General features: G+C 38.6%; 1 protein-coding gene across 2 annotated transcripts; it reads right to left on the bottom strand.

The window, feature by feature from the left end:
• Positions 1–10,362: 10,362 nt before the first annotated feature.
• On the bottom strand, positions 10,363–56,941 carry slc1a3.L (solute carrier family 1 member 3 L homeolog). 2 transcript variants are annotated; one of them, XM_018241949.2, is made up of 10 exons: positions 56,834–56,941; positions 53,632–53,881; positions 47,522–47,659; positions 19,105–19,309; positions 17,730–17,772; positions 16,707–16,999; positions 16,188–16,421; positions 15,248–15,442; positions 12,299–12,433; positions 10,363–10,927 (listed from the first exon to the last, which is right to left on the bottom strand). In XM_018241949.2, exons 1-10 carry the CDS (start codon positions 56,912–56,914, stop codon positions 10,723–10,725), a joined length of 1,779 nt encoding a protein of 592 aa, XP_018097438.1. In that variant the 5' UTR covers positions 56,915–56,941; the 3' UTR covers positions 10,363–10,722.
• Between the last annotated feature and the right edge of the window lie 6,547 nt (positions 56,942–63,488).

The raw sequence follows: 63,488 nt of genomic DNA, 5'->3' as shown, positions 1-63,488 counted from the left end.
CGTGGCAAAAAAAATTAGCTCATCACTAATTTAGATTCCTGTTGAAACTCTTTTTGTGGAAAATGCTAAGGGTAATATTGAATAAAAATGAAGGGGCAAATTCACTAACCGGCGAAAATTTGCCAGCGCTGGCTTCGTGCACATCGCAACACTTCGCCAGGCGTAAATTCGCCTGGACAACGCTAATTCACGAAGATCCAAAGTTGCGCGCAGGGGACCGAACGCTGGCGAAATTACGCCAGTGAAATTACCCTCGGCAGTTCGAAGATACGATAGCGTTGGCTAATTAGCATACGGCGTGTAGTTAAAGTACAATGGACGTATATGTTGCAGCAAATACATTACATTACACAAGCCCAGGGAACCTTAATAAAGTTGTTATATTGCCCTACACATGATCCCAGTGTATAGTTTAGGTGCCATATGTTAGGAAATGTAGGGGGAAAGGAGGGTACCACAAAAAAAAAATACGATCTTTTTCAGTCTATCACCCTTTAAATAGGAAAAAACGCCAGCGTTTTTTAGGACTTAGAAAAATTTTCAAATTTTTTTTGAGGAACTCCTATCTCTGGTGATAGAGGTAATGGTCAGTGAAATCAAAAATGTAGTAAATTTGCGTAGTAACGCTCTTTTGCCAGACCGAAAATTCGCCTGGCGTTAGAATGTGAAGTTGCGCCAGAGTCTAGTTCCTTGGCGAAATTACACCAGCTACCGTTAGTAAATCGGCGAAGTACCAATATGACGTCACGCTGGTGAATTTTTGCCAGCACTAGCCACTTCGCCCTTTAGTACATTTCCCCCGAAGAGTGGTGGACTGGTTAGGAGTATTCACTGACAATATTTAGACAAATGTGAATAACTAAGTAAGCACTAAGCCCCAACTAACCATCATGCCTTTTACTTGTTTTACAATTGCTTGTTTTACAATTACATCTTAGAAACCTTTATATCAAGCAGAAGTTAGCTAAGTTTGGAAGCTAAGTCGTGACCTGTTTTAATAAGAGCAGCCACCGTATGAGTCTAGTACTGTAACAGCCACTGATTGCTATTAATGATTGAGTCAGTTATTGGTTTAAGTAAGTGCAGGTGCCTCAAACTCAACTCAAAATATTATTTTACATGCCCTTAAATTATGTGCAATTTAGGAGTGCAAAATGTTGCATGCTCAAGCACAGTGAGCAAAGAGAGATGGGTAAATACTGCTTGGTCAAGGCAGATACAGAGTCATTTTATGCCTAAGCAGGTTGTAGTTTTTGTTCCTTATACATAATACCGGGTGCGAGTGGCTACTTTAGGTAGATACCCCTCTTGTAAATTATAAGGATATTATAAGTTAACGTGGAGTTTCATGACCATATAAAAAATATGAGGCCGAAGGCCGAGTATTTTTATACAGGTCATGGAACTCCGAGGTAACTTCTAATATCCTCAAATTTTGCAACAGGGGGTACTTTATTTATTATAATACACAGGTTTCAGTGAGTCATGTGACAGAAATGACATCACTACTCAGCATTTATAGTAACATATTAAGTAAGGTTGAAAAAAGACACACGTCCATCAAGTTCAACCTTTTAGGTTTTTTTTATCTGCCAAACTGGAAGGAAAAAAAAAACCCATCTGAAGCCTCTCCAATTTGCCTCAGAGGGGGGAAAAATTCCTTCCTGACTCCAAAATGGCAATCGGACCAGTCCCTGGATCAACTTGTACTATGAGCTATCTCCCCTTAAGCGTCTCTTCTCCAGCGTGAAAATCTCCAATTTGGCCAGTCTTTCCTCATAGCTAAGATTTTCAATACCTTTTACCAGCTTAGTTGCCCTTCTCTGTACCCTCTCTAATACAATAATGTCCTGTTTGAGTGATGGAGACCAAAACTGTACGGCATATTCTAGATGGGGCCTTACAAGTGCTCTATACAGTGGAAGAATGACCCCCTCCTCCCGTGAATCTCTGCCCCTTTTAATACAGCTCAAGACCTTATTTGCCCTTGATGCTGCTGACTGGCATTGCTTGCTACAGCCAAGTTTATCATCTACAAGAACTCCAAGGTCCTTTTCCATAATGGATTTGCCTAGTGCAGTCCCATTAAGGGTATAAGTGGATATTTTTACATCCCAGGTGCAGGACTTTACATTTATTAACATTGAATCTCATTTGCCACTTAGCTGCCCAGATTGCCAGTTTGTCAAGATCATTGATGACATCATTACTCGCCGTTAGTGATGGGCGAATTTGTTCGCCAGGCGCGAATTTGCGGCGAATTTGCGTGATTCAACGCCAGCGAATAAATTCGCGAAACACCCGCAAAAATTTGCGGTGTCAAAAAAATTTTTTTTTAGAAAAACGGGCGCTGGCGTCAAAAACTAGACGCCGGCGCCGTTTCACGAATTTTTCACCGTTTCGTGAATTTCGCCGAAGCGAAACGGCGCAAATTCGCCCATCACTACTCACCGTTTAAAAGGATATAATTTGTAAGATATTCATGGCTTTTGCGTATTATATGCATTTTATTTTATATACACATATACACAAATTCACCAAAAGAATAGCCAACACCCTACCTGAGAATTGTCTCTTCAGCCTTTCTTAAATATTACCCTTTCTCTACTATCTCTTAGAATGGAGATAGCAGGAATGTCACCTGACTCCATTAGAACCAGATACATGTTTAATCTATGTGCTACTTACAATTTATTTAGATGCATCCTAACAAAAGTCTTTCTGTAGTATGTACAGTAAGGTGAGGAGACATCCCTGTAGAAATCCAGCACCCAATGGCTGCAAGAATACAGAGAGCCCAGTGAGACTCCCAATGTACAATTTCCGATTGTGTACAAAAGACAACATTATCCACAAGGATTGGGGGGGTATTTAGTTGAAACAAGAATTCATACCTTCTAGTCTTTGGGGCCTCTCAGGTGAGACATTAAATTGACATGATTGGGGACCATAGCAATAGCTAGCCATGTCACCGCCACCCTGTAACACAATTCTACTCTTCCTTGTCTCATGAGAAACTGGGGGATGGGGATGCCTATTACTTATTGCTGTATTATGTGATGTAATAAAACAAAACAAAGTTTGCTACAGGTCTAATCATTTATAGCAACCAATCAGCAGGAAGCATTTATTAGTCATGTCTGTGCAACATAAGCCATACCCAAGAATATCTGCATCTTTGACAGGGTCAACAGATGAGTGGACCTTTCTCCATTAAGCCACCAGACCAATGACTGGATAACATAGGATCCCAGCTCAGACCATTCTGAAGATGATAACATTCATGATCCAATGTGGACGTGACAGTTCACAAATCAGATATTGATTGGAGAGGTTATTATTTTAAGGTGGCCATACAAGATAAGATTCACTCGTTTGGCAAGGTCGCCAAATAAGCAGATCTTAACCCGATATGCCCACCAAAGGTAGGGCAATATTGGGTTAATTCAATCATTTGGCCCTAGGATTACAACAAAGGAAATCACCACAGACGGGACGAGGGCTGCATCAACATGATTCTGTACTCGATCACCAAAAAAAAATCAAATCCTGCTCGATCGATATGATTTTGGCCTGATATTGATCGGGGAGACCAAGCGGAACACCCTCTACAAGGGCAGATAAGCTGCTGAATCTGTCTAAGGGACCGACATCGGCAGCTTTAATCTGCCTGTGTATGGCCACCCTTGGTTCCATAGCCTGTTGATTTGGTCAGGAATGTCCAAGTTGGCAGCCAATGTCTATCTGCAAACGACTAGCTTCAGATTGCAAGCTCTGTATTGTAGGCACTCACTGCCTGAACAATTATGTGTACAGCATAGTTTACAATTAGTAGTACTATAAAAAATAATCATCAAGACTAGATGAACAGGTTTGTAATTAGGTGGAGGATGGGGAGAGACAACAGAGAGTTATCATGAGTGTATTAGAATTCCAGTTCTTCCAGAGGTGCCAAAGGGTTCAATGGCCTAGCCCTTTTCAGTCTCTTTATCAATGTCATTTTAGGGCTTATTTACTAAAGCACCTCGAAGTACAAGATAACATTTTTTGTACTCAAAATAAAACATTTCCCTGAGAATTCTAAAGTAAGTGCATGTGCCAATAACATGCCCTTCAATAATGTAAGTTAAAGTAAGTAAGTTTAGGAGTGCAAAATATTGCCTGCTCAAGCGCAGTGAGGAAGATACAGAGCTCTTTTAGATACAATCACTTCACTTTTGGTTTTAATGTCCATAGTTTTGTGCCCAATATAGTACCAAGTGTTGCTTCAATAAATATTACAATAAACCTTATAGATGTTAAATATATACATATATATTTTTATATAGACATATATCAAAGGGTAAATGGACAAATTCACCAAAATAATGGCCAACACCCTACCAGAGAATTACCTCTTCTTCTTCTCTCTCTAAGCAGATCACTTCCTTTGGTAGGGATGCCACCTCACTCCATTACAACCAGATACACAGTTAATCTATGCTCTAGTCTATTTAGATGCAGGCTAGACAGAAACCAGTAAAGTATCTGTCTGTAGTAAGTATGTACAGAAAGGTGTGGAGATATCCCTGTAGCAATCCAGCACAGGGGCGAGAAACCCAGCGGCTGTCGAGGGCACAATAGTACAGAGAGCCCAGTGAGATTCCTGGCTAAGAATTGAGGGGTATATAGTTGAAACAGACATTAGTAATTTCTTGTCTTGGGGCCTCTCAGGTGAGACATTCAGCTACAAGTCAATATTTATCAGTTATGGAATGCTCAGACCCTTAATTATGCACCCAAGGGGGTGTCAGGTGCTCAAACTGGATGACCTTTGCCTGCCTATCAGGTCTTGCATTCCATGTAAAATAAAACCAGTAGCACTCTGATAAAAGTGAAAGAATGAATCCGTGATTTTTTTAGCCCAGATGCATACAAATTAAGGGCAACGTTTCGGCCTCTACTGAGCCCTTTATCAAGACTTGATAAAGGGCTTATGGGTCAATGCAGGCAGAAAAGGTTCAAATACGAATAAACAGGCCGAGGTCAAACACAGGAATCAGTAATAATAATAAAGAGTAAAGCGCACCCAGGAAAACATGAGGTAGAACCTATATTAGGGCATTGTCTGAAATGTTCTGGCTTCTTAAATAGGCCTCTTTTGGTGCCAAACGGACATGATGAACCTACCGCGTAGGATCCCTGGGCGCCTCAATCTTGGCGAAGCAGGATGGAGCAGCGGTAATTACGGTAGGTCTTCCTTACAATTGTTCATTTAATGAGTTTCATGTAAGGGAAGATCAGTCAGTTTCCCATTTCAATGTTGGATTATCCAGTGTCAAATACAACAGTATGGGTCCATAGGGTCCTATGTCTTGGAAATCCTCTACAAGTTGGAAATCCCCTGGCTTTGGCCAGCTGGAACTAATTTAGAGTTGGGGGTGTTTCCTTTTCCAGGTTAAAGGATAAGTAAACCTTAAAAATAAATGAATGTAAAAGTAATGTTAACATTAATTGCACCACCTGCTGGTGATTTTCCCACCAGTCTGACCACCAAGTAGTCAAGGAAGTTGTCAGGAGAAAGAAAGAGGCTCCTCTAATTTTATTTTGATTTCTGGTAAAAGGAAAAAAATTAGAAACCTTCCTCAAATCTTTCCTAAGCAGAAGAACATCAGAGCAGCCTCTTTCTTTCTCCTGACAACTTCCTTGACTACTTGGTGGTCAGACTGGTGGGAACATCACCAGCTGTTAATGTTAACAGTACGTGTATTCTTTAATAATTTGGAATTAAAAATAAATAATGAATGTACATTGCAAAAGTGCTTAGAATAGCCTCCTCATTAATTTTACATTTGTTTGCAACCTTTCATTGAGCATGAGATTTAATTTATGTGGGAAAGTGTTGTATGGTGTAAGTCGATGTTTCTTAACAAATTATGAGCGCTCCATGGCCTTTTTCTTTGCCTGACTGTTGATGGGTAACCCAGTGGTTTTTGGACTCAAGCATGGATAAAAGTAGGTGCATTCCCCCCTCCACATGGAATGGCTCAGCAAGGGCTTGGAGAAGGGCATTACAGCTCTGAACCCTGTCCACATGTTTTATTCCAGATATTAGTGAAGAGAGGCCTGCTATGTATCTGATTTAGGGGAAGAAATGTTTTGGCCTGTTTTATGAACTATTACAGGCCTGTATCATGATAAAAACTATCTGAAATATTTAAGAGTGTGTGAGTTCAATGTGCACTGTGCGAATACTGTGATACAGTAAATCATTTCACTGTTTGAAGAAGCACCTTAATTGCAGCCTGGTTGATCTGTACAAGCAGGGATCCACTGGAATAAAAAGCACCATGGGTGGGCTACACTAGGCATCTGTCTCTCCTGCCTAAACCTAAAGGGTTATTTACTAAAACTCAAATTTATCTCATCTTTTTATCAAACCAAGCTGAACCAAACTCCCATCCACGATTTTATCTTATTTATCAATAAAATAACTTGAGAAATTTGGGTCAGGAAAAGACTCAATAAATTCAATCGAATCGTACATATTTTTTGGATTTGATGTCTAAATCGCTCAATTTTTTTCAGGTTATCCCCAGAAACCCCTCAAAAAAGGGACATCTGCCATTGACTTCTACATGACCTCTGTATCAGAGAATGTGGGAAAACATACAGCAGGCAGAATAACTGCTAATAAGTTTATATTTTATGTGGACATAAAATAAAAACTTAGCAGTTATTCTGCCTGCTGTATGTTTTCCCACCTTCTCTGATACAGTTACATGATTTATGGATATCAGGACGGAGTATACAGGGGAATTACATACTAACAGCCTTCTAATCAAAGATTAACAACTGACGGTGTGCACCTTCCACTGGTTCTACATGACCTCAACAGGTTTGATCTGGTGCATTTTCGGATTCAGACTTTTAATCTCTAAAAAATTGAGGGTTTTTTCCTTAAAATTTTGGCCAAGAAACCTTGATCAGAAAAAAATCGAGGTTTAGTAAATAACCCCATTAATGAATGCAAAAATACTGTGCTGTGTACATAAGGGGCATGAGAGAATAGGCACATAGGCATCACCCAGAACACTTTTAGATTGTGGGTTATTCAGAATAAGCACTTGATGTATGAGCCCCTTACAGATCCAGCATTTGCACCTTTAAATGAACCCTACTCTGTTTCCAGAAACAGATGGAGAAGTCTTAATTTAATGAGAATATTGTCATGTATATGTGATTGCCCTTTATTACCATTCCTAATTCAATGTTCCTTTATATAAGGAATAGTGAGCCTCCTAAGGTACACAATGGTGGTTGTAAACAGGATTCAATTGTAGGTGGGTCTCACATATAGTTTGCCACCTTTGTTTTAGAAAAACTCCATCCACAGGTAAGAGTGGTGGGAGAGGACCCAAGGGGGGTGATGTGTGATGTAAAGGGGGCAGGGCAATGATATAGGGGAAAGAGTGTTGATGCAAAAATGGTTAAACCAGTGACGTAGGTAGACAGGCTAAAGGCTCAACTACAGAAATTTGGTGAGTATGGGTGAAGCAGGAATTTGGGGTGAGTTGAGAGCAGGCTGGGGGTTTAATGACAGTTTCATATTTGTAATATCAGCCCCATCCTTAGCTGGTATGTTAAAGTAAACTTCAAAAATAATGTAAAATTGATGCGGGTGCTATTGTAAGCAATTTTCCAATGCTCATTCATTATTTTTATTTATTTTTCTTAATTCCAAGATATTAAAGGATGCATGTACTGTTAACATAAATGAATTTTGTTACAACAGCGCCACCTGCTGGTCATTTTCCCACCAGTCTAACCACCAAGTAGTCAAGGAAGTTGTCAGGAGAAAGAAAGAGGCTGCTCTGATGTTCTTCTGATTAGGAAAAAAATTAAAAACCTTTCTCGAATCTTTTTTAAGCAGAAGAACATCAGAGCAGCCTCTTTCTTTCTCCCGACAACTTCCTTGACTACTTGGTGATCAGACTAGTGGGGTAAATGAAACAAAATTCATTCATGTTAACATTGCAAAAGTGCTTAGAATAGCACCCGCGTCAATTTTACATTCACTTATTGTTAATGTTTACTTATCCTTTAAGAGCTATGTTAGTAAAATATCACCCGATGACAACCCTAGCTGCACATCCCTTCTACATTTATTGCTGACTGTGCAGCAAAGGGGAGTTTCACCCCCCACCTTAAAGTGCACCGTGCTAGAGCCCGCCTTATGGTTGGGGAATTTAATAGTCTATTTTTAATACTGTAGCCCTGTGAGCTCTAGGTCGTTTGCCCCAGTAAAGAGTTCCCGGCGGAGGCTGCCATCTTGCATAGCACGCATATAGCTTGCATAAGGTTCTTACCTGTGAGATGCAATAGTGGAATATAATGGACAAATAATACAATACACACATTACAATAATAAAATCTATTTTTTTTTTTATTGAAAATACACCTACAAAGTATATATATCTTTTTGTTCCTATCAACACAAAAACAAGTGAAAGTAGAACCAGTAATTGCGAAGAGAAAGTTTGTATAGTACCTGATAATCCTTGACAAACAGTTAGTTAAGAATCACAGACATACACAGCGGGTGATTTCTTCGTCTTCTTTTTTTTCCATAACATTTCAGACAAACATTAACATTAAGACGTTGTCATAAAAATTCACAAATGTCAAGGAAAACACAAAGTTACTTCTTTTTTTTTTTTGCACTGGCTACAGTTAAACTTTATTCACACACGTAAACAGTATCTATTATAAAAAATATCTCTAATTACAATTCATAAGATTTCTTTCTCTATTCATATTAGCAAAATAAAAACTGTAAATCTTATCATGTAATGCCTTTATATCCATCAACCTCCCTTGCCTGACGGGCTCATCTCCAGCCCAAAGCTGGGGGGGGCAGTTTTTTTTTCAACCGGCCAGGAGACAAGAGGTTAAGCGTACATTCTAGAACACAGAAACATTTCTGGGATATTACTTTGCACTTATAGAGGAAAAGCGCTGTTTACTCACACACTTACTGTATATAGATATATATATATACAGACCAGTTATTAAAGGATAAGTAAACCTTAAAAATAAGTGAATGTAAAATTGATGAGGGTGCTATTCTAAGCACTTTTGCATTGTTCATTCATTATTTATTTAATTTAATTCCAAGATATTAAAGGATACGTGTACTGTTAACATGAATAAATTTTGTTACAACAGCGCCACCTGCTGGTCATTTTCCCACCAGTCTGACCACCAAGTAGTCAAGGAAGTTGTCAGGAGAAAGAAAGAGGCTGCTCTGATGTTCTTCTGCTCAGGAATAAAACTAGAAACCTTTCTCAAATCTTTCCTAAGCAGAAGAACATCAGAGCAGCCTCTTTCTTTCTCCTGACAACTTCCTTGACTACTTGGTGGTCAGACTGGTGGGAAAATGACCAGCAGGTGGCGCTTTTGTAACAAAATTCATTCATGTTAACAGTACATGTATCCTTTAATATCTTGGAATTCAAAAAAAATAAATAATGAATGTACATTGCAAAAATGCTTGGAATAGCACTCTCATTAATTTTACATTCACTTATTTTTAAGGATTACTTATCCTTCAAAGGTCCCACTAGAACCATCAGTTCAATATCTTACTAATTACTTCACATTGTGACTGTGTTATCAGTGAATCTACTCTGTTTTATGTACAGGTTTTTAAAAAAAACAAGGGTAGGTTGGTGGGGCATTGTTGTGCTTTCAGTTGATCTTTAGGCCAAGTAGAATTCATTGCTTTTAGTATGACATAGAGAGTGATATTCTAAGACAATTTGCAATTGGTTTTCATTTTTTATCATTTGTGGTTTTTGAGTTATTTAGCTTCTTATTCAGCAGCTCTCCAGTTTGCAGTTTCAGCCATCTGGTTGCTAGGGTCCAAATTATCCTAGCAACCATGCATTGATTTGAATAGGAGACTGGCATATGAATAGGAGAGGCCTGAATAGAAAGATGAGTAATACAAATTAACAATATATTTGTAGCTTTACAGAGCATTTGTTTTTAGATTAGGGGTTCAGTGACCCCCATTTGAAAACTGGAAAGAGTCAAAAGAAGAAGGCAACCAATTAATAATACCTATAAAAAATAAATAATGAAGAGCAATTGAAAAGTTGCTTAGAATTGGCCATTCTATAGCATCAAACAATGAACTACAAGTTTTAAAAAATGTTCAATGTTTGCATTAAAATGCTTTGTGAGCTAACTCAAGAAACCCAAGGGTCAGGCCTCAGAAATTTCTTTCCAGTGTCATGTCCACAGTTAGAGTTTGTAGCGTGGACCAACTGAGACTTATCTTTTTCCTTATAAAGTGGTTACTTAGCAGCCTTCATGGAGCCCTGTATAAATACACGTTCCTTGTCTTAAAGAGGGAAAAAAAAACATTTGTTGATTTGATATTTTAGGCAAAAGCAGAGGACTCTCTTGTGACAATAATAAAAGATGAGCAGAATAAACTTTAAATGGGACAAATCCCTAAAATTTCATGATAATACAGATTTGCTATACAGAATTTTTTTTTTATCTAAGCAGGGCCGAGATTTCAGAATAAAGATATAAATTGTATTTATAAGGGGATTTTGGCACCTGCTAATTCTCAATGGTTTATGTATGTGTTGGTATCAGACCAGAGCGCAAGAGGGAAGTGACATGACTGTGTTTCTACAGACGAAGAAATGTAAGAGGTGATCGGGTCTTTTACATTTTCGTTTCGCTGTCTAAGGGTTTCTCGCTTTCATTTTCCTGGGAGATCAGCTGGTACGGTTTCTTCATTTCATTCTCCTCAATGACTGAGTTGCCCATCTCAGCGTCGCCTCCCTTGAGCTCATGCCTAGACAAATGTTCTACGATGCCTGCACCCAGAGAGTCTCCAAGTACATTGGTTGTGGTACGAAGACGGTCCCTGGAAGAAAAAAAAGATGGTGGTCAATGACTGCTGCAAGGTGCCATATTTTAAATATAATATTTAAGCTGTTTTGCCTAATTTAGAGAATATGGCTTCATCCATGGTACCTTCAAAGAGTAGGTAATGAAAATATTTCAGGGCTGCAGTATGAGAATGTCAAACATTTTTGACTCAAGTATCTAGAAGAATTAAGTCAAAGGCAACTGGACATTTCAAAATAAAAAAGTCCGACCAAACTGGAATGCACAATGTGACCTTATTTATTATTTAAAAAAGCTAGATTCAAACGGATCAGGGACAAACTCGATAAAATTGAGCGAAAAGCCAAATCGTATATTTTTTTCAGAGTTTTTTACCAAATTGTACGGGTTTTTTTGGCCTTTTTCCATGGAAAAGTCAGAAAATAGTTGAATTTTCTGGCTAATTCCAGAGTAGTTCCAAATAGTATAGGGACCTCTCCCATTGACTTATATACAACCTCGGCAGGTCTGAGATGTTGGATTTTCGTATAGGGACTTTTTGCAGCATCTGGCTTTAATAAATCCTAAAAATTCCTTTAGAGTTTTTCTTGAAAACGTTTCACCGCTCATCCGAGTGGCTTTTTCAGTTCAAATGAAGGGGTAGGGAATTCGCCGGCATTTAAACCCTTGATGGTAGTAAAGTCACACATATCCAATCACAATGGTTCTATTGAACTTAAGTAGGTGTTGACTGAAACTCACAGATGTGTGAAAGTGTGATCCAGTCACAATGGTACCATGCAGGTGTTAATATTTCAATGTACATGACTGAATTTTGTGAATTTCGACTTTACTACCTTCACAGGTTTAAATACCAAGGGATTCCCTACCATTTCAGTTGAACTGAAGAAGCCACTCTGATGAGTAGTGAAACATTTTCAAGAACTGTAATTATCCAGTTGCCTTTGACTTAATTCTACTAGGTGCTGTATATCATGGCCTGGATAACTGAGAATCTTCATAGACATTACTGACTCAACACAATTTTATCCAATTACTGCTGTTTTCAGCTATTATGCACCCATTTCAAGACCTTGACCTTTAAGAGTTTGGGACCTACATATCATTCTAGATGATACTGCTATAGCTTGTCTTGGGTCTTGGGTCCATGAACCAGTTCTTGCAAACACTTGATCAGACAGAATCTGAAATTCTCTGAAGGAGAGCTAAAACGTAACTACTACACCATCAATGTTAAATAGGTAATGAGACTTAAAGGTATAACATTTAGGAACATTGATTGAGATTGATAATATTCCAAGTAGACCATACAATTTAAGGTGACACTTGTTCAATGCTTGAGCAGTGCAACATATCTTACAAGTCTATGCTTGTGAAAAATACTTACAAAAACCAGTCTACGGCAATAATCAACGTAATGTCTTCTGTTGGAAGCCCCACTGATGTCAAAACAATAACCATGGTGACCAAACCAGCTTGAGGGATTCCCGCTGCTCCAATGCTGGCGGCTGTAGCTGTGATACTGGGATGTACAAAAAATAAAAAAACAGCATGAATATCCAAAAGCTGAAGGAAAGCGCCACTTTGAATATTTAGAGCTCCTATTCCCTTTGTAACCCTTCCATGTAAAGTTGCTAGGATGATTCCTCTTTTATAATATGTTGTTATTAGTATATATAATTATATATTATGTGCATGGTCTTTAGCTTCCAAAAGTGCTAGTAACGCAAAACAGCCGCACCTAGGAGGTTATTTACTAAAACTGGAATTAATCTCAGTTTTTTATTAAAACAAAGTTGGCCAAACTCCACAAACTTATTTATCAATCATTTTTCTCGGAGCAAAAAAAAAAACACTGACAAAAATCAAGAGTCAATTCGAATCGTCCAATTGACACTCTTAAAAACTTGACTTTTTCGGATTATCAGACTAAAATCCAGATTTAATTGGATTACGGTGTCAAGAAACAACTTCAGAGACATCTGCCATTGACTTCTACATGACCTCGACAGGTTTGAGATAGAGTATTCTCGGATTTGGATTTTTAGCAGATTTGGGTTATAACAAATCTCTAAAAATTCAAGGTTTTTTTCCTCTAAAAATTCAAGTTTTCCCCTTTAAAAACTCAACCAGATAAATTCAAGGTTTAAAGGGGAAGTAAAGTCTAAAATAGAATAAGGCTAGAAATGCTGTATTTTGTATAATAAACATGAACTTACTGCACTACGAGCCTAAAAAAATTATTTATGCTTTCAAAGTTGGCTACAGGGGGTCATCATCTTTGTTAAACATTTTTGCAAGTACAAGGTACTGTTTTATTATAATAGAGAAAATGGAAATCATTTTTAAATATGGGAGACAGCCTTTCTGTTATTCAGAGCATTCTGGATAACTGGTTTCTGGATAAAGGATCCTTTACATGTACTAAAAGAATTGAACAACTGTTAAACAACTTAATCAATTATTTGTGAGTTGATTACCGTATATACTCGAGTATAAGCCGACCCGAGTATAAGCCGAGGTACCTAATTTTACCTACAAAAACTGGGAAAACTTATTGACTCTAGTATAAGCCTAGACACAACTGCAGCCCTGTCTCCCAGCAGTGCACATTCTGCCAAAGCGACCCCCCCAGCGATCAACCGGACTTCTTTGCAAAGTTGATGGTGACAGAGAATTGCCAAACGGATTACTGTGTGCATTGTCCCACTGTCCCACTACCATGTGCAGAGGGTGCTGTGTGATATTGCCATCACTGTTAATCTTTCGTATAACCAACAGAGGGCACTGTGTGATATTGCAGTCACTGTTATTCTTTCATATAACCAACAGAGGGCGCACTATATTCTTTCATATAACTAACAGAGGGTGCTGTGTGATATTGCAGTCACTGTTATTCTTTAATATAACCAACAGAGGGCGCACTGTTATTCTTTCATACAACCAACAGATGGCGCTGTGTGATATTGCAGTCACTGTTAATCTTTCATATAACCAACAGAGGGCGCACTGTTATTCTTTCATACAACCAACAGATGGCGCTGTGTGATATTGCAGTCACTGTTATTCTTTCATATAACCAACAGATGGCGCTGTGTGATATTGCAGTCACTGTTATTCTTTCATATAACCAACAGAGGGCATTGTGGGATATGGCAGTCTCTCCCCAAGTGTACTGTTGGTATAGGAATGATTAAAAGGGACTGCAATCTTAGCTACTTGGGTCCGGTACCGCTGACCCGAGTATAAGCCGAGGTAGACTTTTTCAGCACATTTTGGATGCTGAAAAACTCGGCTTATACTCGGGTATATACGGTATATCCTCTCCCAATGGGTCTCTATAGACTCCTATTATCATCTGATCATTGACACAAGGCCAAAATATAAAATGCCCAACACATGGATAGCCAAATCAGGCAAAGATCTGTTTGTATATGGATATAAAAATCTAGACATGGGGATTGTTTTTAAAAAGGGCACAAAAAAGAACATTTGTTCTGGGTTCCCAGCATTAGAGGGGCCCCTTGGTGGGGAGGAAAAAGGACAAAGGGCCTGTTATACTGTTTAGTACAGGTATGGGATCCCTAATCCAGAAACCCATTATCCTAATTCCAGGAAGGTCATCTCTCTAGTGTCCATTTTAATCAAATAATTCACATTTTTAAAGATTATTTCCTTTTTCCCTGTAATTATAAAACTGTACTTTGTACTTGGTGACTAAGCTGTCTGAATCCAAATTGGGCTGCTCTGATGTTCTTCTGCTTAGGGAAAAACATAGAAACCTTTCTCAAACCTTTCCTAAGCAGAAGAACATCAGAGCAGCCTCTTTCTTTCTCCTGACAACTTCCTTGACTACTTGGTGGTCAGACTGGTGGGAAAATGACCAGCAGGTGGCGCTGTTGTAACAAAATTCATTCATGTTAATAGTACATGTATCCTTTAATATCTTGGAATTAATAAAAATGAATGTACATTGCAAAAGTGCTTAGAATAGCTTCCTCATCAATTTCATTTTCACTTATTTTTAAGGTTTACATATCCTTTAAATGGTTTTTAGTAGATTTATGGTATAGTGATCCATGATTATGGAAAGATCCATTATTTGGAACACCCTCAAACTATCAAGCATTCCAGATAGTGGATTCTGTATCTTGTATTTTTAATATATACATTATAACAATTTGGGGATGTGGAGCCCTAACTTGTCAGACAACCCTTGTTATGTATTATGATATATTTTCAGTAGCATATGGTAAATTGGCTCCTTCGGTTTGAGGCTTGATAGTCCTCTGCAAAAGTCACATTCTCATGAAAACATTTGTAATTAGTCATTTACCTGATTGTAATAATCTGCCCAAAATTCAGGTCGTAATTGTTGACTTGAGCGATAAAAATGGCAGCCAGGGCTTCATAGAGGGCAGTGCCATCCATATTGATTGTGGCTCCTACTGGTAGCACAAATCTTGTAACTCTTTTGTCCACGTGATTGTTCTCTTCCAGGCATTTAAATGTAACTGGTAATGTAGCAGAACTAAAAAAAAAAAACCACCGTTATAAATATAATCAACACGAGGACTAAAGTCCATGTTGCTGTTGCTAACAAATGCATTGCTGGAGTTACATCACTCATACATCAGAGGTGATGACTTCAGTTTGGATCCTATAAAGTCAGGCCTGTTTTAAGATTTATTTCAACCCATTAAAGATCAATATAAGGGTGCAGCTTATTAGGACCACAGAACATCTGAACATCTGTGTTAGTGAAACACCAATTCTGCAGTCAGGTTTCATAGCAACAGGAGCAGACAACAGCACTGAACACAAACCAAGACCCATTTTTCCTGCGTACAGTAAAGGGCTCAGCTCTTTGTGGTGCAGAATATTGTGATGATAAATTGTTCTGCCATTTCTGGGAGATGTTTCATTCAAATTTAATACATCAAATAGTCTGAAGCTTCTTTATAGGTTCTAGGGCTGGTCTACAGCTGTTTCTAATGAAAATGAAACTGCAGTAGCACAAAAACTTTGTTTACTGTTTTGTATTATTTCATGTAACTGGTAGCTGCCATACTGTTAGTGATAGTGCATCTATAAACTCTAATGAAACATGGCCATCAAAGGACAAATTAACATGGAAGATGTATTGGTTCTTGCTGGGTTGTACCAACCAATAATATTTGAACAAGCACCTAGAGTATAGTAGAATCCTTGCCAAGAAGGTGTTGAATAAAATAAAATTCAAGAACAATTGAATAAAGAAAACAAATTATTCTTACCTTGAGGAGGTTCCCAGAGCGGTGATTAAGGCTTGGATCAATCCACCAATGAAAACCCATGGGTTTTTCCGAGTTACCAAAAAGTAGAGGAGCGGTAAAACGAACACAGCATGAATAAGCAGTCCTATAATAACCGTAATGGTGTACATTCCAAGCTGCCCACCAACTACCCCCATATCTTCCATCTCGGCAATCTTTCCAGCAATCAGAAAGAGGATACCAATTGGTGCGTACCTAAAGAAGGTGAAGAAGATGGAACTCAGTACAATAATACCCGAAACAGCAGAAGTGGAGCAATAGCAGAAGTGAATCAGTCTCTTGGAATAGAGCTAAAAATTAAAATACATTTATGGACATCTGATTATGACATTCAGCTTAAACTGTTCAACAACAAAAAAATGAAATCCAATGTGACGTTATGAAAAGCACTCTAAAAATAGATGGATGGGACTACTTCATCTATATAGGGTGATATGGCAGAAAAGGTATGTATAAACTGATAAAACAGCTGACACCCACCACATGATTACAGCAACCAATCTCATAATTGCTTCATTGAGGGAGTCAAAAAAGTCCTTCAAAGCTTTCCCCTGTTCTTTCATGTTTCCAATGACCAGCCCAAAGGACATTGAGAAAACCACAAGTCCAAGGGCATTGACTCCATTCACTGCTCCTGGAACGGGTATCATCTCTTCCCTCATCTTAACCAATGTTTCCATGGCCTCGGATACATTATTGGCTACTGAAGACAGAAGGGATTCATTGGCTGGAATGGGGACTCGAAACAGTTTCTTCTCATAGTTTGTCTTGAACTAAAGAAACAAAAAAGATGACAAATAAAAAAAATTGGAAGGATAATATAGATGGGGTTGAACTAGCTTTGTTTTAGATAATGTGTTGTTTCCTTGTTTTGGGAATCAGGGGTCTAGGTCCACTGGCGCTGCCACATCTGGGGCCTGCACACATCCCCAGGCCCCTGATCCATCCGCCACACCCAAGTGCCCCCTTCCCAATCCCACCAGCAAGTACCTTCTTTAAGCTTGTTATTTCTTCAAGGGGAGGTCAGGAAGGAGCTAAAAGTGGCCATAGACGTAGAGATTCGCTTTTGGCCAGATATAGATCGGGGAAGCCCATCGGATGGCCCCACACACGGGTCAATAAGCTGCCGACTCGGTCTGTCGGCAGCTTTATCAGCCCATGTATGGGGTCCTTAAGGAAGCCCCAAGGGCTGGGGGCTCATCTGGTTTTTTTTCCAGTTTCCCACCAGTCCAACCCTGTATTCTTTGCCATGACTAATCTACGTATACCATGTGACACATTCCAACAAAATTATAAATTTAAGCCTACGGCAGTTAAATGAGGTGTCACCACATGGTACGGCAAGATCAGTGGGGATACCTTACATGGATAACATAAGGCAATTCATATTTATCAAAATAAATCCTTGATCTAAATAAATAAATAAATGTAAAATGTAAATAAATATGTAATGTAGAACCTTAATAAACCATATACGTAAAACAAATAGAAAAAGTTAGGTACCTGTTTAAAGCAGGCTTCTACCATGTTAGGCGGGAACATATTTCTGTTAAAAAGAAAAAAATACTATGGTAAACAAATTCTTTATATTACATATATTACATTTCTGATCCATTTGCTGATTATCAATTTGCCAGAGTAGGCCTAGTCCTGTCACTGGTTGTGCCAATGTACTTCAACATGTGCCAGTGCTGAGCATCTCCTAAGAGTATTATCATTCTCAACCTGAGTCTTGCTCATAGGTTACTTTAAATGCTCAGTTGCATACCATGCACACATAGCAAATGGTAACCACTATGGACAAAGGCAATTTCATCTTTCCGATGGGGGTACATTTATATTGATACAGGTTATGGCAGCCTTCCACTGAAGCAGTACAATGATTATGCTCAAATGAGTAGCTAGAAATCCATGGGCCAGACTCTGAAACTGAGTTCCCCTCACTGTCACCCAAATACCTATGCTTCCAATCTACATTTAATTTACTCCATCTTTCACCCATATTCCTTGAAGGAGAACTACATTTTAACTAAGTAGCTAGAAATGTTGTGCATTATGTTTTGTGCTTCTGTACCAGCCCAAGGCAACCACAGCCCTTTAGCAGTAAAGATCTGTGTCTCCAAAGATGCCCCAGTAGCTCCCCATCTTCTTTTCTGCTGATTCACTGCACATGCTCTATGCTGCTGTTACTTACTGAGCTTAGGGACCCACTCACAATATACAGTACACATAGAACAGAAATGTCACAATATAAGGCTGATTAGTAATTAATACAGATAATTACTACATGGTAGCACAGAAACCAGTGCAATTAGCATCAGAATTTAATAATCAGCCCTGTAGCATCAGCTTATATTACAGGGGAAGCTCATTTTCTGCTGGATAATTAGTGACAACCCCTAAGCTTTGCTTCTCAACAGCTGCTCAGAGCCCACTGAGCATGTGAGTGTCACAGACACTTTCCAAGATGGTGACCCCCTGTGACAAGTTTGAAGTCCTGGATCATTGCTGCTATTGACAAGCTGAAACTTTAGACTGGTGCAATAAGTTCAGTATATAAAATATGTCATGTTTAACCATATTCATTTTTAGGGTTTACTTCTCCTTTAAGCTTTCCATTTGGTGCCACAGTTTCGTAGTGAAAGACCTGAAATCACATTGACCCTTGAGCCAGTTCATTGTATCCCGTGAAGAGAAATCTGTAAGACTCCAAGTCCAAGTCCCTTCTTTCTAAGGGGATTCCTAGGAGACCAATACACACTTCAAATGGCCACCTCAATATGGAGGCAGATCTTTAAATTAGGCATAATTTACAGACATACCTGTGATATCTACAATACCAACATCTCTTATCTTCCACACTGATCCTAGGGCTTACCTTATTAAATCCAGAAAAGCATCAGCTGCAGTTACTTGCTCAATTTTTCCTTCTCTGTGCATTTTCTCCTTGCTGCCCTTTCCTGGGTGGATTATTATGACAATAATAATACCGATGAAAACAGCAAGCACCGTTGTTGTCATGTAATATACCACGGCTCGTATTCCCATCTTTCCCGATGCCTTACTGTCGAGAGCAGACATTCCTAGGAAAGAAAACAATTATGGTTCAGTTTACCCTATGATGGGTTTGTGAGCTCACAGATACAAAAGAACATCCCATACAAATGGGCCTTATTCACTATTAAGGATTGAAACTCTAGGTACTAAAGCTTGTGTGCATTGCAATACTGTACACACATTAGTTGTGCCTAGGTTTTCTAGTTCCTTGTGCCAACATAGTTCTTGCGCCTGTTAATGTGAATGAAGTCCAGTACTTTATACCTGCCATTAACTAAGTAACGTGCATGGCTTCTTTTGCCATCACACATAAACCAATAAGTACAGGTATGGGACCTGTTATACAGAATGCTCTGGACCTGGGGCTTTCCGAATAATGGATCTTTCCATTATTTGGATCTAGATACCTTAAGTAGACTAGAAAATCATGTAAAAATTAAATAAACCAAATAAGTTTGTTTTGCTTACAAAAAGGATTAATTATATCTTGCTAGGATCAAGTATAAGGTACTGTTTTATTATTACAAAGAAAAGTTTTTAAAAATTTTGGATTATATGGATAAAATAGAGTGCGTGGGAGAGAGCCTTTCCGTAATTCGGAGCTTTCTGGATAACGGTTTTCCGGATAATGGATCCCATACCTATAAATGAAATGAATAAATATAAGGTATGATGTGTTTATTGGATTACTGGTGGAAGGTTTGACCCTCTTATGAAAAACCAGTCCAGAACCAGAACATGATCCGATCATAAATATTCTGCTATAAGTGCTATCAATGATTCTGAATAAACTATATACAGGAACTGCATTGTGATTTAACCAACTATCATTTAATGTTCTGAAGACGTGTGTTTGTTGATTAACTTTAATATACATTTGATTTACCCCAAAACTTCAGCTTGCTGAAACTTAAAGGCAGTATGCAGAAAATAAAAACATAGAACATGCAATGGAAGGCTTAGTCAGGGATGAGGCTGGCTTTGAAGGACAATTTGGTAAAACATATCGGGTACCAAATAATGTGGGGATTGTACAGGCTTTAATAATGATGGGAAAACAACATTTCACCCAATGGCCATCAACACTGAACCTGCACTGAAGCAGAAACCTGGCAGAGCATGCATTCCTCCAACCATTCAGATTGCCATTATAGTCATACGGCGCCCCAGTAGGCTGCTAAAGAATATTAGATGCTCCCCTTTTATACTAAGCAGCCTATCAGCGCACTGTTAAGTTAAGCATCATAACAGTAAACAAGCATATTCCAACAGCTGGGAAGGTCCAAGGGGTTCAGGGGAAGGTGGCCACGTGCAACTACCTAATGGTGGCCGCATTCAAATATGTTGTGACTTTACTGACCAAAAATATCAAAAAGATTTTTATGTTGCACCTTCAGTGATGACATTTTGGGGCTCTTTGGAAATATTTTCTGTGCCCTAAACTAAACTAGCCAGGGGAAAAAAATCTTAACGGGTTAGTGGTGTCATATCAGTCCTCACACCTTACACACTACGATGTGCATTTACTACCAGGAACATTGCACTTTCTAATTGGCTAAAGCTATTGAACCACCTCTTAAAACTATTATATCTGACCACAAACTGTTCAGGGAAAAATATCTCCAGATTTGCTTCTGTTGCTGAAGGAAACTTAAATTAAACAAAGAAGCCTTTGTTGTAGACCAGTGATCCCCAACCAGTAGCTTATAAGTAACATGTTGTTCGCCAACCCCTTGAATGTTGCTCCCAGTGGCCCCAAAGCAGGTGTTTTTTTTTTTATTTCCTGGTTTAGAGGCAAATTTTGGCTGCATAAATACCAGCTGTACTACCAAACAGAGCCTCCTGTAGGCTGCCAGTCAATGTATGGGCTATCAAATAGCCAATCACAGTCGATATTTGGCACCCCAAGGAACTTTTTTATGTTTGTGTTGCTCCCCAACTCTTTTTACATTTCAATGTGGCTCACAGATAAAAAAAAGTTGGGGACCCCGTTTGTAGACTATGGAAATAATTCATAGTTAGGTTTTAAGTAATGCGGCAGCTCCCAATTCTAGGTTTTAGCACATATGAATAAAATAAATTTTCAAGAAATATAATAATCTAAACCACGTACAGTGTACATGTATTTTTATGCAATTATGAGAATTTATTATATGTTGGTTGATTATAAGGAATTAACAGCTCCTCTCTTTAGGCATTAGTAAAGAGCTGTTTCAGTGCTAACTGGGATGTTGTGGTATGAAGAACTTGTTAAGTCTTTCTGTGATCTCACTGTGACTATTTCACACTGGCTTAAGGAACACAAGAGAAAAAAAAGCCAAAAAACAGAGAGGATTGAAGGATATTTTTCTTGTTTGAAAGTTCTTTTTTCCTAACGTCATTCTATTCTATTCACCAACTGAGTGTGTGTAGAAAAATAAATTGCCAGGGTTAGATTTGGAGTTGCCCAGGCAACATGAGAGGCATCCTTGTTTGTGGAACCTGTAGGTTCTGCTCGTTTCCCAGGGCCTATTAGGGACAAGAAGAGATGGGAGGGGGGAAGACCAGGCATGGACATGAATACAATATTGGGGATGTGGGAGAGAGCACTGCTTTGAGATTAAAGAAGAACATACATCTACTTTTAACAATGGAGGCCTTTGCTAGCTGCTTGTGAAAAGAAAAACTCTTGACAAAAGCCTGTGACACGTGAAAGCCCCAGAACTCAGTTTACTGCTCCTCTATCAAGTGTTTATGCCAGATTTCCATTCAGTCCTGACCCCACTTACAGACCATTTATTTAGCTCACTGTATCCACATACTATCATCCAAGCTTCAGTGCAACCATTGCCACCATATGTGTAACTGGGACAAACTTCTGCTTCAATGTGAAGCTCGGTGGATAGTGAAATTAGACTGTATCAAACCGAGAGGTATGAATGATCATAACATGTCTCTGTTTAACATCTCAATTAATGTTATTCATTATTCTCTTCTTTTTCCTTAGATACTAAATACCAGTTAGCTGTTTTTTTGAATTTCACGGAACTCCTGCCGTCTAAGTAATATGATTAGATAATCGATATCTACTAATTAGTGCGAAGTACTGATACAGGAGTTATGCTTTAACTATGCTGGTACTGGTTTGTCTAACCAATTATAAATAATACATACATGCTTCTTGTGAATAGTGATGGGCATATTTGTTTGCCAGGTGCAAATTTGCAGCGAATTTGCTGGTAAAAATTTGCGTCAAAAACGGTCGTCAGCATCAAAAAAACGGCCGTCTGCGTCAAAAAAAACGGACGCCGGCGTCAAAAATGGACGCCGGCTTGAGAAACGCAAATTCGCCCATCACTACTTGTGACCCTTAAGTAGGCATTGTTTTGCAGTACTTGTGATTTCTTGTATTTATCACCAGGGATAGGCTGAGAATGCAATTTCCCGGTTATGAACTTTTTAAAAATATTACTGGACATTTGGATATCACTTGCACAATGGAATAAACACCAAGACACACTGGATTTGATCATATGGACTTTTATATTCTATATTCAATACATATTTATTGTTTTACACTGTATAGCTTGTTGAATCTTGGAATTTATGACATGATTAGGGGAGGATCCTGGATAGGAGGAAGGTATTTAATCCCATGTTACCTTGCACTTCCTTATACACTTGAAAAAGGGTTGTACCCGAAACATGTAGGGGCAAATTCACTAACAGGCGAAAATTCGCCAGCGATGGCTTTGCGCACATCGCAACACTTTGCCAGGCGTAAATTCGCCTGGACAACCCTAATTCACGTAGATCCAAAGTTGCGCACAGGATACCGAACGCTGGCCAGCCAGCGAAATTACGCTCAGCAGATTGAAGTTACGCTAGCGTTGGCTAATTTGCATACGGCGTGCAGTTAAAGTACAATGGCCGTATATGCTGCAGCAAATACATTACACTACACAAGGCCAGGAAACCTTAATAAAATTATATAAAAGTTGTTATATTGCCCTACACATAGGCCCACAGTATAGTTTAGGTGCCATATGTTAGCAAATGAGAAGGAGGATACCCGAAAAAAAAAGTACAATCTTTTTCAGTCTATCACCCTTTAAATAGGAAAAAACGCCAGCGTTTTTTGGGACTTAGAAAAATGTTCAACTTTTTTTTGAGGAACTCCTATCTACTCTATTGCACTTCCCCTGGTCTGAGGTGGCGAAGGCAAGTCTGGCGATAGAAGTAAGGGTCAGTAAAATCAAAAACTTAGTGAATTTGCGTAGTAACGCTCTTTCGCCAGACCGTAAATTCGCCTGGCGTTAGAGAGTGAAGTTGCGCCAGAATCTCTCTTTAGCGAAATCACGCCAGCTGCCGTTAGTAAATTGGCGAAGTGCGTTAGTCACTTCGCCCTTTAGTGAATCTGCCCCGTAGTGTTTTGCACTGCTAATAAAAGAAACTCATGCAGTTTATACTGCCTTGAAGCTGTTTTTTCCGACATTATACATTATCCTGCCACCATATGTGTCCACTATGTTTAATGAATCTAAACCCAAAGTCAGGTATGTATTATCCAGACACAAACTGTCCACTATTGTGCCTTCTCTATTCAAAATATATCAGATAAATGGGACAGAATTACTGTATTTAAATTAGACTGATTAAATAAGTATTATGAGTGTAAGTAGATGCTGCAGTAAGCAAGTTCATTTATTAAGGTTCGAGTTGTGTTTTCCTAGAAAAAATTGAGGACATTTTTGACTCAAAATTGGTAAAAAAAAAAAGTCTAGTCTTTTTTTTTTTAAAAAATTGAATTCATGAGAGATTTAATATACCCTGACCCTAGAAATAGCTAGAATCCAAAACGACACCATCTAAAACCTGTCGAGGTCATGAAGGAATCAATGGCAGAGGTCTCATGAACAATTTAAAGATGTTAATAGCCTTCATGATGGGTTTTTTTGTGGTTTTTGCTCTAAAGCTTGATCAATTCAAGCAACTTTCTGCTGAAAACTCGATCAATTTGAGTTTTTGGGTTGTTAACCCCGACTTCACTGATTCGAGTTTTTTACATTCGAGTTTTTACTTAAATTAGAAATTAGAAATCATTCGAGTTCAATTAAGGTCCCAAAATGCTCACATAACTCTAAGATGCAACCTTTGATAAATAAACCCTATATGTTTTAATTCAGATATAGCGGTGCTGTCCAACTTGGTCCATGCAGAGACCAGATTATCTCTTCTAAAACATGAACAGGTGTATAGATACAGGGGAGGCTGTGGTATAAAATGCATTGGATGCTTCAGGCCCCTTTAAAATTTCCTTTTTCTCTGTAATTCTCTGTAATTATACTGTTGTTTGTACTTGACCCCAACTAAGATTTAATTAATCCTTATTCGAAGCAAAACCAACCTATTGGGTTTATTTAATGTTTACAGGATTTTCTAGTAGACTTAAGGTATGAAGATCCAAATTATGGAACGATCCGTTATCCAAAAACCCCAGGTCCCGAGCATTCTGGATAACAGGTCCCATGCTTGTAGTAATGGTTAATCCAAACTGATTCATTGTATCCATACTTTGATGCTTGGGTATTGCCAAAGGCCTAAGGAGTACATGGAGAAACCCCAAGAGGAAAAGGGGAAAAATACAAACTTATTGCAGATCAGTGCCCAGATTAAAACTGAGTATGAACGGTTGTGTTTCTCACAATAAGAGAATTAGACAGTCACCTCTACCTGTTGTGTCAAACTGTTTCCTTTAGTCAAGTAAATGGGGAGTGGAACACTTTAATCTGGTCAAATGCTGTTACTAGTAGATCAGATTTCCTGCTTTGCTTATCCTATCTTCTTCTATCTTTTATGAAGGAGACAAAACATTACACTCATGAATCTAAGCTATGCACTTTATTAGTTAAACCTTTGTAATCCGGTCTCTTGGGGGAAACTGTGACTCACATCTTAAAGTGCAATTAGCCATTTATGTTTTATTAGCAAAACTGTAATGAAAGATAAAAAACACAGAAATGTGTTCAAACTTTCATAACCTGCCAAATTTTGTAAAATGAACATGGTTATTAGGTCACAAAAATGGGCATTGTCAAAACGTTTTGGCAAAATTGTGACAATCTTTTTGTCCCTCTTTCTATTTCCAAAATGTTGGGAGGTACCTTAGGGACCTGGGGTTTTATGGATATAGGTCTTTGAGTAATTTGGGTCTCCATATCTTGTCTACTAAAAATCATTTAAGCATTAATTAAACCCAATAGGCTGGTTCTGCTTCCAGTAAAGATTAATTATATCTTATTTGAGATTAAGTACAATGTACTGTTTTATTATTATAGAGAAAAAGGAAATCATTTTAAAACATTTGAATTATTTGATTAAAATGGAGTTTATGGGAGATGCCTTCCCTTAATTCTGAACTTTCTCGATAACGGGTTTCCGGATAACGAACCCAGTGTCTGAATCATGAAGTGCCTGCTAAATATCTGTACCGAAGCACTGGATTGACCAGTTGGTGGTTGGTGGGCCCTTGACAATGGGTTCTCTGGTGGGCCCATGATATAAAACACTCTTCTAAGCACATTCAAGCTTAAAATGTTCAAACTATACCAGTACTTCAACCATTTACATGTGTTAAATGACAGAATCTAGTACCTGAATAATTCCAGCCCTGCAGAGTCTAGATCATGTCAAAACAGGGCAAAGAGTTATTTATATGTAATTGATATCCTTATAATTGGTGCTTAGTGATGTAATGAGTCACACAATTCACTTAAAGGAGAAGGAAAGCAGTTTATTGTCAATAGATTAGCCACAATAGTGCAAGCTATAACACTAATTATTCTGCAGAATGCTTTACCATACCTGAGTAAACAGCTCTAGAAGCTCTCTCTGTTTGTTTAGGATAGCAGCTGTCATATTTTATTGGTGTGACATCACTACCTGCCTGAGTTTCCCTTCTCACTCATAGCTCTGGGCTCAGATTACAGCAGAGAGGGGAGGAGGGAGGGGGAGAGGAGCAAACTGAGCATGCTCAAGCCCTAGCCCTGGAGGTTTAAGCTGAAAACAGGAAGTCTGATACAGAAGCCCATGAGTACACAATAGAAGGAAAGAAATGTGGTGTTTCTTTTGACAGAGGACTCAGAGCAGCATTACTTTGAGGGTTTACCAGTGTATTTATATAGACTTTTACTGATAAAACTTACTTAATTTTAGCCTTTTCTTCTCCTTTAAACCTGTGCATTATAATAAAGGACCCCTCTGTTGTAAAATATAGGCATATTAGAAGTCACCTCAGAGTTCCATGACCTTTATAAAAGTAGAACTCCATTATATTTTACAATAGGGGGTACTTTATTCATTGTATATTGTATAAAGAAAAGAACTGTGAGTCCCTGAATGATTGCAAACTGTGGGGCAAGGGTCAGTGTGGAACACAGCAACAAAAACTTTGTAGTTGGATACAACAACAAAACAATTGTTATGAAGGGTTTTTTTATCATTTGGAAATTTACTAGCCAAGATACATAATTACAAGAGAAACAGATGCTGTGATCTCTGCTGTGCCCTGAGGAGACCCTAAATGAGTGCACACAATTGGATCTTCTTTTGTAGTGTCTCTTTTAAAGGAGACAGTCTGTAGAGAAGGCTGTCGTTCAGTGGGGTGGGTGGGGGCAGTAGTGACTGCCTTGGGCCCTGCAGGGCAGCGGTTGTAATTAAATCCACAAAAAGAAGGGAAAAAGACGAATTAATTGGGAATAAACAGGAACTCAAATAACTAATTGCTGGGAAGGAATTCATTGGTGCTCACTTCCCCTTCTGATTAAACCCTCCCTCCAAAACCAATAAAATGTCAGCATCAGTGGCATAACTAGATGTCACTGTGCCCCACAGCAAATTTTAGGGCCCCCAACATATCCAGAGGTTGAGCTGTTTTACCAATAGATATTGAAATAGCTCATTAATTAGGGCCCCTTAGGCCCTCCTGCAGCCATAGGGTCTGCTTCCTCTGTAGATTTGCACCTGGTCAATATCTAAATGTCAAAATACAGTAATAAAGGGCATATAAACTATATGTAAACCTTCATTTTATTGCACATAAAGCTGAAGGGAGTTATTATATATTATAATTATGATAGTTATTATTGCGACAGCAGTACAATAGGGTCGCAGAAGGACATGGAGGCAACAGTGACCCTTCAGTTGGTAATGTACAACTCCCAAAACACTTACTACAAGTCACAATCTTACTGACTGTATCTCCTTGTCCTGGCTCTTAGAATCGAGGGGAGTAGGCGTCCAGGGGGTCTTGTACATAATCCACTGGGTTTCAGTTCTCAAAATGTTTCTTTAAAAGATAAACTGTTGTCTAATACGGGGCTTTCAGCAGCAAACAGAAGAAACAGTTCCCTTCTGCATTCTGATTTCACCAACACTTGCCACAAGTAACACAAAGCACAGTGTTATCCTGCAGTAACATCAATATTCCCAAAAACATGACACACTGAAAAAGGAAGGGCAAATGGCAAAAACTGCCAGCCTAACATAACTGACACTTTTATGATCATCGTCTCAGCAAACAGCAGGCTGTAGCACATCTCATAGCCTAGAGGCAACCAAGGGTCACTTTCTTTGAACAAAATAATGAAATAACTAAAGAAAAGATCAGTTCTGTTTGATCTCACGGTCACGTTGAGTCACATTGAGTCTGTTTCCATTATACATCAAAACAAAATGTCCTGAGATAACAATTAGCCTCTACCCCTGATTCACTTGGGTCACAGGGATGTCAGACACAAGGAAACTGACTCTCATTTAAGGGTGCAGGTTGCACTATATAACAGCAAGAGGGTGGGAGAATATTACACTTCTTTCTAGCTGTGTGTATTTAAAGGAACTCGTCCTTCTCTTGGTGCTATGCACTGGTTTTTTTTTTTTTTGTTCAGCCAGTGGCACCTAGTTGTGCACTGGAACAGGCACTGAATATACATTCATTTTTTTTTTTTTTGAATTCCAAGATATTAAAGGATACATGTCCTGTTGATATAAATGAATTTTGTTACAACATCGCCACCTGCTGGTCATTTTCTCCATCAGTCTGACCACCAAGTAGTCAAGGAATTTGTCAGGTGAAAGGAAGAAAGAGGCTGCTCTGATGTTCTTCTGCTTAGGAAAGATTTGAGAAAGGTTTCTATTTTTTTTTCTAAGCAGAAGAACATCAGAGCAGCCTCTTTCTTTCTCCTGACAACTTCCTTGACTACTTGGTGGTCAGACTGGAGGGAAAAAGACGAACAGGTGATGCATGTACAGTACATGTATCCTTTAATATCTTGAAATTAAAAAATAAATAATGAATGACCAATTTCTTAAAAAAAACTTTACTTTATTCCCCACAGATACTGGACTTGCAAACCCAGCCTCTTGGCCTTTCTTGCACCACCTACCGGTCAGGCAGTCCGCCGTACGTCCTACGAGCCCTCCACCTCGCCCCGGTAGGAATTTCCATTGTGCCACCTTCCCTCCTTCGGCTAGCGGGCCACCACAGCAGCGCCCCCTAACCTTTCCGGGTAGGATTTTTCACCACAGGCCTGGGTTGTCCGCAATGCCCTGTCTCTCTCTCTCTTTTCCCTATCTGTGGCCGAGCCACGGCTACTAAGCCTCTTACTCCTTGGTGGGGTGCCAGCTACCCTTTCTAACGTGGCCCTCACTGGCTATGGCACCTAGTGCCCCATTAAAGTTCTATCTATCTAAACCTTCCAATCCGACTAACCACGCCCTGGGTGGAACCATCCCTTTTATAACTTTTCTAGCCTGTCTCACTATTTCCATCTAGTGGCCGGGACAGGAACTACATTTTACATAACATTATTATATAACCTTTATTTAACCAATGAGAACCCTGTGGACAAACCCTGTAAATACACTTTTTAACAATTCAACTTTTCAACATCAAAATTACACATACACATAATTATTTTCTCACATTTCCATCACCATTCACTACATTTTGATATAACACCATTTTCATCCACCTTACAAATGTGCATTGCAAAAGTGCTTAGAATAGCACACTCATCAATTTTACATTCACTTATTTTAAAGGTTTACGTTTCCTTTCAGTACACATAGACCCCAAAAGCCCCCACCCGCCCACTGGTGACTGTCTATGGCATCTTGCAGAAGCCCCTCTGACATTTACCAGAATTCACAGCTATCCAATAGGAGTTTAGAAGTATTGTGGTGCCTATATATATGAAAAATACACAGAAGTCATAAGAGGTAATTTACACACACAACCACAGTAGTAGGTGCTCTGAAATTTATGCAATGGAGAGCGAATATTGACAAAATTCATTAAAGGCACAATTTGCAGTGGACTGAGCTCAATTACTTTGGAATGATGTGAAAAAAAGCTGAATTTTGGGTAAAAAGCTTTCAGTCAATAAAGTTAGTTAAATATATATTCTGGGTTTCTTGATGCATTTCCTCTGCTGCAGGCTTAGAGCTGCCAGTGTATTCCTTTATACAGTCTGACAACTGTTACCTTCTTTTAATGCTAGTGGGATCACATGACAAGTTAAATGGCCGCCCTTCAAATGTAAACATGCAGAGTAGACCACAACTGTGTTTCCACTTTCCTGCCTCCGCTGCACTTCATTCCGACCCCAAGTATTTCATGAAAGGCATTCCTGGCGCTCTACATTAGCACCTACATGTGCAACAGAGTGTGCACTAATTTCCGCATACCCTTATAATAAAGCTTTGCTCTTCTATTACAAGAGGTTATAATAAAAACAGCCCAGTGGGATATAAGTTGAAACATATAAACATTGGCAATTAATCATTTCGCAAATGCATCTTTCCTATTTATGAAGCTATTGTTGTCTGGGAGATTTGTTCCAAAAGCCGATCTTTTGTTGCCAAAGCGTTTCCTGAAACCGGTGTTGACCGCGGTGAGATAACCTGCTGCTGCTCTGTTTGAATCCCCATTTAACTCCCATTATCACTTCCAGTATTAGAATGTGCCAACAAAATGCCCTGAGAAGGGGAAACTATGAAGTCATTTATCTCCATTATTTGTGCTAAGTGAAGCAGGAGGGAGCAGCAAGCAGGGGGCTCACAGCAAGTTATAGACTGGTGATTAGTAACAGCTGACAGTCGCAGACCGAGACTCTCTTTTCTTCGGTTACCTCATTGCAATGGGGAAACACAAAGGGCCGACTGTCCCAGAGCCAAGAATCAGGAGAGCAGAAGCAGAGAAAATAGCAGCACAGATTCCTGTAACTGAACACTGCTGCTACCTGAACAATGGAATCCCCAATAGATACCTTTTTATGTTCAAGCCATTCACAGAGCACGGCAAGACGTGGCACACGGATAGCTTTCCTGGGGCTGTAAAATCTCTAAGAAATAGATATCTCAGGCCTATTATTCAGGATACATACGTCTGAGGGAAAAAAAGCATTCTCAAGCAGGGAAAGTGCTTCCGACTGATATTTTATGCCCTGATTGTCAGCGTGTTCAATGTCACATTTTTGTTGAGATTACCAGACTTTTTCAATGTAATTACACGTCTTGCTTTAGCGTCAGAATCCATTGGAATGGCTTCCACTTCCAACGTCTGTCCTTATTTTAGCATCAAAAATTATTTCAATTCATCAGCTTTATGTTTGCTAAACCCTTATGCTTTAATTGATAGGATCAAAAGTAAACCAATTATATAACAGCAAGAAAAACTCCTCTGCCGCCAGTTAGTCCTGTAGTTTAAAATGAATGTCAACCCAAAAAAGTATTTTTGCCTAATAAAAGAAAATGGGATTCTAAGTAACTTTGCAATAATACATGCATTACAAGTGTTCTATGGTTTTTAAGTTAATTGTATATGCATTCGTATTGAAATCAGTGTCAGTGTTCCGTTCATTCTCTGCACTGGGGGTTCAGGCTGTTGATACAATGTAAGACAAGACAGCTGATTAACAGACCTGTCTTTCCTGGGGAACTAAGACTTTTGCAACATTAGGCTAGATTCAATTCAAAAAAGTTATCTCATGGTTTATCATGTGAAAATTTGTGATGGGCGAATTTATTCGCCAGGTCAGAATTCACGGGGAATTTGCGTGATTCAACGCCTGCGAATAAATTCGCCGAAAATAATTTGTCGCCGGCGTCCAAAAAAATGGATACCGGTGTCAAAAAACGGGCGTCGGCGTCAAAAAAACGGACGCTGGCGTCAAAAGCGAGACGCCGGCGCCGTTTGCGCAAATTCGCCCATCACTAGTGAAAATTCATGGACAAGAATTTTTTTCTCCAAATTCAGTTAGTTTTTTTTCCCATAGACTTCAATAAAGCTTTCAAGTGATTAAACATGAGATAAGTTTTTCTGAATTGAATTGCATCTCAAATTGAATCTCGTCTATGAGTTTTCACCTGATAAACCTTTTTTCCTCTCTGAATTGAATCTGACCCGCTGTTTAAAAAGTAACAACAGGAGTTAAGCAAATGCGACTTTCAATCGCAATTGGTTTTGAAAGTAACATTAAAAGCACTGATTTTTTTTTTATGTATAATAGAAAATTGATTAGAATTATGTTTTGTTTTATTGGACAAATTTTAATTTTGGGGTTTACTTGCCCTTTTAAAACAAATGTTATTTTATTGGGTGGTGGGACTCATGAAGGAGGGTAAGGCCATTATCCAAGATACATTCTGGTGCCGCACATGCTTACCTGCTATTATAACACCAACTTTTTTGGGCAACTTTTTGAAAAGAAGAAAGGGGTAATTTGCAAAGACCCTTGACAGAAGTGCTAAAGAGTGCAAAAGTATGCCCCTTAGATATCATTCAGGGAGCACTTCATGGTCTGGTTGGGCTCTGAACCTTGTGCAGTATAATCTGGCTTGAGGTGCAGTGTTGGCAGCGGCTCTTCCCAATTACAATTCCCACCAGGCTTCTGGGTGTCAGCTATGTGGAATCATGTGTTTATTTCTGCCTCATTTGAGACCTGAATTTCTTTTATAATTAGTACAAGCATTTCTTTCTGCAAAAAGCAAAGATACTCCGATGTCTTTGGAGACTGCATCCCAAACTTAGTGCAGCCAAAAGCCTTTGGATCAAATGTAACTGGTTGCTCTGATAAGGAACAGTATGGTAGCTCCAAAAACAGTTACTAAAGGATAAGTAAACCTTACAAATAAGTGAATATAAAATTGACGAGGGTGCTAGTCTAATCACTTTTGCAATATACATTCATTATTTATTTATTTTTAATTCCAAGATAATAAAGGATACATGTACTGTTAACATGAATGAATTTTGTTACAATATCACCACCTGCTGGTCAATTTCCCACCAGTCTGACCACCAAGTAGTCAAGGAAGTTGTCAGGAGATAGAAAGAGGCTGCTCTGATGTTCTTCTGCTTAGGAAAAAAACTAGAAACCTTTCTCACATCTTTTCTAAGCAGAAGAACATCAGAGCAGCCTCTTTCTTTCTCCTGACAACTTCCTTGACTACTTGGTGGTCAGATTAATCAGAAAATGACCAGCAGGTGGCGCTGTTGTAACACAATGTATTTATATGAACAGTACATGTATCCTTTAATATCTTGGAATTAAAAGAAAATACATAACAAATGTACACTGCAAAAGTGTTTAGAATAGCACCCTCATCAATTTTACATTCACTTATTTTTAAGGCTTTCTTATCCTTTAAACAAGTGTCCCTGGACAAAGTAACATGTTCATAGTTTTTTCTGAACATTTATAGGAATCCACAGAAAATGGCACAATTCAACAGCATACAAATATAACTCACACTTTTATAATGATTACCTTGTTGTAATTTGCACCTACCAAGGTACAGAACAAGCATCATGCTCTGGCACATGGAAGCCTTTATTTAAAACCTGTTTTGACCTGGCAAAACGAACCTAGCAAAAAGAACCTAGCTCTTTCATTGTTTTCCACTGGATGACAGTGACAGACAGGATGCCCCTAGTGCTATGGCCCTATGAATAAACCAATCATTATTTAGATAACCTCAAAAAGATTGATAATAATAAGTATACTAGTACTGGTCCACTAAATATGCTGTTTAGTGTTGCTGTGAACACATCCGACTGGTACAATATTGCCCCTGCCTTTCTCTGTAGGGAATTCCATAACTAATGCTATTTACAGATCAAGTAACCCTTTCTATGTTATGGTGAAATCTCCTTTCCTCCAGCCTCATTGTAGGTTGCCTGGTCACTATTGCACATACCCGTGGAAATGTTTTTTTACTAAACAAGTTTTATATTGAACGATTTCTGTATTTTCTTCCAATCCCTTATAAACTGTTTGCAATTGGTTTTCATTTTTTATTATTTGATGTTTTTACTGTGTATAATTTTATTCACTTAAATGGACTGAGAATACAATCCCTGTTGGCGCAGATTCGCCAATAAACTTGCGTAACAGCACCAAAAATTCACTGGCAAAAAATCTGCCGCATCAAAAAAATTTGGGTCGCGCGTTAGAATAGGCGTGAGTCAAAGTGTCAAAATTATTCAGACGCCCATTGCCTTTAATGCACTTGGGACAATATAGGCGCGCAAAAAACTATCGCTCGCGTCTAAATTGACGCGCATCAAAATAATTTTGATGACCGTTGACTTCAATGCGTTTTGCAAATTCTTCGCTGTTTTGCGAATTTTGCGGGAAAATCGAAATTTTTTTGCCGAAACGGGACAAATTCGCCCATCGCTATAAGTAAGTTCAATTCTGTTGGATTAAATTGCAGCTCAATTGGGGGTTTAGAGGGTGTTACTGTGCACTGTGCTTGTGTGTGACTGTTACTTATAGGGGTTGTTCACCTTTAAATCAACTTTTTGTATGACGTAGAGGGTGTTATTCCGTGACAATTTGCTATGGGTTTTCATTGTTTATTTGTTTTTTTTGTGTAGTTATTTAGCTTTTTATTCAGCAGCTCTCCAGATTGCAATTTCAGCTGTCTGGTTGCTAAGGTTCAAATTACCATTGCAACCATGCACTGATTTGAATAGGAGACTGGAATATGAATAGGAGAGGACCTAAATAGAAAGATGAATAATAAAAAGTAGCAATAACTATACATTTACAGAGCATTTGTTTTTATATGGGGTCAGTGACCCCTATTTGAAAGTTGGAAAGAATCAGATGAAAAAGGCAAACAATTAAAAGAAACTATTAAAGATAAATAATGAAGAAATGAACAGTATAACATACTAAATTTTAACTTAAAGATGAACCACCCCTTTAAGCTTTTACTTCGCATAGTTTGCTCTTCTCTGAAATTTCCATATCTATCAGGTCTTATTCAATTAAATATAAAAGCCAAAAAAGCTCTAATCCTCTCTGGGCTAATTGGCCAGGTAATGCAAATGTCTGCCCATGTCTAGCAACTTTATCTTCCGACACAGAACCAATTTAATAAGAATGAAGGGAGTTTTCCCTGGGCTCTCAGTGTGACACGCGCCCCACAGTCAAGAAATCATTTGGCAAAAGTTATACATTTCTTGTTATTAAAGTGTATAATTGTTTAGATTTTTTTACATTTATTTTAAGGGAAATAACTGTGCAACCTTCAGGATCCTGTGACAAAGCGACACCTGTTGGAAGGCACACTGGGAGCGGGAGGACTGCCAGTTGGACATTTTCACAGATATTCTTTTCTCAACTTTTACCTCCCTTCCCGACCTCCAGCCCTGCCTTTTTATATCAATACATAGAAAGATGGGGATGTGGGAGGCAGTGATGGTGAGACCACTACAATTGCCCTTTAAATGTTCTTTCAGTTTTCAATGAGCTAATCAATGTCAGATTAATGTAAGTCATTTAGTCACAAAGCTCTCTAATAGGATCAGACATGGTTCCCCAATTGCCCAGTCACGTGTTGTGTCTCTTACACTGATCTAATGGTCATGGAGCCCATTCCCAGCTGCAGCCAATGGCAGTTCCTAGTGAATGTGCCTTTGTCTCCATCTCTTTATCATCCCGGGGTTCTTTGACCTTTGATCTCAGGGTCAGTAAGGAGGTTGAAGGCAATCCAGGATCAAAGCCTCTCTATTACCACCCAGTCTTACCATCTGTGCCACAAAAGGAACAGAATTGTCTCTATGCTGAATCTGCGGATTGACTTTGTTTAATTAGGCAGCTCTTTCATTGATAAATATGTGGGTCACACACCCAATGAACTTGCATTGCTGCATAAAGAAACAAAGCTGCAACAAACACAAAGAAATCTTGCAATCAGACAATTCAGACAATTTAGCACAGCGACCATTTAGATTGCCCTGCAACTGGCAACATTCACTGCAGCCCAGTGGCAAATATAATACAGGTATGGGAACTGCTATCCATAAACCCATTATCCAGAAATTTCCAAATTATGGCCATCTCCCGTAGATAGAGTTGCCACCTGGATGGTATTTTACCGGCCTGGCCGGTAAAAATGATGGCTGATCCCAATGTTATTAATAGGGAAAAGAGATAAATATATAGGAAAGCCGGTATTTTTTTCCAGAAAAGGTGGCAACCCTACCAGTAGACTCCATTTTAAGAAAATAATTTTTAGAAGTGATTTCCTTTTTCTGTGTAATAATAAAACAGTACCTTGTACTTGATCCAAACTAAGATATAGGGGGTTATTTACTACAATACGAATTTATCTCATTGTCCCAATAAAAAAAGCTCAACCAAACTCCCATGCCCGCATTCTTACCCCCTTGGAACTGCTCCCCGACCCGCAAGTACCTTATCCGCAACCACTTACCATCAAGAATCAGAAAGTGCTGTCATTGTAAACCGAAAGTGACGTCATCGGAAGTAGACGTGACCATAAAAAAGGAGTAAATATCGCTATTGCGAAGACCCGCGGCCCGACCCGCAAACCCACAGAACTGCCAACCCGCGTCTTTACCCGCACCCGGAACTTCTACCCGCAACCCGCAGGGTACCGCAGGTTTTTGCGCGTAACCCGCGGGTACCCGACCCGCTGCAGAAATCTACTTGCTGGTATAAGTGTTGTTCTAAGCCCCAAGTTCCCCAGCAAAACATTCTTTCAATAGGTCGAACCAGCAGTGCAAGGAATAGGGAGCAACAGATTAGCGTCTGATAAAAAACCTAATTCCTATTATAGACCTATTATCCAGAATGTTCCGGACCTGGGGTTTTCCAGATAAGTGATCTTTCGTAATTTGGATATCCATCCCTTAAGTCTGCTTAAAAATAATTTAAATATTAAATAAACCAAATAAGATTGTTTTACTTCAGGATGAATAGTATTTTAGTTGGGATCAAGTACAGGGTACTTTTATATTATTAGAGAGAAAAGGGAAATAGTTTTAAAAAATTTGAGTTATTTGATTATAATGGAGTCTATGGGGCAGATTCACTAAAGGGCAAATTGTCGCCAGTGATCGATTCACACAAAAATTCGTTACCACTACGCTAATTCACTAAATTGTAAAGTTGCGTCCTGGGTGCTGAATGCTGGCGACTTTCGCTAGAGTTACTTTGGCAGTGCGAGCGTTTCAAAGCGAAATTGCGCTAGCTATTGCTTCTGCCTAGCAAAACTTCGTTAGTCCTCTAACGCTTTGGTCAATTTAAATAGGGCAGGTACATTAAAGTTGTATGGACGTCTTTATTAGAGATGTTGGTGCAAATGCTTGAAGTGGCTACATTTTATTACAAATGTCCAAGGAATAAAGACAAAAGAGATCATATAATGCCCTACACATGAGCCCACCCTATGAATGTTCCATGGCCCTCAAATGTCTGGAGAAAATGTTAACCCAAAAAAAGTTTAATAGGACTTTTGCAGGCAATGGCACTTAAAAAAGTAAATGATCCAGGACTTCAAACTTGTCACAGGGGGTCACCATCTTGGAAAGTGTCTGTGACACTCACATGCTCAGTGGGCTCTGAGCAGCTGTTGAGAAGCTAAGCTTAGGGCTCGTCACTAATTATCCAGCAGAAAATGAGGTTGGTCTGTAATATAAGCTGATGCTACAGGTTTGCTGATTATTAAATTCTGATGCTAATTGCACTGGTTTCTGTGCTGCCATGTAGTAATTATATGTATTAATTACTAATCAGCCTCATATTGTGACATTTCTATTCTATGTGTACTGTATATTGTGAGTGGTCCCTAAGCTCAGTAAGTTACAGCAGCACAGAGCATGTGCAGTAAATCAGCAGAAAAGATGGGGAGCTACTGGGGCATCTTTGGAGACACAGATCTTTACTGCTAAAGGGCTGTGGTTGCCTTGGGCTTGTACAGAAGCACAAAACATCATGTACAACATTTCTACCTACTTCTTTAGTTAGGCTTTAGTTCTCCTTTAAAATGAGTGCATAGTGCCTCTTTAGTAATACACTATCCGTTTTTTAGTTTGTTTGTTTTTTTGACTATAACAGTTATTGCCAAGTAACTCATTTTCAAAACGTAAAGCTTTTTTACGTTTTGCATCTGCTTTTCTGTAATGCAGCAATGTGCCAGACAATTGCAATAGTGAGCAAATGAAAAGGTTTTATGAATATATCTGAGCAAATAATGGCTTTATTGTGCTGGGAGTCCTGGTGATTCCTTATCACAACACTGTGATCAAGTGACTCGTTATCTACCACCCATTTGGGCATGTCTGTTGGCCCACTCACAGGCCTAAATTACAGCTTCACAGGGACAACATCAAACACAATTTATATTAAAGCTGCAAAAATCTAATGTCAAATTAAGGTAAAATAAGGTTTTGGTGGCAGCAGTAGAATATTAGAATTGGGTGGGAAAAATGAACAACTTTCCCCTTGAGTTCCAGCTTGTCCCTCTGTGTACTCACTGCTTTCAGATATGCAGATTAGAGCAGAGTGGGAGAATGAATTGCTACCATTGTTGCCTGTGTATTACTAATTAATTGTATACAAATACAGCTCCATAATTAAAGAGGGGTGAACAAAGGGAGCACAGTTTTCTGGCCAACGTTGTGTATTTTAGTATTGAAGTTACAAAAAAAAATAACTGTAGACAAATCCTGATATTTCCTTGTTTCAGATTTATAAGCAAAAAAAAAAAAACAGGTTTTGCTGGATCTGGAGGAGTAAAGAATGTTCATATTAAAAAGTATTAATAAAAATATTTTACTTTGCAGCCGGCCTATAATTTTTTTGCAAGACTTTTTCTATAATGAACATTAACCCTACAGAACTATTTCATGATAAAGAGAAGTATTGTAAAAAAAAATTAGTTATTTATGATTTAAAAACTTAATGAAATGATTTATTGCTAAATGGTGAAACTTGTGCCTTTTTATGGTCTTTTTGTACTTCCACTCTGTCAAAATACAAGTTGAGTCAGGCTTAATGTACGCAAGATACTGCTGACTCAAGGGCAAGGAGGGTCTCTCTTCTTCATTTGGCAAAACATATGAATTAGTTACTATAATTATTATTAACAACTGGTATTCAGAAAGCACCAGTATATTCTGCAGTGTGGATCAATAGTAGGGTGTATAGATTTAAAGGAGAGGGAAAGGTTAAATCACTGGGGGGTGCCAAATGTTAGACAACTCCAGTGATTATAATTGTGTATGTGATACCCCAGGTCGGTGTTCCTATTAGCAGAAAACTGCACCAGCCTGGGGTACATCTCTGCAGCACCATGGAGTAATCCTCACCTTCCGCTTCTTCTTTCTTCAATGGACCTGGTCAAACACGTGTAATAGAGGGAAAAGGCCAGCTTTTTAGCTAAAAGGATTCGGTCATGATTTTATGGTGTAGTTTTTATTTCTAAATTACACTGCAAATAATTCACTCTACGATTTAAAGTTTCATTCCTAACCCAATGAGTGTATTATTTTAGTTGTAATATTGGTGTGTAGGTGCATCTCAGGTCATTTTGCCTGGTCATGTGCTTTCAGAAAGAGCCAGCACTTTAGGATGGAACTGCTTTCTGGCAGGCTGTTGTTTCTCCTACTCAATCTAATTGAATGTGTCACAGTGGGACATGGATTTTACTATTAGGTTGTTGTTTTTAGATCTACCAGGCAACTGTTATCTTGTGTTAACGAGCTGCTATCTGGTTACCTTCCCATTGTTCTGTTGTTAGGCTGCTGGGGGAAGGGGGTAATAGAACTCCAACTTGCAGTGCTGCAGTAAAGAGTGACTGAAGTTTATCAGAGCACAAGTCACATGACTGGGGACACCTGGGACACTGACAATATGTCTATCCCTGTGTCAGATTTCAAAATTACATATATAAAATCAGTTTGCTCTTTTGAAAGATGGATCTGCTGGAGCAGCACTATTAACTGATGCATTTTGAAAAAAACAAGTTTTCCCATGACAGTATCCCTTTAATTTTTTTTTTGATTTTCACTCTACTGGTGCGAAGAAGGAAGATGCAGAAAAGTGATCACTCGGTGGTGCTCCAGCCTGGTGGAGTTTACTGCTAACATTTGGCAACTCCCAGCAATTTCATCTTTCCTTCCCTTTAAAATACAAATTATGCCATCGCCCTGGCACTGTTTTAGTCTAATACACCCAGAAAGGTTAATTTACTAAAGAAGTGTAAAAAATAAAAAGTGCAGTTTCCTGTGTTGTTTACCAACATTGTAGTATCATAGGTGCACATTTCAGCACCAGATACCAGAGGTGCAAAGATTTGTGCCATTTAGTAAACTGAACACAAAAGGATAAAGGAATGAAAGGTAATAGGCAGCAACGAGGCACAGCCTCCAATAACCTGTGAGTCAAATGGTGCAATATACTGTAGAGCACCTATAGCGGCTCAATGTGCTATATGCAAAGGGAGACATTTGTTCACTGCCTGGTCAAATGGGTTTTTTTATGCTCTCATCATAGAACACGCTCTAGGAACAGGTGCCATTCATGTAAGTCAGGGTTATGAAGATGGAAGTGAGTGTGTGGGGTCGGGTGCAAAGTCACCACACTTGGAAACTATTTGTGCATTATGCATATGGCGACCATGGAAATTGGTTCCATTAGAATTCTCGAGTAAATAAAATATACAGCTCCTTGGTATCATCACTGTTAGATGTATCAGACAAAAATACAGCCTTGCCAAGTGTCTCCAGGCAACAGAGTTTCATGATCCTTCTGCAGCTCAACAATCACATGGGAAACTGAACTGAATAGCTGTTCCCTTGCAGATCCTTTGTTTGCACAAGGGCAACACTGAATGAAAACATTTATGGACACTACAGTATTTTTAATTGCTCTTTTTCAAATGAATCATCTGCCCTATCAAGGCCAAAAAATAGCAACAGTTCAGTTGTGGACAAAATGCCCCAAATGCTACAGACCATAAGCTTACAATCAAAGGTCTCTTTCATATTCATTGTAGTCAATTTTATTTGGAACCAATTAAGCTGTCTGTATGTTTCTGGAGTGTGGAGACTGGAAGAACATACAGAATCCTTGCAGCTAGTGCCCCTGGCTTGACTTAAGCTGGCCATAGATGCAAAGATCCGATCTTACAAATCCTCGATTCGTATGATTTTCGGATCGTGTGTGGTGTGTCCCGACGTATGTCGTGCCATGGAGATCAGTCGTTCAGACAGGTTAGAAAATTTTGGCTGCCGATAATATCTCTGCATGTATTGCCAATCTGACGATTCGGGAGATGGGGAAGTCTGATAAGTCCGATAGTTTGAGGATTCGAACGATCAGATCTTTGCATCCATGGCCAGCTTTACCCAGAGACCCAGCGCTCATTAAGATTTGAATTAGGCGCCTTAAGGACACAAGACCATGTCAGAAGAAGGAAAACAACCGGCTGCATTGCTTCACTTTTATTTGTATATGTTTCAGTGGCAGTAATGAAACTGTTATTCACAAAGGTAATCTGCCCCATGACTGAACTCTGTTATATCCTTCAGTTCTGTATGTGTTCCATGTAAAACAACCCTCTTGCTTTCTAGAGAAACTAATAAGAGTTTCATGCCTACACCCCTCTCACAGCCATATAATATTCTGAACTACAAGAAAGCTTATTGATTATCCTGATAAAGTATTCCCACTGCAACACCCTGTTTATTTTGTATCTCTTCAGAGGACAATTTATTAACATTTTTTATACAGCGCCAGCATATTTTGCAGCGTTGACAATATAATAGAATAGTCCCTTATAATAGCACTCCAAGCTCTACTAATTATATTGGGGCAGATTTACTAAAGGGCGAAGTTGCTAACGCTAGTCACTGTTCGCCAGAAATCACATCCGCAGGGACATCGCCAATTCATTAACAGGTGCAGACAACAATTTGCTAGCGAAAGAGACTGTCGCTAGCGTTCATTCGCACTCTATCGCCAGACTACTTTTCTCTCAGGCGAATGGTCGGTGCTCTACAAATTTACTACAGTGTGAATTTTACTGCACGTTACTTCTTTCACCAGAGTTTACCACCACGGACCAGACAAACTGCTAAAATGAAGCTATGTCTTCCTCAATCTTACGTCCCTTACATCGTATCCTGTCTGACGAAAATTGAAGTTGAAAAAATGCTGGCGACTTTTCCTTTTTTTAAGCGGCATTGCCTGCAAAAGTCCTAACTTTACGATATACCTAACACTAGTGAATCGTCTCCATGAATTGGTTGCACTGAAGAAGTATCGCTAGCGAAAAGACACCAGCTTTTGGCGCCCAGGACGCAACTTCGCATTTTAGTGAATTAGAGTAGTGGTAACGAATTTGCGTCTGGCAAAGTGTGTGAAGTGTGCAAAGCGGTCGCTGGCGACAATTCGCCCTTTAGTAAATCTGCCCCATTGTTCTCCTGGATATAGAGTATTAAAGTCAGACTTACAATCAAAGCTATCTTTTACATTCAGTATTAGATAGGGGCAAGGAAAAATATAGTGTATGTGTATCACTACCTAGGGCTGAACTCTTTTACACTGTTTGGTTTGCACGAAGTCTCTCACTGAACCTATGATACACTGGAGAGTAAGTGATAGCTTGTATTGGCTAATTTAGTAGATTATTATAAAATGTGAGCTTTTGGGACCTTGTAGATCTCTGCTTCAGGCATGGTAATATGCCAACCCTGAAACAGGAACCTAAGTGGTCCTTAAAGGAATTGTTCAGTATAAAAATAAAAACTGTGTAAATAGATAGGCTGTGCATAATAAACAATGTTTCTAATATAGTTAGTTAGCCAAAAATATAATGTATAAAGGCTGGAGTGACTGGATGTCTAACATAATAGCCAGAACACTACTTCAGTGACTTGAGGGAAGGCCACATGGGTAATAACTGTTGCTTTTGAATCTGAGCTGAATACTGAGGATCAATTGCAAACTCACTGAACAGTTATGTCCCATGTGGCCCCCCTTATAATCACTGACTAACTCAGAGTTAGAGAGCTGAAAAGCAGGAAGTAGTGTTCTGGCTATTATGTTACACATCCAGTCACTCCAGCCTTTATACATTACATTTTTGGCTAACTAAAGGTGGCCATACATGGATAGATCCGCTCGTTTGGCGATGTCGCCAAACGAGCGGATCTCCCTCCGATATGCCCACCTTGAGGTGGACAATATCGGGCAGATCCGATCGTGGGCCCTAGGGCCCAACGACCGGATCCTAGCATTCGCAAACGGGCGGTCGGATCGCGGGACCGCATCAACGAACAGATGCGCCCGCGATCCGACGGGATTTTTAATCCCATCCGATCGAGATCTGGCCGACTTTCGGCCAGATCTCGATCGGGGAAGCCCGTCGGAGGCCCCCATACACGGACCAATAAGCTGCCGACTTGGTCTGTCGGCAGCTTTTATCGGCCTGTGTATGGCCACCTTAACTATATTTAAAAAAAAATTATTTTGCACAGCCTATTTATTTACCCAGTTTTTATTTTCACACTGAACTGTTCCTTTAAATTTGCATTCTATAATCTACTAATTTAGCCAATAAAAGAGATCACTTTACTCTCTATTTTCCTGTTTTGATAAATGGCTAATACAGCATAGCACTCTTTTACTATGAATCTACAATGTGTGTCTTCTATAGGCTACAGAGCATGGGTAGATCAAGATAGAGAAAGCCATACATAGAACTTCTTATTTTGGGGGAAAATATACTTGAAAAAAGAAAAACTGGTGTACGTCTGTTAAACCATCGTGGGCAGTAACTCCTAATGGAAGATCCTAATGGAAGATGAAATAATATCCTACACAGGAGACTTTAATTTTTCAATGACTATAATTTGTAAAACAGTGGAAAGGGCCTTCTCTAACAATGTGGGGCAATGCATATGCTATTGCAGAGCTGAAAACACCTTAAAGGGGTTGTTACCTTTGAATTAACTTTTTAGGGCAGATTTATCAAGGGTCGAAGTGAAAACTTGAATTAAAAAATTATAATTTTGAGATATTTTTTGTGTACTTCGACAAGGGAATAGTCCAAATTAGATTCGAATATGAAAAAAATTCGAAATCGAATATCAAAATTTATCATGTACTATCTCTTTAAAAATTCAACTTCAACCATTCAACTTCTATAACCTGTCGAATTGCTGTTTTAGCCTATGGGGGACCTCCTAGAACCCATTTGGGGGCAAATTAACTAAAGCAGCTAACACTAGCGAAAATTCGCCAGCGTGACATCATTTCGTTACTTCACCGATTGACTAACGAGTGCTGTTGTAAATTCGCTAGCGAAGTGGACCTACTCTAGCGCTACTTTGCACCCTTATGTCAGGCGAAGTCGCGCTATGGTGAAGGGACTTAACTATGCATCGCTAGTGTAACTTCGCTTGACGAATTAACGCTAGCGCAACTTCGCTACCTTTCGCCTCCCTGAGCGCAACTTCGGATTTTAGTGAATTAGCGGCGCCCTGTTGAAATTTCGTCTGGCGAAGTGCGGCGAAGTCAACGCTGGCGCAACTTCAGAGGTAAGTAAATTTTCCCCTTGGAGTCAATTGGTGGACTTTGGAAAATCAAAGTTAGATTTGTAAAATTCGAATTTGAACCAAAATGGCCTATTCACCCGGAAAAAAAAAAATAGTTTTTAATAAATTTTGGTTGGTCTTTTCTTATTCGAATTTCGACCCTTGATAAGTCTGCCCCTTAGTATGAGGCAGAGAGTGATATTTTAAGACAATTTGCAATTAGTCTTCATTTTTGATTATTTGTGACTGTTGAGTTATTTCGCTTTTTATTCAGCAGCTCTCCAGTTTGCATTTTCAGCAAACGGGTTGCTAGGATCCAATTTACCCTAGAAACCACAATTTGATTTAAATAAGATACTGGAATATGAATAGGAGAGGGCGAAAATAGAAAGATTAGTAATAAATAGAAGCGATTACAATAGATTTGTAGCAATTGTTTTTTAGATGGAGTCAGTGACCCCCATGTGAAAGCTGGAAACAGTCAGAAGAAGGCAAATAATTCCAAAACAGAAAAAAAGAAGGTCAGTTGAAAAGTTGCTTAATGCTGCAAGTTTGCTCATCAGTATTTAACATGTTTCATATCCATATTTGCAAAAGAAAGGTATTTCAATCATCTTATGACATAAAAGTATTATCTCACCTCCTATAGGGCTTGAGCTGCCTCTTTATAAATATAATTCAAATATCACAATGTCAAAAAGAGCAATGGGACCAAGATTAATATTATTTCAGCATTTTACTTCCTCTTGTGTAATCTCGTATTCAGATTTCCTCCTTTCGATGAACAGGAACCCAGGGTATAATACCATCAATAGCTCTTTTAATGGGTGGAAATAAGGGAGGGTTGTGCGATTCTTTTTTCCCTTTCAAGGGAGAAGGATATCAAATAATTCACACGGTCTAAATCACCCCAGATCTAGTAAATCTATAGAACAAAGGGCAGGACAATGAGCATTCCTCACTGAATCACTGCCAATAATGCCCCGAAGACAAGCGCATCCATTCAGAGACTCTGTGCTGAGCTCAGTCCATCAGATGAGCCTGTGTGTCTATCTCTGATCTTCTGCTTGAGACGACTGCAGATAACTCAGTGCAGGTGGGACGGAGATGCAACAACAACATTCAAGTGATGGGGGGGATTTTAATGGGAAAATATACCCTTCAAAATTGAATTATCTCCCGTTTACACCCCCATTTGCAGTAGTCGTTGACTTAACTTTGTAATATGTCTATATTTATTATTTTTTTGATTTATTTTTGCACCTTTGTATTATGCCCTTTTTCAAACTGGCATTTTAAAGGTATATTGAAAAACCTAAAACAATATATACAGTATGTTGAGCTTGTGTCTTGCTCTATGGTCAAGTTCTTCAGTAAACTGTATGCTTCAGATTAGCACAGGTGTCTTAAAGGTATGGTATTGTTTTTATTGCTAAATTATACTAAGTACATTGCAAGTGATTCATTCTACCATTTAAAAAGGTTATTCTTGAACCAATAAATTTATTATGCTGCTAGGGGGCCAGGGCCAGATTTACGTAGCGGGGACCCCTAGGCCTGCTGACGTTCATTGCCCCCGTCCCCTCCCTTTTATATGTGCAAATAATCTGGACCAGAGCAATGGGGATTGGCCCACTGGAAATTAAAAAAAACTATTTTATTTTATGCACATCCCCAATGTTTCTAAATCAATGTGGGTGTGGTTGGGCCACATGCTGCCCCCTAAAATCCTACTACCCTAGGCCAGGGCCTTGGTGGCCTTTCCACAAATCCGGGCCTGTGCAGGGCACAGGGAGTGGGTGATATGACTCTGGCTTGCAGTACAGCAGTAAAAGAGTGAATGAAGTCTATCGGAGCACAAGCCACATGACTGAGGGCACCTGGGAAACTAACAACATGTCTAGCCCCATGTCAGATTTCAAAATTAAATATAAAATTATCAGTTTGCTCTTTTGAAAAATTGATTTCACTGCAGGATTCTGCTGAAGAAGTGCAATTAACTGATGCATTTTGTAAATAGTCTCTTTAAAGAGCACATGGTAGGTTAACTTACCCTTTATCTAAAAGGCGTGTTAGATATACTACACTGCTGCATGCTGCTGATTTAGCTATGAACCTTGAATGCATTGAAATGCTCAGCAAATAACATGTTTCAACTTTTACAACATAGATGTTTATGAAATATAAACTTCTGATGTGACAAAAATAGCCTTGATTGAGGAGTTGGTTGCTGACGTCACTAAAACTGCTTTTGCTTTTTTTTTTTTAGCAGTCAGCACAGTCGGTTCATTTACATAGACCCCTAATAGAAGTTCAAGTGGAGCAAAAGAATGGCTCTTGGGGCTTATTCAGATAGCAGTTCATCTGGGGTAAGGTTTTGCTCAGGTCTAGTAATCCATAGCAACAATAAGTACATAGCATTTACTGGTCACCTATTTGAATAACAATATCTGATTGGTTGTTATTATTTAATAGACCTGGAATAAACTCAGTTTAATATATTTCACCGTATGTTGCCTTAAAATAATTAAATAATTACAGGTATGGAATCTGGAAACCCGTTACCAAAAAAGTTCCGAATTATGGAAAGGCCACCTCCCATGGACTCCATTTTATCCAAATAATCCAAATTTTAAATAATTATTTCCTTTTTCTCTGTAATAATAAAACAGTAACTTGTACTTGATCCCAACTAAAATATAATTAATCCTTATTGGAAGAAAAACCAGCCTATTGGGTTTATTTAATGTTTAAATGATTTTCAAGTAGACAAGGTATGAAGATCCAAATTATCCATTTTCCAGAAGCATTCTGGATAACAGGTCTCATACATGTATTTAAAAATATTACTGTCATTAATTGACAGAAAATCAGCCAGCAGCACCACACGGTGCCATAAAAACTGACTGTTGTGATGAGCATTTCTAGAAATAAATGCTTCCAAAGTAAGTACAGGTATGGGACCTGTTATCCAGAATGCTCGGGACCTGGGGCTTTCCGGAATAACAGATATTTCTGTAATATGGATATACATAAATTAAGTCTACTAGAAAATCCTGTAAACATTAAATAAACCAAATAGGCTGGTTTTGCCTCCAATAAGGATTAATTATATCTTAGTTGGGATCAAGCACAAGCTACTGTTTTATTATTACAGAGAAAATTATATATCTATATGGATTATATGGATAAAATGGAGTCTATGGGAGAAGGCCGTCCCATAATTGGGAGCTTTCTGGACAACGGGGTTTCCGGATAACAAATTCCATACCAGTAATAGATTTTTCATACTTCTCTAGCATCGCAGTACATGTAATGTTTTCTAAAGAAGAGCTGGTACCTGTCACTAAGCTGGATACAATCAGAGGGAGGACCAGCATCTGCAGCATTCTCATGAGAAGCTCCCCTGGGAAGGAGAAGTACTTGATCTCTCTGAACGTCATGTGATACTTTCGGACAGAAAATCCCAGGATGATACCTATAGGAAACAGAGGACAGGATGAAATCATCTCATGTAAACACAATACATGGCAATAACACAGCAAATTCGGGCCATTCTATAACATACTAAAGGTAAATTTAAATGTGAACTACACCTTTAATAGAACAGGCTGGGAACAATATATGCAGAAAACAAATATATAAGAAGTACTAAGTATTAAGAAACACTAGTCTCCCCAGAGGAACATTTCATACCAACCAATGCTAAAACAAGCCCCCATTCTTATGTATTACGTAAATGCACCCGCTGAACTCAATAAGCCATACCCTCATATATTTATATCATCTTACTTTAAATATAAAGGGAATACAAAGTGTTCATATGTATCTGGCACCATAATCCCGAACAGCAGGTAAAGGATCAGCTAGGGTTGCTATCTAGCTGGTATTTTACTGGCCTGGTTATAAAAATTATTCTTGGTGCCAATGTTATTAATTAGAAAAAAAGCATAAGAATATAGGAAGTAGTATTTTTGTGTTTTGTGCCCTGGTCTGCTCCGCCATAACAGCCAATCAGATTTTAGCATTGCTATCCTAACAGTGACAGATCGATTATGTTAGCGGCTGATTGGCTGAAATGATTTACCAGTCCAGGAAACATTTATTAATGTAAAACCATGCTGAATAAAGAGAGTAGTGAAAAGCTGCCTTCAGAGGGGAAAGAGACATGCAGGGTACTGACTGGAGGGTTCTGTATGCCCTGTACGCAGGGGCAAGGAAAAAAATACGAAGCAAAGTCAATGTATCCATTTACACAAAACTCAAAGAAAAGCATAAATCATGCATTATCTTAAACTGTGATTATCAGTCAGAAAAAGAGACTGGATGCTAACAGACGCTAAAGGGCTTGTTCACCTTTAAATTAACTTTTAGTATGATGGAGTGAGTGATATTCTGAGACAAGTAGCAATTGGTTTTCATTTTTTATTATTTGTGGTTTTTGAGTTATTTAGCTTTTTATTCAGCAAATTGCCTGTTCCCTCCAAACCACAATGAACAAACTCAGTGGCCAGAGGTGCTACCAACATAGAAGTAGGTAAGGATATTTGGAGATCAGGGTGCATGTAATGTATGGAGCAAAAGCAGACACAGTCAGAGAACAGCTGCTGCTACTTTCTAACAGCGCCACCTGCAGGACTGGGGGTGATACAACAAAAGCTATAAGGCAATAACTTTTCCTATCTCTTTGAAATGTGTTGGCTAATTACACTTAACATAACCAGCTTTTAGGATAAACCATTTATCACTGTTTTATTGTAAAATAGCCTGGGACTAGAATCACATCATGCTTTCCATTATTTTATGCAATACCAGCATCTGAACAGACAGAACAGCTCATTTACGAATGCAGGATAATATGCGAAGTGCAAAATTCGGGGTTTTTTTACCCATGGCGCTTTATTTTTTCCAGACAGCATATTAGATTATTCCCACTAATAATACTAATGACCCCCAATAATTACACTATTATGCATTCATTTAGTTTAAGTCAGTAGTTCAATCATGGGATATGGAAATCAAAGGCAAACAGCAGAATACCTGCTAATCAGTGCTTTATTGTGCGTCCACACGACATGTTTCGGGCAGCAAAAGGCCCTTTTTTAAGTCAGTAGTAACTATGTATGCAACCTGCTAAGGGAACTTGGAATTACCATCAGGTCCAGAGACTGGACTCCAGATTGTTGGTAATAACAGGGGGTTCCCTTGCTTCCATGCACTCAATTGTAGGCAGCTCATCAGAGAAAGCTGGGAAGGTTCACAGGTGCTTGCTGCAAGTAGCATATGAGCATGTTTGGATTTTTTTCTAAGTAGTCAAGGAAGTTCTGATGTTCTTTTGCTCAGGGAAGATTTGTATGAGGTTTCAAATTTTTTTCCTAAGCAGAAGAACATCAGAGCAGCCTCAGAAAGAGGATGTTCTAATGCTTAGGAAAAAAAATAGAAACCGTTCTCAAATCTTTCCTAAGCAGAAGAACATCAGAGCAGCCTCTTTCTTTCTCCTGACAACTTCCTTGACTACTTGCTGGTCAGACTGGTGGGAAAATGATCAGCAGGTGGCACTGTTGTAACAAAATTCATTCATATTAACAGTACATGTATCCTTTAATAATATGGAATTAAAAAAAAATAACTAATGAATGTACATGTGCATAAGTGCTTATTTTTAAGGTTTACTTATCCTTTAAAGGATATCTAAACCCTACAAATTAATATGGCTATAAGCGCCATATTTTATATACCACACTTTTTGAACCAAGGTTTAGCATCTTTATAGTAGTAATGCTCTAGGTCTTCAAAGTTGTCACAGGAGTTTCCCATCTCAGATTTTGTTAGGAGTGTCTGTGACACTCACATGCTCAGTGGGCTTTGAGCAGCAGTTCAGAAGATAAGCTTAGGGGCCATCGCAAATCATCAAGCACAAAATTATGTTTGTCTGTCATAGAAGCTAATGCTACAGGCCCTAAAAAATAATGTGCAACATTTCTACCCTACTTCTTTAATTAAGCTTTAGTTCTTCTTCAATAGGCATTTAAACTTACATCTATTATAGCGCTTAGAGCTTATGCTTGCATCCATAAACGAGCCCATCTAAATGACGCTATATAAGACAGCAATAACAACATTAGCATGATATATGCTATAGCCAAGTGAGCAGTACAACATGCATGACATGTTTAGAGACTTCATGTGCCCCTGTCACCATTATAACTGGTTGACATTTTCCCTTGCTCTGCACCCGCTGAGAGTTAAAATGCCCTATTCATGTCTGGTCAGCCATTCTTATCATCCCAGAAATGTACTTCTTGGGTGGTCATGTTGTTCAAGGGACACATCCATCCTGCTTCCTTTACACTGAAACTCAGTTCTGATTGGGCGAAACTGGATTACACTGAGATTTTTACATGAACACCGGTTACAGTGCACTTTATGCACTGTGTAACATATCACACCATGCTTTGACACTGAAATGTATATACCCAAATAATAAACCCAGCTCATACTAATGTCATATCATCAGAGTGAGTCCCAGGTGTCTATAAACACAAAAATCTATACCTGTACAACAGACCAAATCAAGGAGGGGCAGTCGTCCCCTATAAAGATGGTGTTATACAATAAAAGATAGGTAAAAACAATCTAGTGTAGAATGCACAGTGGCACAATCATTTTTCCTTTTGTTCTGGCTTTTGCTGGTTCAAATAATACTGCCATGTTTAAAACAATATTTCATTTAAAAATATCATCCCTAGTAAAGCTAAACACACAGTGTTCTAGCAGAGGCATACTGTAAATGCATTGCTTGGCCACTCATATTGATTAACACCAATATATAGACCCACTTAGGCTCATCCATGAAGACGTTGAACCTGTAGCAGTTGGAGGTACTAGATGCCCTTTGCACGTTGCACCAGATCTTTAATCTAAGGCAAGGTAGTATCAGATGCAAGAACCCTGTATGGCTCCCCAGTAGCTTGTGCCCCCCAATGCATTCTAGCTTTCTCTCCCAGCAAAGCTGACCCCTTTAGCTTTTATAATGCTATTACTGACTTTTAGCTGTAGTCTTTCCTAAGATCTAGTGTTCTCAGGTTCTCAGGCACCTCTCTTATCAACTCCTACAGCCTTTTTATAGTGTTATTGTGCGGCAATATCCTTACCCGTAAAGGGCCTAAGTCTCGTGTCATTGTGGGATGTCAAGAATGAGAACCCAGAAGCTTGATTTTATGGAGTCGCTTGTATACAATAGTGGCCGACAGTCTTCTATTTGTCACCAGCTCAGGATCAACTTGGTGATCAAGTAGATCACCATCACCTTGTGTCCTCCTGCCATAAGCATTAGGTGCAAATAGTTTTCTTTTAACCTGTTCCTAGAGATTCCATTATAGGTATTCTCCATTACTATGAACAGGATAGCAGCTAAATTTTAGGGTACAGTGGCCATTTAATAGTAGCCATAGCCTAGAGCAGTGATCCCTAACCAGTAGCACATGAGAAACATGTTGCTCACCAACCCCTTGGATGTTGCTCCCAGTGGCCTCAAAGCAGGAGCTTATTTTTAAATTTCAGACTTGGGGGCATAAAAACCAGGTTTACTGGCAAACAGAGTCTCCTGTAGACTGTCAATTCACATGGGGCTACCAAATAGCCAATTACAGCCCTTATTGGGCACCATCTAAGAACACCCAACCACAAGGAAAAGTGGGGCTACATTGAACACATATAGCTGTACATCAAACAACATTTCAACATAATGCACCATAAATGTAAGAGCGACCCACTTTTTTTAACCAACAATGATATAATAAATAGAATTTTCTGCAACCACAAAATCACTTTTAACTATTCAATACAATGGATGTTAAAGAGAGGACATAGTTAGATGACTGGGGTAAAAAAACCATGGAAGGAAGTTCTAAAACAAGGGTGCAGTTACATGGGCAAGAAGCTAGGGTGCAGCAGAAATGTAAAGGAAAGTTGTATGGATGAGAGGAAGAGTTCTAGCAGTTCACGAGGTGCTGTAAAACGCTGACTAAATGATAATATATTAAATTTGTTACTGTTTTTTTGCTTAATCTGTACAGGGCCTGGAGGAAAGAAGTGTAAGGGAGGCTGGTTAATAGGAATAAGCCTCGCGGGAGCAGAGAGATGTTCTGAATGGGAAAGTATCAGATGGCAATCATTTAGGTGTGGCATTTTGAAGAACAGTGTCACATTTCAGTAGCTGAGGTGTGGCACCGTGAGAGTCTAATTGAGATAGCTAAGGTGGGGCATTGCAAGAAAATCTACCGATATCTTCTTGCAGCTTGAGTGATACAATATATTTCCTCTGGTTAAATTAAAAGACTCAAAAACATAATTGTTGTACCTGTACATGGAATGCAGCAGTGTCAAGGGCAAGTAGAAGAAACTTAACAATGGTGAGACCAGTTGTGGAGCTAGATGTTATGAATACCAATACATTATTTAGCTTGACAGTATATGGAACAGAGGCCAAGATCATGGCTGGAGGTCATTTCATGCCACAACAATACTTTTATAACATATTATACAACTGTCTATGATAAACCTAACCAGCCAAACTGATTCATTACTATTGATTCTAAGCCACTGGAGAAAAAGCAATTTTACACTGGTGCCAGTTTTATTGACACATGGCATCAACTTGGCCTTCACAAATGGAAAACTGTCTTTCAATCTGAAGAAGTTATTCATTTGAATTAGCAAACCAATGAAATTCTTTTGCCTGATCACTTGTAACTTCCTTCCAGTTAAATTATATCCTACTCTTCCAGAAATGTATCTTTAAAAAATGTCAAATCTTACTTGCATTGTAAGTGAGACTGAATAATAGTAAATAAGTCTAATGAGTGTTAGTAAGCAAATCTTACGTATCTGGGCACACTAGGGGGCCCATTCACTAAGCTCGAGTGAAGGAATAGAGGAAAATAGAGAAAAAAAAATAGATTTTCGAATGTTTTTTTTGGCTACTTTGACCATCGAATTGGCTACTTCGACTACGACTCGAACGATTCAAACTAAAAATCGTTTGAATATTCGACCATTCGATAATCGAAGTACTGTCTCTGTAAAAATTTCTTCGACCCCCTAGTTCGCCACCTAAAACCTACCAAGCCAATGTTAGCCTATGGGGAAGGTCCTCATAGGCTTGCTAACAATTTTCTGATCGAAGGATAATCCTTTGATCGATGGATTAAAATCCTTCGAATCGTTCGATTCAAAGGATTTAATCCTTCGATCGAACGATTATTCTTTCGATCTTCGATCGAACGAATTGCGCAAAATCCTTCGACTTCGATAGTTGAAGGATTTTAATTCGGCAGTCGAATATCGAGGGTTAATTAACCCTCGATATTCGACCCTAAGTAAATGTGCCCCTGCATGTCTTATGCAACAATCAACATTCAGCTTTCAATGGACTATTAAACCACTTACCAATAATGACAGCGAAGACGGTAAAAAGGACAAAGCCATTGCGCTTGAAGAAACTCTTCACATCATCTTTTGTTATGTTCTGCATCTTTTTTTTGGCCATCAGAGAACGCTGGCGAACCCCTTCCTGGAAGCGCTCCATCCTGTTCCCTGACCGTGGATCTTCCCCGTTGCTTTTGGTCATCTTCTTGTTTTCCCCCTTTAAATGCCTCTTGTTGCTAAAACTTCCAGTGGGATGATGAAAGGGAGTAGGCTGAGTAGCAAGAAGTAGAAGACAAAATGAGAACTTGTCATGTTGAGCATCAAGCATCTCATACAACTCTACAATCTTACGGTTAACTTTAGGAAAACATTTATATACTGTGTGTTGTTTAAGGAGTAGCTTGGCCAAGATCTTGGGTTATCCTACTATAACTAACCAAAACATAAACACATTGATGTTGATTAGAGCCTAAGGTATCAGTCATTTTAAAATGTTCTAGAATTCCTTCATTTCAGCATTTTCTCAGGACTGATCATTTCTAGTTAACCAATAAGCTGTAAAGGAATAAGGACTGTGTTTGAAAAGTACTGGAAATACAATGGGAATTCAAGGATCTCTGGTTAAAATGATAAATTAAATATTTCCAGATTATATTTCTGTTTAAAGAAGTAAATTAGGGCAGACTCTCTATAAATATAACACTTTTTTTGGAACATCTCTTCACCGTAACTACAAGTTTAAATGTAATTACAGAACTGTCTGCATGCAACAACTGATAGCAATGTTGTCCTGTTTTAAGATAAAATATATTTGGGGGATAATCAAATGCAGAATCTGCCCCTCTCTTTTCACAAGATTTCTAGACCATAATAATATTAACTGAACGTTGCTTGTGAGACAGCTGCAGAACATTTTCACCTGTCTCGTCAGATTTTTAGCCAGAGGACTGTAGAATGGAATTTAGAATCTGTCGGTAATTTGAAACAGTTCAGCTAGTATAATCCCTTTACAAGATGCACTCTATACAATCCACATGTGAAAAGATCCTGCACATACATTTGATTAACCATTTGTGATAATATTCAGTTGCCTTTGGCAGATATAGCTATATAGAAATACATATTAATATGAATACACTTGTACATATATATATATATATATATATATATATATATATATATATATATATATATATATATATGTGTGTGTGTGTATGTATATTTTAAAATAAATAGAATGTATTATATTACAGGCATGGGACCTGTTATCTTTGCATCTCTATACCTTATCTCCTAAAAATAATTCAAACATTAAATAAACCCAATAGGCTGGTTTTGCCTCCAGTAAGGATTAATTATATCTTAGTTGGGATCAAGTACAAGATACTGTTTTGTTATTACAGAGAAAAAGAAAACCATTTTTAAAAATGTGAATGATTTGTGTCAAATGGAGTCTTTCTGGATATCGGGTTTCCAGATAACAGATTCCATCCCTTTATATACATTTTAATTATCATTGAATTATAGCATAGCTATGTTATATTTTCATATTTTTCACTTGTTTGCTTATTGTTCATCAAACTTTTCCATTAACCTAAAGTTCCCCAAGTGCTGAAAGTTAAATTTTATACCAGTATAATAGAAAGTTTCACTATTTTAATAAATACCACCAGACTCTATCTATATTATTGCGCCTGCTGGGCTCCCAGCTGAAATCCTGTTTTTTTTTTAAACCAGACCCTCTAACTATTTTTCACATACATATATATATATATATATATATATATATATATATATATATATATATATATATATATATATATATAAATATATATATATATATATATATATACACACACATTATATATATATATATATATATATATATATATATATATGTATATATATATATATATATATATAGTGAATAAAGTACCCCCTCTTGTAAAATATAAGGATATTATAAGTTACCGAGGAGTTTCATGACCATATAAAAACACGAGGCCGAAGGCCGAGTGTTTTTATACAGGTCATGGAACTCCGAGGTAACTTCTAATATCCTCATATTTTACAACTGGGGGTACTTTATTTATTATAATACACAAATTTTAGTGAGTCATGTGACAGAAATTACATCACTACTCACCGTTTATAACTGATGACATCACTACTCACCGTTTATAAGGATATAATTTACAGGATATTCATGGCTTTTGTGTATTATATATATATATATATATATATATATAGGTATGGGACCTGTTATACAGAATGCTCAGGACCTTGTCAACTAAAAAATCATTTAAACATTCATTAAACCCAGTTTGCTTGTTTTGTCTCCAATGAGATGGCGCTATATAAATTAATGATGATGATGAATAAGAATTAATTATATCTTAGTTGGGATCAAGTACAAGCTACTGTTTTATTATTACAGAGAAAAAGGAGATAATTTTTAAAAATGGAGTCTATGGGAGATAGCCTTCTCATAATTCAGAGTTTACTAGATAATGGGTTTCTGGATTATGGATCCCATACCTGTACTGTGTTTTCAGCAGACTTGAATTCCAATAACTAGTTCTACTGCAAGTCGAGATTGACTGTTGCTTTAGTTTAAAGAATAACATAATCCTCGAGAAGAGCCACACTAACAGCATTAAATCTCTACGCGTACGCACGAAACCTAATCCGTTCTTAGCAACTCACTTTTCCCAGCGAAACTCATGTAAGGAGAGAATCAGCTGCTAGAACTTTTGCCCTGCACAAACACTATCACAATAAAAAAAAAGGCAAATGAATGTCATGGTAAAGTGGAATCTACTTCCAAGCTGGATATTGTGTTTCATTCATGTCAAATAATGAACGAATTGTTTGGGCAAATTCTATTAGGTCTAAACAGAGTGTAATTTTTAAGGAATTCACATGTTCCGTGAACTAGTGATTGCCTCATTAAAATCCCCAATTACAGCAGGTTTTCCCGTAATGATTGTTTGTCAGCGGTAACACGGAGGATCCCTTTTCATGGAATTAGGCAAAACAGAGTTAAAAGGGGGGAACGGAAATCTCTGGATTCTTTTGCATTCCAAATTCCTCTCTGAAGTTTGCAGCAGAATATATTTTGTATGTCACCGAAACATCATCAATGTGTGATTGTTGACTGACAGATTTAACTGCAGAGCAAAATGCACTTTGGAGAAGGCAGAAAGTATAAGTGGTCACTCACCTTTGTCCAGAAACAGGAGATGTTGGATGTGGAGCGTTGAGCAGCAGAAGCAGACAGAGGACAGTGAACATGTGCACTCATACATCCACTTTACTGCTGCTCTCTCACTTAAGAAAGTGGGTTGGGACTGCACAGCAAAAGGGGTAAAAATTCAGCCAACGGGAGAGCGGAGCTTCTGGAATATTGATTAGCCCCGGCACAAATAAGCCAGACCTCCTATCTTTGTTTTCTCTGTGTGCGAGTTTTTTTTTTCTCTTTTCCTTTTAATTTCAGATCATTTTCACGCTTTGTCAGTTGTGCTTCTATAAGAAATGCAAAACGAGTGCCCAGGCTGAATGAGGAGTGGGAAAAATGGCCCATTAGTAAAATCTGGGATTTTGCCCTAATTAAAGAAAGAGTTTGGGCATTCTGTTAACACATTCCTATGGGATTTTTAGAAGTGTATTTATCAATGGGTGAAAGTTAAAGCTCACTCACCGTTTGATAAAATAGCGTGCTGAAATTGCAAATTGGAGAGCGGCTGAATAAAAAGCTAAATAACCCAAAAACCACGAATAATAAAAAATGAAAGCCAACTGCAAATAGTCGCAGAATATCACTCTTTATATCATACTAAAAGTGAACTCAAAGGTGAACAACACCTTTAAAATGAATTATCACTGTAGGAAGATTTGGGATTTACAGAAATAGTAAGCAAGACAGACACTGAGGGGCCGATTCACTAACTTCGAGTGAAGGATTCGAAGTAAAAAAACTTCGAAGTTTTTTTTGGGCTACTTCGACCATCGAATGGGCTACTTCGACCTTCGACTACGACTTTGAATCGAAGGATTCGAAGTAAAAATCGTTCGACTATTCGACCATTCGATAGTCGAAGTACTGTCTCTTTAAAAAAAACTTTAACCCCCTAGTTCACCATCTAAAAGCTACCGAAGTCAATGTTAGCCTATGGGGAAGGTCCCCATAGGCTTGCCTAACTTTTTTTGATCAAAGGATATTCCTTCGATCGTTGGATTTAAATCCTTTGAATCGTTCGATTCGATGGATTTAATCGTTCGATCGAAGGAATAATCCTTCGATCGTTCGATCGTACTATCTGCGCTAAATCCTTCGACTTCGATATTCGAAGTCGAAGGATTTTAGTTCCTAGTCAAATATCGAGGGTTAATTAACAGAAAGGTTGTCTCCCATAGACACCATTTTATCCAAATAATTCAAATTTTAAAACATTATTTCCTTTTTCTCTGTGATAATAAAACAGTCCCTTGTACTTGAATCAAACTAAGATATAATTAATCCTTAGTGGAAGCAAAACCCGCCTATTGAGTTTATCTAATGTTGGGGTTTTCCAGATATGGGATCTTTCCATAATTTGGATCCCCATGCTTTAACTCTACAAAAAAACAGCTAAATAATAAATAAACCCAATAGGATTGCTTTGTCACCAATAAGAATTAATTATATCTAAGTTAGTACAAGGTACTGCTTTAGTATTACAAAGAAAAGAAACAATGAATTATTTGATTAAAATGGAGTCAATGGGATATAGCCATTCCACACCACAAATTTCCAGATAACGGATCCCATACCTGTAGTAGGTTTGGGGAGGGGCTAAGTAACATGTTCATAGATCTAGTACAGTAGTTTTAATGGAGAACCAAACCCTTAATTATAAAAAAACCCTACCCCCCTACCCTACATAGACCCCCTCTAGCTGTTACCCCTGGTAAATGCCCTTTACTCTTTACTTACCCCTCGGTGCAGATTCTGTGCAGCGGAGTTCACAGCTGCAATCTTCTTCTCTTCGGTAATCTTTAGGAAGAGATCGGTGGATTGGCGCATGCGCAGTTGGAGCAGTCTTCCGATTCTTGACAACTGCACATGCGCCGAAAGTGATGGAAATTACCAAAGCGCCGGAAGAAGACCCGAAGATTACCAAAGAGAAGAAGATGGCGCCCGTGAAATCCACTCTGCACCGAGTGTAAGTAAAGAGGTAGGGGCATTTACCGGGGGAAACACCTAGGCTAGGTGGGAGCAGGGAGGGGGGTCTATGTAGGGTAGGGTTTTTTTAGAATTAAGGGTTTTGTTCTCCTTTAAAAGTTTGGGCCAGAGAAAAGGGGAAATGTCCATAGGCTATCCAAGATACCCCTGCATACCCAACTTTCAAGTCAAATGGGGTAAAATATGGGATGAACGCTTATTTAATTAGTTGGGATCCCCAACAAGTGGCTCTTGAGTAACATGTTACTCACCAACCCCTTGGATGTTGCTCCCAGTGGCCTCAAAGCAGGTGATTATTTTTGAATTCCAGGCTTGGAGGCAAGTTTTATATGGGGCACATAGACTGTAAAAAACAACCTTGGAGGCAATGTGTCCTTGTGATTTGTTTACATTTATGAATATTTTTTCTGGAAAAAGTCGACATAAAATCGACAAAAGCGAGCAATGATTCATATTGTGTGATCCTAAAACTCAACTTTATCAAATTGTCACTTTGAAAACTCGACTTTTTCAGATTATCGGATGAAAACCCTGACTTTGGGCCAGATCCAATTCAGTGAGAAAAAGGTTTTATCACATGAAAACTCATAGACGAGATTCAATTTGAGATGCAATTCAATTCAGTGAGTTAAGGTTAACTCCTGGTTTATCACTTGAAAACTCATGGGGGCAAATTTACGCTTCAGGAAGCTTCGCCATACATCGCACAACTTTGTCAGACGTTATTTCACAGAGAATATACATATTTATCAAAATGTGAAGTTTCGTTTCAGAAATCGGCATACTTTTCACTAGAAGAAAAATGTATCTTACTGTTTATCACGTGAAAACTCTATTGATGTCTATGGGAAAAAACTGGAACTGAATTTGGAGAAAAGTTTTTTTTTCCTCGAATTGAATCTCGTCCATGGGGCAGATTCAATAAAGGGCGAATTGTCGCCAGCAACCGCTTTGCACATATCGCATCACTTCGTCAGGTGCAAATTCTCTATTACGCTAATTCAATAGTATGCAAAGTTGCGCCATGTGCGCCGAACGCTGGTGACTTTTCGCTAGTGTTACTTCGGCAGTGTGAGCATTTCATAGCGAAGATGAGCTAGCGTTCATTTGTGCCAAGCGAAAATTCGCTACTGATCTTTTACATAGGGCGGGTAATTTAAAGTTGTATGCAGGTCTTTATTATAAATGTTGGTGCAAATGTTTGAAGTTACCACTTTTTATTACAAATGTCCAGGGAACCTTAATAAAGACAAGAGAGTTAATATAAAGCCCTACACATGAGCCCACTGTAAAATGAATGTTCCATATGTTATGAAATGTCTGGAGAAAACCAGTTACCCAAAAAAGTTTAAGTCAGGACTTTTGCAGGCAATTCCACTTCAAAAAAGGAAAAGTCGCCAGCGTTTTTGGAACTTTAATGCATTTTCGGCACACAGGATATGATGTAAGTGACAGAAGATTGAGGAAGATGTAGCTGCTTTTTAGTACTTTGCCTGGTCTGAGGTGGTGAAGTAAACTCTGGTGAAAGAGGTAACGTTCAGTAAAATCCGCACTTTACTGAATTTGCGGAGTAATGACCTTTCGCCAGAGCGAAAAGTCGCCTGGTGATAGAGTGCGAACAACGCTAGCGACGGTCTTTTTCACTAGCCTATTGGCGCCTGCGCCTGTTATTATTAGCCACATTGCCCTTTAGTGAATCCTTTAGTGAATCTGCCCCCATGAGTTTTCACGTGATAAACCATGAGATAACTTTTTCTCAGTTAATTGGATCTGGCCCATTATCAGATTATTTTATGCAGATCACTATGTCAAGAAACAACTTTAGGGGCATTTCTACATGACTTCAACAGCTTTGAGATGGCGTATTTTCAGATTTCGATTTTTAGCAACTTTGGGGTATAACAAATCTCTAAAAATCTGAGGTTTTTTTCCCCACCAAAATTCAAGTTTTCCCCTTTTAAACCTTGACCGATCCCTGATGGAATCAGGGGGAATAAAAATGCACCGGAGGGATACATTTAGCCCACAGGATTCCAACTGGACTTCACTATTTGATCTTTTGTCCCCATTATACATACATGAAGTGGTCCTATTGTTTTTAAAGGTTTTGTAGAAGTTTTTTAGGCTGAAATGTGTTTTCCATGGTATTAACTGACTATGCAGAAACCAAAAAAAGAAAGGCATTTATTACTTTCTTCTAAAGAGATAAAAGGCCCTGACCCCAGGAACCTTAAGGAGTCAGGGTCACTAGTCTGACCCTCGGCCTCCGCAAGAACCTCAAACAGGGTGTGGGATCCCAGCTTATGTCTTTAGCGGATTTATTCCATGGACAGAGTTAAATGATGTGGAGTATAGGATGTTTTTAATAGTAGGAGTGTCACCCCAATCAGCAGTGGGATAGAGACTGATAACTTATATTGAGGGTCTCTCTGTGCAGAGGTTGTTCACCTTTAGAGGAATTGTTCAGTGTAAAAATAATAACTGGGTAAATAAATAGGCTGTGCAAAATAAAAAATGTTTCTAATATAGTTAGTTAGCCAAAAATGTAATGTATAAAGGCTGGAGTGATTTGATGTATAACATGTCAGTCAGAACACTACTTTTCAGCTCTCTTGGTTTACACTGACTGGTTACCGTGGTTACCAGGCAGTAACCAATCAGAGACTTGAGGGGGGGCCACATGGGTTGTGTTGCATTTGAATCTGAGCTGAATGCTGAGGATCAATTGCAAACTCACTGAACAGAAATGTACCATGTGGCCCCCCCTTCAAGTCGCTGACTAACTCAGAGTTAGAGAGCTGAAAAGCAGGAAGTTGGATTCTGGCTGTTTTATTAGACATCTGTTCACTCCAGCCTTTATACATTACATTTTTGGCTAACTAACTATATTAGAAACATTTTTTATTTTGCATAGCCTATCTATTTACCCAGTTTTTATTTTCACACTGAACTATTCCTTTAAATTAACTCTTAGCTTTATGTAAAGAGAGATATTCTGAGACAATTTGCAAATGGTTTTCATTTTTTATTATTTGTGTTTTTTGATTTATTTCAGCAATCCAGTGGCGGAACTACCGGGGGAACAGGGGGTGCGAGCGGGCCAGGGCCCGCACCCCCTCAGGGCCCCCCGGCAGCCCGTGCACCACTGACAAATGCGGCCGTACGGAGGGAGCGGGGCCCGGCTGCGCATCACGCACCCCTCTAGTGACGCTATTGCAGCAATCTGGTTGCTAAGGTTCAAATCACCCTAGCAACCATGCATTGAATTGATTAAGAGACTGGAATATGAATAGGAGAGGGTCTGATTAGAAATGTGAGTAATACAAAGTAGCAATAACAATAAATGTGTAGCCTTACAGAGCATTTGTTTTTTGATGGGGGTCAGTGACCGCCTTTTTTAAATGCCGGAAAGAGTCACAAGAAGGCAAATAATGCAACGAACATAAAAAAATAAATAATGAAGACCAATTGAAAAGTTGCTTAGAACTGGCTTTTCTCTAACATACTTAACAATAACTTAATGGTGAACCACCCCTCTAAGGTTCAGTTTTGACATTAACTGCCTCAGGCGGTAAAGAGGCAAACGAAGTAACTCCTTCAGCATTTAAGTTGTGCGTCTGAACAACGTAAGAGCTGAAACTGAAGGGGTCATGTAGGTTGTTTGTCAGAAGCTCAACAAAAGTTTCATTGGGAACACAGACAATGTTCTTGCAGGCTACATAAAGAATTTTATCAACAATCCAGCTAATGTTGCATTTGTATTTATTTCTCTTAAAGGAAAACTATACCCCTCAAACAATGTAGGTCTCTCTCTCTCTCTCTCTCTCTCTCTCTCTCTCTCTCTCTCTCTCTCTCTCTATATATAAATATATATAAGGATATTGCATAAAACAGTTCATATGTAAAATCCTGCTTCATGTAAATAAACCATTTTCATAATAATATACTTTTTTTAGTAGTATGTGCCATTGGGCAATCACAAATAGAAAACTGCCATTTTAAAAAATAAGGGCCGCCCCCTGGGATCGTATGATTCACGGTGCACACAAACAAACCATACATGTTAGGTCACATGAGCCAATTAACAGACAGAGTTGTGTCTTTTGCTTCCACACTTCTTCCTCAAAACAGCAACTCGGCAGGTTTTAGATGGCGAATGGTCGAAAGAGACAGTACATGATAAATTTCAATATTCAAATTTTTTATTTATTTCAAATTCTAATCGAAATTTGGACTATTATCTAGTTGAAGTACACAAAAAATAGCTCAAAATTCGAATTTTTTTCATTTGAAAATTCACCTGGACCTGTGATAAATCGGCCCCATTTTAGTAAGGATGCACCAAATCCACTATTTTGGATTCGGGCCCAAATCCTTTGCGACAGGTTTGGCCGGATACTGAATATTTTTTTGTAAAGTGTAATGCCCCATAAAGTTTTCTACTTTCAAAGAGTGGTTAGGTGAAGGCATTCAATGTATATTTTTACAAAGCTGGTTCTACCGGACAAGGCTAACTGACAGTTAAGTGAAATGTATTATTCACCTGTGAAATTATACACCCATGGAAGAAATACAAACATGGAAAAAAAGAAGTCCTCCGATTGTCTCATAGGTCCCTTTAAGCACTTTGTAAATGTATGAATTCAATTATGGA

This window comes from Xenopus laevis, chromosome 1L, assembly GCF_017654675.1.
Source record: "Xenopus laevis strain J_2021 chromosome 1L, Xenopus_laevis_v10.1, whole genome shotgun sequence".
In the NCBI taxonomy this organism is placed as follows: Eukaryota; Metazoa; Chordata; class Amphibia; order Anura; family Pipidae; genus Xenopus; species Xenopus laevis.
This window is presented reverse-complemented; position numbering and strand designations above follow the sequence as displayed.

Excerpts from the sequence above, each read along its gene's own strand:
- slc1a3.L (XM_018241949.2), bottom strand. The coding sequence starts at position 56,914 with ATGAGTGCACATGTTCACTGTCCTCTGTCTGCTTCTGCTGCTCAACGC. Across the intron at positions 53,882-56,833 it reads TCTCCTGTTTCTGGACAAAG|CCTACTCCCTTTCATCATCC; the intron begins GTGAGTGACCAC and ends CTTGCTACTCAG. Across the intron at positions 12,434-15,247 it reads GGGCAGATTATTACAATCAG|TATCACAGCTACAGCCGCCA; the intron begins GTAAATGACTAA and ends TGTACATCCCAG.